The 58,200-nt window shown below is 45.3% G+C and overlaps 2 protein-coding genes across 2 annotated transcripts; one reads left to right on the top strand and one right to left on the bottom strand.

Moving 5' to 3' along the window:
- The first annotated feature begins 2,702 nt into the window (after window positions 1-2,702).
- Window positions 2,703-15,693, top strand: LOC137345949 (zinc-binding protein A33-like). Its single transcript, XM_068009203.1, has 6 exons — window positions 2,703-3,107; window positions 4,486-4,581; window positions 6,052-6,279; window positions 8,615-8,637; window positions 12,109-12,224; window positions 14,179-15,693. The coding sequence occupies exons 1-6, from the start codon at window positions 2,703-2,705 to the stop codon at window positions 14,706-14,708; spliced, it is 1,398 nt and encodes a 465-aa protein (XP_067865304.1). The 3' UTR covers window positions 14,709-15,693.
- Window positions 15,694-33,421: 17,728 nt separating this feature from the next.
- Window positions 33,422-47,691, bottom strand: LOC137346154 (uncharacterized). Its single transcript, XM_068009494.1, has 6 exons — window positions 47,599-47,691; window positions 41,967-42,020; window positions 38,459-38,794; window positions 36,827-36,967; window positions 34,818-34,849; window positions 33,422-33,964 (listed from the first exon to the last, which is right to left on the bottom strand). The coding sequence occupies exons 2-6, from the start codon at window positions 42,004-42,006 to the stop codon at window positions 33,692-33,694; spliced, it is 822 nt and encodes a 273-aa protein (XP_067865595.1). The 5' UTR covers window positions 42,007-42,020; window positions 47,599-47,691; the 3' UTR covers window positions 33,422-33,691.
- Between the last annotated feature and the right edge of the window lie 10,509 nt (window positions 47,692-58,200).

The following is a 58,200-nucleotide window of genomic DNA, read 5'->3' as shown; positions in this document are numbered from 1 at the left end:
ACTGCAGCAACTCACCAAGGCTCCTTCGACAGCACCTTCCAAACCCATGACCTCTACCAACTAGAAGAACAAGGGTAGCAGATACATGGGAACACCACCACCTGCAAGTTCCCGTCCAAGTCACACACCATCCTGACTTGGAACTATATCGCCGTTCCTTCACTGTCGCTGGGTCAAAACCCTGGAACTTCCTCTCTAACAGCACTGTGGGTGGTGTACCGACAGCCCAAGATTAGATTAGATTAGAGATACAGCACTGAAACAGGCCCTTTGGCCCACCGAGTCTGTGCCGAACATCAACCACCCATTTATACTCCTTTTGGGCCTCCTTATCTCGAGAGACAATGGATACGCGCCTGGAGGTGGTCAGTGGTTTGTGAAGCAGCGCCTGGAGTGGCTATAAAGGCCAATTCTGGAGTGACAGGCTCTTCCACAGGTGCTGCAGAGAAATTTGTTTGTTGGGGCTGTTGCACAGTTGGCTCTCCCCTTGCGCCTCTGTCTTTTTTCCTGCCAACTACTAAGTCTCTTCGACTCGCCACAATTTAGCCCTGTCTTTATGGCTGCCCGCCAGCTCTGGCGAATGCTGGCAACTGACTCCCACGACTTGTGATCAATGTCACACGATTTCATGTCGCGTTTGCAGACGTCTTTATAACGGAGACATGGACGGCCGGTGGGTCTGATACCAGTGGCGAGCTCGCTGTACAATGTGTCTTTGGGGATCCTGCCATCTTCCATGCGGCTCACATGGCCAAGCCATCTCAAGCGCCGCTGACTCAGTAGTGTGTATAAGCTGGGGGTGTTGGCCGCTTCAAGGACTTCTGTGTTGGAGATATAGTCCTGCCACCTGATGCCAAGTATTCTCCGAAGGCAGCGAAGATGGAATGAATTGAGACGTCGCTCTTGGCTGGCATACGTTGTCCAGGCCTCGCTGCCGTAGAGCAAGGTACTGAGGACACAGGCCTGATACACTCGGACTTTTGTGTTCCGTGTCAGTGCGCCATTTTCCCACACTCTCTTGGCCAGTCTGGACATAGCAGTGGAAGCCTTACCCATGCGCTTGTTGATTTCTGCATCTAGAGACAGGTTACTGGTGATAGTTGAGCCTAGGTAGGTGAACTCTTGAACCACTTCCAGAGCGTGGTCGCCAATATTGATGGATGGAGCATTTCTGACATCCTGCCCCATGATGTTCGTTTTCTTGAGGCTGATGGTTAGGCCAAATTCATTGCAGGCAGACGCAAACCTGTCGATGAGACTCTGCAGGCATTCTTCAGTGTGAGATGTTAAAGCAGCATCGTCAGCAAAGAGGAGTTCTCTGATGAGGACTTTCCGCACTTTGGACTTCGCTCTTAGACGGGCAAGGTTGAACAACCTGCCCCCTGATCTTGTGTGGAGGAAAATTCCTTCTTCAGAGGATTTGAATGCATGTGAAAGCAGCAGGGATAAGAAAATCCCAAAAAGTGTGGGTGCGAGAACACAGCCCTGTTTCACACCACTCAGGATAGGAAAGGGCTCTGATGAGGAGCCACCATGTTGAATTGTGCCTTTCATATTGTCATGGAATGAGGTGATGATACTTAGTAGCTTTGGTGGACATCCGATCTTTTCTAGTAGTCTGAAGAGACCACGTCTGCTGACGAGGTCAAAGGCTTTGGTGAGATCAATGAAAGCAATGTAGAGGGGCATCTGTTGTTCACGGCATTTCTCCTGTATCTGACGAAGGGAGAACAGCATGTCAATAGTCGATCTCTCTGCACGAAAGCCACACTGTGCCTCAGGGTAGACGCGCTCGGCCAGCTTCTGGAGCCTGTTCAGAGCGACTCGAGCAAAGACTTTCCCCACTATGCCCACTATACCCATTTATACTAATCCTACACTAATCCCATATTCCTACCAAACATCCCCACCTGTCCCTATATTTCCCTACCACCTACCTATACTAGTGACAATTTATAATGGCCAATTTACCTATCAACCTGCAAGTCTTTTGGCTTGTGGGAGGAAACCGGAGCACCCGGAGAAAACCCACGCAGACACAGGGAGAACTTGCAAACTCCACACAGGCAGTACCCGGAATTGAACCCGGGTCCCTGGAGCTGTGAGGCTGCGGTGCTAACCACTGCGCCTGCAATGGTTCAAGAAGGCAGCTCACTACCACCTTCTCAAGAGCAATTAGGGATGGGAAATAAATGCAACATCCACATCCCATGAAAGAATAAAAGCTCTGTTCATGACTCGCCCACAAGTGAAAATCAATGGGACCCAGCTGCACCGACATCATTCGCCTTCATTATCTCATTGACTCTCAAAGCTAAACGAGGGAAACTCCAAACTCTCAACCAATGCTTTGTTCGACACCGGCTGCTGATTACTTTTTTTTTACAGACAACTTATTTCAAGTTGCTTTTGTTGGATTTTGCAGGAGAAGATTGTTACGGCTGCGGAGTTTACCCTGATAAACCTTTTGATAAACGATTTAATAAACTGAAAAATCTTCGCTAGCGTGGGGTCTATACCAGCCTGTTCCGCGTTGCACCGCCTCTTAAAAAAAAAATCTATATTTAAGGCGTGTCACAATATATTATCTGTAGGGAACAACCCAGATCCAATAAATCCAGGAGCTCTCCCTGAGCCACCAACTCAACACTTCCTCGTTTTTTGCATTGAAATTGAAAGTAGGGAACGCAGACGCTGGTGAAATGGCCTCTGCAAAGGCAATCGAGGAGGTGAAAACTCAAGCTACCTGTTCAATCTGTGGAGATTTTTACAAGGATCCGGTGACGATAGACTGCGGCGATCATTTCTGCCGGGCCTGTATCGTCCAGCACTGGGAGGCGATGGGCGGAATGGCCAGCTGCCCCCAGTGCAGAGAGAGGTTTCATCACAGGAACGTCAAGACCAACCACTTGCTGTCCAGTTTGGTGAAAGTCATTCAGGAACTAGCTGTCAGTCCCAGTACGGACAACCACTGCGAACTGCACGACGAAAAAATCCAAATGTTTTGCGAAGAGGATCAAAGAGCGATCTGTGTGATTTGCAGAACATCCCGTGATCACAGGAATCACACAGTCAGGCCCTTGAAGGAAGCGGCTGATATCTGGAAGGTGAGGTATTTCTCAATGTATTTTCCCTCTCAATGAAGCTCTGGTCCGTTTTAAACCGACCTGGTGTATCCATTGCACGATGCTGTATAACTCTTGTTTGCACTAAGTAATGTTAAAGGGATTTGGAATCACAGAATTGTTACAGCACAGAAGGAGGCGATTCGGCCCATCGTGTCTGCACCAGCTCTCAGAGCGAGCAATTCACTCAGTTCCATTCCCCTGCCTTGTCCCCATAACCCTACACATTCTTCCTTTTCATATAACTGTCCAATTCCCTTGTGAATGCTCCAATTGAACCTGCCTCCACCAAGTTCACAGACAGCGCATTCCAGACCTTAACCACTCGCTGCGTGAACTAGTTTTTCCTCTTGTCACTTTCGCTTTTCTTACCAAATACTTTAAATCTGTGCCCTCGCGTTCTCGATCCTTTCACGAGTGGGGTCAGTTTCTTTCTGTCCAGACCCCTCATGATTTTGAATACATCCAGCAAATCGCCTCTCAGCCTTCTCTTCAAGGAAGACTGGCTGAACCTCTCTAATCTAACTTCGTAACTGAAGTTCCTCACCCCTGGAACCATTCTCGTGAATCTTTTCTGCATCCCTCCAATGCCTCCACATCTTTCCTCAAGTGTGGTGCCCAGAACTGGATGCAATACTCCGGCTTCGATAGGGTAGATACAGAGAAAACATTTCCTCTGGTGGGGAAATCAAGAACGAGGCAACATACATGTTAAAATTGGAGCCAGGACATTCAGGGGGGAAGTCAGGGAAGACTTCTTCACAGAAAGGGGAGGGGGAAATCTGTAACTCACTCCACCACACCCCTCCCCCACCAGAAGAAAAAGCTCTGGATGTTGAAAAAATTACAGCTTTCAAGACTAAGATGGATAGATTTTTGTTGGAGGGATATGGAGCAAAGACAGATATAAATGATGTTGAAGTACAGATCAGCCATGTTCTAATTGAATTGCAGGGTAGACTGGAGGGGGCTGAATGGCCTAATCCTGTTCTGAATGGCAGTGAAAAGTGTGAATGAACCATCATACATACCATGTTTAATATCGATTCATCCTTTTGTTTCTCTGCCCCAAATGCCATTGTTGAAGTATTTGTGTTTTTGTGCGGGTTGTATGGGTAAGACTGGCCCTCATTGGCTGGGACAGCACACATTGATTTCCTCCCGTCTGTAGCAGAGGATCAGGAGGTCAAAACCAATGCGCTTTGCTAAGTGAGTTATCAGCGAGTTGCTTAGCTTGGAACAGGAGTCGACCTGGATCTTCGTGGGATAAAGTCCCTCGAACCAGCATCTTCATTAGTCCGTGACAATGGAACAGTGGTCAGTGCAAGCACTCATTTTGATTCAGTTCATTTCCTTCCAGGTAAAGTTGAATACAGTGAAAGAATCTCTTCAAACACAATTGGAAGACCTTTCCAAACGTCAGAGTGAAGACAAAGCAGATAAGGTGAAACTAAAGGTGAAGTATTTAAATATTCAGCATTATCCTATGTGACAGCGGGAAGGACAAGTCCAGCAATCCAGAATGATGTGTCAGCAGCTAAAATTAGGGCGCACTTCTGATACTCTATGGTATGCATAGACTCGAGGGGCTGAATGGCCTGCTCCTGTCTTTATGTTCCTTTGCCATTCGCTCCTTAAGAGTCCCATTGACTTCAATGTGATGATGGACCCCAAAAAATGCATTGTTTTAAGTGTGAGGCATGCCTGAAAAATAACTCTTCAAACAACGTCAACTAACTCTATCTGAATCCAAATTCGGGCAAGACTGCAAATAACTATTGCAATCTGCCACTTCTAGAACAGGTGGGAAACTTCCAGAAAGTTGGTGTATTGCTGTTTATCAACAGTTTCATTGATGTAATGAGCTAATATTGCCTTTGACCATGATTCCGATGAATAGATCCTTAGGTGTATTGGTCTATCTGACAGGAACTCTCCTACTCAGGAGATAGTTCTACTCATGTTGCCCAGACAACAACAAATATCTTGAATTTATATTGATCCTTTAATGTAGTAAAAGGACCAAAGGCACTTCCCAGGAGAATTATCAAACACAATTTGATGCTGAACCACATTAGATGATATTAGGACAGGTGACCAAAAGCTTGTTTGAAGGAATCGACTTTAAGGAGCACTTTAAAGGAGGAGAGAGGTGGAGAAGCAGGGCTGTTTAGGCAGGGAATTCCAGAGCTTAGGGCCAAGGCAACTGAAGGCTCAGTTACCAATTGTGGGTCAATGAAAATCAGGGTCGTGCAAGGGACCAGAATGGGAGGAATGCAGAGATAGGGCTGGAGGAGGTTACAGAGATAAGGAGAGACGAAGCCACACAGGGATCGGAAAACAAGCATGAACATTTTAAAATCCAAGCTTTTCTGGATCAGGAGCCAATGTGGGTCAGTGAGCATAGGGGGCAAACTTCCGTCTCCTCTCATTTCACACTATACGGTATAGAAAGCCTGCACTCCAGGTTAGTTACGTCTCTAAGCAATTGTATTAACAGAGCTCAAGAGTTCAAGGGAACATTTTAAACCCTACCTGGTATGATACAACTTCCTAGGGGAATTTCTCCCTTGAACCCTCCCTTATGGCCTCAATTTGGGGTATCCATGAAGATAAAGCTGACAATCGGAAATGTACCCTGTGGAACAGCAACACGAAAACATGGAGAAATGAAATTTGTCAAAAGAATTAGTTATGAACATCTAATGGCGCATGTGCAATGCTGAATTTGTCCGGGTTTCCGGTAAACTTCCTGCGAATTTATGGCGGAAGATTGGGGAAACGTCCAGGGGAATTTTTTTTAAAATTAGACTTGGCCTTTTTTGATGTGTTATTCTTTTACAATTGTAAATAAATTCCAAACCTACGGGTGGAAGAGATTGCATTTCTACTGATTCCTACATGAGATTTCTGCTTACTTTAACAGAAACAAATTGACAATCTACGGAAGAACATCCAGTCTGAATTCACAAAATTGCATGGCTTTCTGGTAGAGGAAGAACGGGCCTTCATGATTCAGCTTAAACAGAAGGAAGATATTATTCTACAAATAGAAGAAAATATGAAGAAAACCTCCGAGGAAAGTGCTTCAATTGGTCAATTAATGGAAAAGATCCAGGAGACATTAAATCTGCAAGAGATAGAATTACTTAAGGTAAGCAGGTAAAGTCAGAAGCAATACGAAGGTGAAATAGGGAACAATAGAAGTTTAGCAAAAGTGGCTCAGGTTAAATATTATTGGCGATCTGTTGAAACGTTCTGCTAAAAACAGGAAACATTAGATATCAGGATAGTGGTGCTTATACATTATACAAGCTCAGGTTGGATAGAATCAGTCACCAGAGAAAGTTGAGACTCGACTGTCTACACTACGGAAAAGGAATGAGGCACTTAATATCAGTACAGAGCAGGGTTGTCCAACATACAGCCCCTGGGCCAGGATCTGGCCTGCCAAAGACTTCCATTCAGCCCACGGGTGTAAACTGTACCCAGAGCCATTCCTCATCTTTGCCTGGGCTCCGTGACTGGAGATGGGAAATTTCCCTTTGTCTTCTTTCACAGAGAGGCCTTTTTAAAAACACAGTGCTGTCATTTTCACAGCAGACAGCTGCTGACAGCGGAACAGCAGTTCCCCAACTTCAGACAGATTCGAGGTTTTTGTAAAAGCCCGCCGGAAAACCCTGAATCTGTCCGAAGTTGGGGAACGGCTGTTCTCGCTGTCAGCAGCTGTCAGCTGTGAAACTGAAAGTACGATGTTTTAAAAAAAATCTGATCAACCATCTGCTGAGCTCTCTGCAACTATCAGAGAGAGAGTGAGAAAGGGGAGGGGGGGGGGGGGGGAAGTGAGAGACAGGGGGAGAGAGAGAGAAAGAGGGAGAGAGAGAGACAGGCAGGGAGGGAGAGGGACAAACAGAGAGGGAGAGGGACAGAAAGGGAGGGGGACAGAGTGGGAGACAGGGAGGGAGGGGGAAACGGGGACAGAGAAAGAGGGAGAGGGAGGGAGCAGAGACAGAGGAGGGATACAGACAAAGAGAGAGAGAGAGAGATCAAGAAAGTAAGTTAACAAATTGGTCTTCTCATTTAAAGCTTCTTCACAAAAATGTACATTTGTTGCTGTTTTGATTAATAGTACGATAAATTTTTAATGTCTCTATCTTTCCAAAATTGTCTCACTGGCCCCCTATGTAAGAAGAAAATTGTCTTGTGGCCCCCCCATGCAAAAAGGTTGGACCACCCTGGTGTATAGCAATAGTTCTGGGACAACATGCATGGGAGTCAAGGTATTAGTCTAACTCGGATTTAATTGTAATTGCGTTATACATCTTATTTGAAATAATATGACAGGATGATAATCTGCACCCAACATATGATGGCTATGACCATAAATATACCTATGGTTTACCCATGGCCCATTGACAAATATGTTAGATAGATAGATCGATACAGAGCCATCTAATGGCCAGAGCTTCACATTATTACACTTAAATGGGAAAAGTTAACATAGTGTTACGACCAGGTGAGAAAGGGGTCTAGGGGTTCCCTCCTTATTCACTGCTCTCCAATTGTAAGGCAAAGAAATTAACCTGACAGGTTTTCTTAGATTTAAACAAGAAAGATGGAAGTTTATTAATCTTAAACTCTAATTTGGTTAATGACTATGAATGCATGATGCGACCACGCTAGCATGCATACGCGATAAGCACACACTTAGATAGAGACAGAAAAGTAGAAAGAATAAAAGGGAAACGTTTGAGGCAGTAGCTTGGATTTATTTACGGTCCTTTGAGTACAATGTAGAGTCTTTGATTGCTGTTAAGTCTTGCCATTACGTTGGGGCCCAGTGCACGCTTTAAAACTTGTTTCAATATAGGAGTCTTTTCTTCTTTGAGGTTTAAGTGACTTCAGTGGATCAGGAAATTCATGAGAGAGAGAGAGAGCTAGCCAGGATAGAAGCTCTCTTCTTCCAATTTCAATTGCAATCTGACCTTAACTGTGCTGTGAGCAGTTCAAACAAAACCTAGGCCAGCAGGTAGACATGTGACTAGCTGTTTTAACAAACTCCTGCATTTGTGGATTCCCCATCTTAGCAGACACCCTGGAATGCTGGTTTTCTTACATATTCAATGTCTGGTGATCAAAATTCATTTGGGTTAATTGGATTATATTCTATTGCCTCCAGGCACTGTCTCTTAATATGCAAATGTTTTCCAGCCACTGCTGATCTCTTTAAACAAGTCATTTCTTCATTCCAGCAACAGTTTAAGATTGCTGTTCATATGATGAAATTAATATGCCTTGTTCTTGGCAGGTGGGGTATTCATGACAATAGGAATTTATAACAGCAAATGTTTACACAAAAGTCTGATTTTAAAAAGTCCAGACAAAAGGAAGTATGTTTATGGGCAGGATGGGCACAGGTTTCACCAGATTTTTATATGTATTTATAACGACTTACCAGTTTTGTTGATTGCATTTCACTTCTTTTGTAGATTGCTAAAATCATCACTGAAAGGTATGACTTTATTATCATTTTTGTAAATTTATACGTGGAATGTGAAGTCATAATTAACTATGGTCAAATTTTTATGAAAATGTTTTGTTTTCCACATAGCTGTTAACAAAAAAATCCAAGGTTTTTGACTTCCTATTCACTTACTTGGAGAGACAATATAAAATAAAGGGTATGATTCTAAAGGGGGTGCAGGAGCAGAGGGACCTGGGTGTATATGTGCATAAGTCATTGAAGGTGGCAGGACAGGTTGAGAGAGTGGTTAATAAAGTATACTGTATCCTGGGCTTTTTTAATAGAGGCATAGAGTACAAGAGCGAGGAAGTTATGTTGAACTTGTATAAGACACTAGTTTGGCCTCAGCTGGAGTATTGTGTCCAGTTCTGAGCACCACACTTTAGGAAAGCCATGAGGGCATTGGAGAGAGGGCAGAAAAGATTCATGAGAATTTGGAGAAGTTAGGACTGTTTTTCTTGGTGAAGAGAAAGCTGAGAGATGGATTGATAGAGGTATTCAAAATCATGGGGGGTCTGGACAGAGTAGATAGAGAGAAACTGTTCCCACTCATGAAAGGATCGAGAACGAGAGGGCACAGATTTAAAGTATTTGGTAAGAGAAGCAAAAGTGACATGAGGGAAAACTTTTTCACGCAGCGAGTGGTTAAGGTCTGGAATGCGCTGCCTGAGAGTGTGATGGAGGCAGGTTCAATTGAAGCATATTTATCTAACTTCCCCTTAAATGCATAAGAAATGTTTTTGGTTGCTATGCATAGCTGCACCTTTTAAATGAGCTGAAAATTGCCTCTGGCCTGTATTTCAAGTGAAATTGTCAACATATCCTGAATGATCTTAAACTGCATGTTTATTATTTAACTACAAGTTTTCACCAACGTATTTCTGGGATGGGCGGGGTATAGCTGGGAAATCCTGATTCCTGCCAGCGTATAGTTTGAAGCGTTGGATTATAATGTAAGGTAAGAGCCAAATGCCTTACAAAGCTGGAGCCCAGCAACCTAATGGGGCTGTTGGAAAATACTACAACATGCGAGATGGGAAGGACCCCTTGCAAATCAAATGAAAGGAAAACCAGGCAATGTGGCATTACACAAAGAAAGTCCGATCAAGTGTAATGTTTAGAAGAGGGATTGCAGGTTGGAAATAATTGGAGCACAGCACACAGAGGTAATTCAGTCTCAGTTTGAAAGTTGTGCATCCTTTCCTTAATTTTAATTTGATATGATTATTTAGTGTTAAATCGGAAAACTGTTGGCCGTTTGAGAAGCCGAGGTGTAAAGCTGGTTGGAGGGTAGGAGGTTAATTGCAGTCCAGGTTCAGGAGGTGAATGGGGGTCAGGGAGTGGAGCAGAATGGGCTTCCACAGTGCGAGGACATTGTAAGTACATAAGCTAAGTAGACAATTTATTATAGAAAAGGTACTGACATAAAAGTGTGAAAATCGTGACAATGGGAAATAAGATTTCCCCGCAACTGTGAGATGTCTAAATGTATTATACCATTAGCTAGAGAAAGAATAGAAAATAACTTGCATTTTGTGATGTGTCTACAATACTCAGGTCATCCCAGAGCGTTTCAGAGCTCCGTACTGTAGTCACTGCTCTAACGGATAGGTGGATGGATGGACAGATGTGTAGATGTGTAGATATAGAGATAGTGGAAATCCCATTCCGGGTTAGTAAACATTTACAGAAGAAAGATGTTGCATGTGGAAGCTTGTGCCCACACTGGTGTGACTGGTTGTAAGAATATTGGTTCAGGAGGATATTTAGAGGGACTAGGTTAGAAAGGGTTAAATAACTAAAGGTTTAACTGGAATTACTGTTCTTCAAAACCAACAGCTTTATGGCCTTCAAATTTGCTGGTTGCAGGCAAAGGATGACTGGTGATTGTTATCACAGCTAAGGAGGAGGGGACAAGGGCAGTTTCAGACAGGAATCCATCTCTACTGTTATCTCGTATTAGAGAATGCTTGCTATTTGTTGAAATATGATGAAATATACTCCCCTTTTATAGTTCCTCAGTATTAAAGGTTTACTTAGCTGCAATTTATTATTACATTTGCTAGACTACAGTTTTATTTCTTTATGAGAATAAGTAAAGAGAATGATGTTTAAGTTGGTAGTTCTGTATAGTTAGAATGGTTGTTAATTCCAATGTCGCCATTAATTGCTGAACAAAGGAAGATTGTAGGGAGGCTAAAAGTAAATATAAGAGAGACCCAGACTGCTCTACTTTGACATATTCATGCCAACCCCGTGATTGGGTGGAATGGGGTTGGGGGGGGTATGGATGATGTATGATTGGATGAATTGTGCTGCAATTTAGTCGTGACGTATAATTGCAGGGGCTTGTGTCTTTTTCGGAGTGATGGATTTAACAAAGGTCACCAGGCAAGTGGATGAGGATGAATTGGAGGGAGTACAATGAATAAAGACACAACCTTTTTTATTCTTTCTTGGGATGTGTGCATCGCTGTCAAAGCCAGCATTTGTAGCCCATCCCTAATTGCCCTTGAACTGAGTGGCTTGCTAGGCCATTTCAGAGGGCAGTTAAGAGTCAACCACATTGCTGTGTTGGAGTCACATGTAGGCCAGACCAGGTAAGGACGGCAGATTTCCTTCCCTAAAGGACATTAGTGAATCAGACAGGTTTTTACGACAGTCGTTGATAGTTTCATGGCACCATTACTGAGACTAGCTTTCAATTCCAGATTTTTTTTTAATTAATTGAATGTATTGATTAATTGAATTTAAATTCCACCAACTGCCGCGGTGGGATTCGAACCCATGTCGCCAGACCATTAGCCTCGGCCCCTAGATTACTAGCCCAGTGACATTACCACTATGCCACCGTCTACCCTTACCTAAGGATCAACAGAGTATTATAATTCTCAACTTTTCCTTGGAATCAGGCCACCATTAGTGCCATGCCTTCAGTAGCCTCTGCCCTCAGCTCTGGGATACCCTCCCTACACATCTGCACCATTCCATCTCGCTTTCCTCCTTTAAGAAACTCCTTAAAACCGACCTCTTTGACCATGTTTTTGATCATCCGACCTTAAATCTCCTTATGTGGCTCGGTGCCAAATTTTGTTTTATACTGAACTCCTTGGGACGGGTTATTATGTCAAAGGTGCTGTATAAATATAAGCTGTTGTTGTAAGTTGCTGCTGAAATAACTACGTGCATTAAGTCTCACTTATGCTTAAATAAAAATAATATGGAGTTAGCTTCAAACGATTGGACAGGCAGTCTAAAGCGACTATAAACCTATTAGAAGGTTTTAAGTAGTTTCTACATATGAGTGGGAATGAAAGAGGGAAGCTCGATGTGTAGGGGTATACTCTTAAATATATTTATGACGTTCGTGAACATCTAGGGTGCAATTATCAGCAAGGGGATTAAACTACCCTTATTGCCGTTGCCAGTAAGAAATATACATCTAGTTTATTTGCACAGGTGTGATGTTAGATTCAAGGAACCCACCAAGGTTTCCATTGACCTCAATCTGACTGGACTCATTGGACCACTGCAGTATATCACATGGAGACGGATGCTCAGGTTCATCGATCCAGGTAAAATTAATTTGGACTCCTCTGTTCCTACTTAAGGTGTAGCCAATAAGTGCATTAATTAACAATGCAAAGATTCGAGCTGAACTACTATTGGTGTCAGTGGATTTACTATTGACGGTGACCATACTAAAGCCATCCCAGTTTCAGTGACAAGGTGAAAACTACTGCTAGTTTATCATGGGTGCCACAGAATTACCATTCACAACAACGCTAAACCAGACTGTGTAAATTCAGGCCACAAAGAACTAAAGAGTCAAGTTGAATGGAACCCCTTGTAGGAGATAGGCCAAAGCATTCTGAAACCTACAGCATCTCTCTTGTGTGGTGGGGCAAAACACCCTTTATTGGATCAAAGTCATCGTTTTCTGCAATGGAACTGAATATTGGGTCAGTGCGCATGGCAGGCGGTCGATACAATAAAAGCCCATTCAGCACTACAATCAAAGACAAATTTCTACCCTTTTCTAACCATTGGGAGACAGCTCTGTCCATGTGTGTGCCCATCATTGGGAGGCAGTCTATCCCTGTATGTGCCCTTCATTGGGAGGCAGTCTATCCCTGTGTGTGCCCATCATTGGGAGGCAGTCTATCCCTGTATGTGCCCTTCATTGGGAGACAGTCTATCCCTGTATGTGCCCTTCATTGGGAGGCAGTCTATCCCTGTGTGTGCCCATTATTGGGAGGCAGTCTATCCCTGTGTTTGCCCATTATTGGGAGGCAGTCTATCCCTGTGTTTGCCCATTATTGGCAGACAGTCTATCCCTGTGTGTGCCCTTCATTGAGGGGCAGTCTATCCCTGTGTGTGCCCATCATTGGGAGGCAATCTATCCCTGTGTTTTCCCATCATTGGGAGGCAGTCTATCCCTGTGTGTGCCCATCATTGAGGGGCAGTCTATCCCTGTGTGTGCCCATCATTGGGAGGCAATCTATCCCTGTGTTTTCCCATCATTGGGAGGCAGTCTATCCCTGTGTGTGCCCTTCATTGGGAGACAGTCTATCCCTGTGTGCACCCATCATTGGGAGGCAGTCTATCCCTGTGTGTGCCCATCATTGGGAGGCAGTCTATCCCTGTGTGTGCCCATTATTGGGAGACAGTCTATCCCTGTGTGCACCCATCATTGGGAGACAGTCTATCCCTGTGTGCACCCATCATTGGGAGGCAGTCTATCCCTGTGTGTGCCCTTCATTGGGAGACAGTCTATCCCTGTGTGCGCCCATCATTGGGAGACAGTCTATCCCTGTGTTTGCCCATTATTGGGAGACAGTCTATCCCTGTGTGTACCCATGCATGGGCATTGGGAGACAGCACTATCCATGTGTGTGCCCCTCATTGGGAGGCAGTCTATCCCTGTGTTTGCCCATTATTGGGAGACAGTCTATCCCTGTGTGTGCCCATGTTTGGGCATTGGGAGGCAGTTCTATCCATGTGTGCGTGCCCAGGAATGGACAGAAATACCTTAAATGTGACAATGAAAGGTATGATCAAGCAAGCCAAAGAAGCAGGTAATGACTTTGGACAATATTGATAAAGTGGGCCATAGCAAGTCAGACGCCCATTTTGGACCTCCTTACGATTTTTATTTTGGTCGACTTCAATGGAAATTTAAAAAAATCAGGACAGTTGATAAACAAGCTGCCAACTCGCTATCACCAGTTTTACACCATCCCACAGTTTGGGTGAAAGTGTCAAGCAGGCAATAAGGACTCAGTAACTCGTTATACCTCTATTTCCATGTTGTGTATAATGAACAGTTAAATTATCACTTATCTATCACCCAAAATCAAAATTACCCCCAAACAGTGCAAACAAGATTGGAGGTCAAGCAGTGTGAATGGACTTTATCCTGTTTTGTGAATCTTGCTGTATATACAGTTGAAAATAATTTTTTTTTAAACAAAGGAAACATATCCAACCTTTTTTCAATCTCACCAGTACCATATTTGGCCTTTTTAGCTCCTGGTTCTCTCACTCTGGATCCGATAACTGCACATCCGACCCTTCAACTTTCCGAGGACTTGACTCAAGTAAAACGCGGCGAGACAGCACCGATGATTCCTGATCACCAGAAGAGATTCAGAAATCGACGTTCCATTCTGGGGTCGGAGGGATTCACTTCTGGGCGGCACTACTGGGAAGTGGGTGTGGGGAGCAGCACCTTCTGGGTTTTAGGTGTGGCTAGACAGTCCATCCCAAGAAAGCAAGATTTCCCCCTGGAGCCCAAGGCTGGAGTATGGGCTATTGGTCTGTCTTGGCAGGATGGTTATAAAGCTCTTAGCTCGCCCCCTACCCATCTTGCTCTCAGTACGAAACCCAAGAAATTGGGGATCTATTTGGACTATGAGAGGGGTCAATTGGTATTTTACAATGCAGATGACATGTCCCATCTGTACACTTTCACTGATATGTTCAGTGAGAAACTTTACCCTTATTTCAGCACTAGCTGTAAGGCTGATTCACTAAAACTGATCTCCTTAGAATTGTAAAAAAAATTTAAATTGTTAAGAAGGGGCAGCTTTTACCAGCAGCTCACATGTACGGATAAATCGATTTTAATTTCAATTGAAGTCAGTGGAAGAAAAAGTCAGCCACTGGTGTCCAATTTGATATTGCCTATCTTGAACTAAGGTCCCAAAGTTAAAATTACCCTCTTCAACATTCTCCAGATCAAATCTGTCACAGAAGGCAGGGAGGATAATTGGGAGCAACCCTACAAAATTCTAGGGATAGTTAGCTTGGCTCTGCCAGAAACATTTGGATAGAAATCCGAATTGGGTGGGATGCTAAATGGAGTGACAAGACAGTGGTCTTCTGTTCTACGCCCCGTCTGATATTCAGTTCTATTGAAAATAAATGGGATTGAATATGAAGCGGGAAGAATGGGATGTCGCTGGGTCAAAATCCTGGAACTCCCTTCCCAACAGCACTGTGGGTGTACCTACCCCACATGGACTGCAGCGGTTCAAGAAGGCGGCTCACCACCACTTTCTCAATGGCAATTAGGGATGGGCAATAAATGCTGGCCCAGCCAGCGATGCCCACATCCCAAGAATGAATATAAAAAAAGAGCTGGTATGGAAATGGTAGGCCGATGGTGGCTTCCTTCTGTGCTCTAACAGTCTATGACTCTATGGTGTGATCTAATACATGGGATTCCTGTCACTGTCATGCAGGGGGGGAAATTAACACGGCTAAGGGGAGTGGGACAAATTTGTTTAGTCTTTCAAAAAGCCAGTAAGGACATGATCGGCTGAATGGCCTCTTTCTGTATGACTCTATGATAAGCTTTTAATAATTCCTGATATTTAAGAGAATGATGTTGATTCGGCTCTGAATTAATTCCAAGTGCCAGTCACTGCATTCGAAATTGGCATTGCTGAAGTGGATTTGCATCATAATAAATCATCAGCTTATGATTATTCTTTCATGTTCCGGATGTGTTTTACAGAAATACCTTGCAGCCTTCAAACTTTAAGAGACGTGATTGTTGAAATTATATTGTACAAAGAAAATGTTTTGTGTTAATTGTTCTTTTTAATCTTCCATTTAGTCTCACTGAAATGTTAATTTTGTGCTTTCTTTGGCGTAGTAAATACCAAAAGTGTTTTCTGATTTTTCAACTGTGTGTCAAGCTGCTGAATGGTCAGGTTCTAATCTGATCGTTATGCCCCTTTTGTTCAGGATTTCCCCACCAGAGGAAATTATTTCTCTGTATCTACCTTATTGAATCCTTTTATCAGTTTAAACACCACGATTTAAATTGTCCCTCAATCTTCCGTACTGTAGGGAATCCAAGCCAAGTGTTTGCAGCCTGTCCTTATAGTTTAACCCTCAAAGCCCTGGTCTCATTCAGAATCTCTCCAAAGCCAATATTTCCTTCCTATTGCATAGTACCTCAAACTGAATGCAAACTCCAGACAGGATCCGCCCAAGGCTCTGGTCAACTCCAAGCTTAGCTTCCAACCTTTTGTATTTGAGCCCCCTTGAAATTCAATGAGCCTGTTGACTGATCTTTGTACCAATTTACTAGCTTGGCATGATTTCTGTACTTTTACACCCAAATCTCTTTGTGCTGCTTTACACGTCCTAGTCAGAAAAGTATCTGGCAACACGTCGGCAATCGAGGCAGCGAGAGGGGTTCGTAGATATAGAGTTGGATGTTGTCAGCATGCATGGAAGTTGATCTGTTGTTGATGTTGCCAAGGAGAAGCTTGTAGATGAGGCTGAGGAGAGGGTCATAGGTCACTTCGAGGTAACGGTGCAGGGTCAAAAAGAGAATCCATTGGTAGAGATGCTGGTAGGTGAGGGTGGAGGGAGTAGGGAGAGGACCTAAGGAGGCAGTTGGTAATGGATAAAGAAGCCTCACCCTTTCCCCATCTATCTAAAGACTCAGTGTTCCTCCAACTATGGCCTGTACGTATTCCCAGCTCCCTTCACCCCATTTCTGGTGGCTGTGCCTTCATATCTATATAGAGACCACACTCTAGAGTTCTCTCCCTGAACCCCTCCACCTCCCCCTCTTCCTTTTAAAACCTTCCATAAAGCCCTCTCTAATCAAGCTTTTAGTCAACACTCCTAAAATCTCCTTCTGTGGCGCTCATCAAATATTTGTTTGATTCCCTTTCTGTGAAGGGCCTTGCAATGTTTTACCTCCAGTTAGAGCCACAATAGAGGGTTTCTGTTGTTGAAATTTGTCTGCAAGCTTGTCACAATTTCAAAGGTTTCAAAGCGAAGAAGTTAAGTTGGTATTGATCATGTAAACTTAAAAAACAAATTGATATTTAGGGGAGCACAGTAAGAATTGTCCACCAAAATAATGGAGCAGTGCAGAGATTGTTAACCTGTGAACAAAATTCAATTCAGCTGTGCATCAGACGAGTTTCAAAATGAAAATAAATGCGAAACACTCAACACCACCACCACCCCCACCCCCACCCTGTTTCTTAACAATAAATAAAAGACAGGACATAACTGTCCTGACAAAAAACATTGAGCAAGAAGTGGAAGCAAAACTGATAAGAATAAACAGGTCTAATCTACCTGAGTCAAGGACAATGTCTACCTGTGTCTACCTGTGTCAATGGCAGCGTCTACCTGTGTCAATGACAGTGGAACTGAGCTAAGAAACCTGGAGGCTGAAGTAATCAGTGCTATCTGCTTTGGAATTGCTTTTATATAAGTGCCCAGTCATGTTAAGACTGCAGGCCCAACTTCTGCAGAGCGTGTGTATCTAAACAAGGAGCCTTCTGGTGTTCAAAGTCACTTCCTGGAACAGCCCTCATACCCGACTGGTGAATATGGTCGAAGGGTTTTGGGAGCCGAACCTTCAGCCTCTTGATTCACGACGTTTCTTCCATTGCCAAGAAAATGGACAAAAGGACCCAAACTCTAATGCAAAGAAGACTTGCTGGCAATTTGCCTGGTCTGTCAACTGGCAGAAGAGCATAAGGGCCAGAGGGCCAGGCTGATCCAGGAGGCTTACTACAACAACAACAACTTACATTTATATAGTGTCTTTCATGAAGTAAAACATTCCAAGGTGCTTCGCAAAAGTGTTAGCAAGTAAAATTTGACACCCAGCCACGTAAGGAGATATTAGGGCAGCTGACCAAAAGCTTGGTCAAAGAGGTAGGTTTTAAGAAGCAGAAAGGAGGAAAGAGAGGAAGAAAGGTGGAAAGGTCTAGAGAGGAAAATTCCAGAGTTCAAGGCTCATACAGCTGAAGGAAAAGCCGCCAATGGTGGAGCGATTAAAATAGGGGACGCTCAGATATCTCAGGGGATTGTTGGGCTGTGGGAGATTACAGAACAAAGGAGGATGAGGCCATGGAGGGGTTTGAAAATACGGATGAGAATTTTCAAATCGAGACATTGCTTTATGTCGGCACAGTGTAGGTCAGTGAGCACAGGAATGGTGAATGCACGGAACTTGGCGCCAGTTAGGTCAGAGGCAGAGGTTTTGCATGACCTAATGCTTCCGGAGGGTAGAAACCGAGAAGCCGGCCAGGAGCGCTTTGGAATAGTCAAGCCGAGAGGTAAATTGGCCATTATAAATTGCCCCTAGTATAGGTAGGTGGTAGGGAAATATAGGGACAGGTGGGGATGTGGTAGGAATATGGAATTAGTGTAGGATTAGTATAAATGGGTGGTTGATCGTCGGCACAGACTCGGTGGGCCGAAGGGCCTGTTTCAGTGCTGTATCTCTAAATATAATTAAAAAATATAAAAATAAAGGCGTGGCTGAGGGTTTCGGCGGTATATGAGCTGAGGCAGGGGCAGAACCAGGCAATGTTACCAAGGTGGGGATAGGCAGTCTTAGTCATGTGATCAGAAGCTCATCTCGTGGTCAAATATGACTCCAAGGTTGTGAAAAGCCTGTTTTAAACAGGACTTCTTTTGTTCCTGTTGTTAAATATTACTGTCCTTTTCTCAAGGAAAAACTTCAGCAATCCCAACCAACAGGATATTAAGGGGATTGGGAAAACACAGGCCAAGGAGAAAAACAAGGTGAAATATCTAAAGGTAATGATTAATTCGTTACAATATGTGTGTGTTTTTTCCATAGTGGAAAATTGCCGGAGTAACATGCGACTGGGGACTGAGCAGCACCCCAGGTAGACATTAAAGGACTGCTGTTCACCATAGCAGGACTTGAAATGCATAACTTACCTCCACGAATCGCCAACTTACCCATTTTGCCATAGCGGACATAGAAGGGGAAAGAAAGAAAAGAACTTGTATTCAAATAGCGCCTTTACAGCTAAAGGGTAGGACAAGTTTGGAACTCTGGCCCACAAAAAGCATTAGATGCTCATCAAGGGTATAAAAGGATGTGGAGTTGAGATACAGGTCAGCCGTGATCTTATTGAATGGTAGAACGGGCTTGAGGGGCCGAATGGCCTCCTCCTGCTCCTATTTTTGAATAAATTACTTTTTTTGACATGTTATCACTATTGTACTTTAGCAACCAATTTGCGTGCAGTAAGGTCCCGTGACCTGCAATGTTTGAAATCACTTTTTGGTAATGTTGGTTGAGGGGTAATTGATGTCCGGCCACCAGGGAGAACTCCCCAGCACCTCTTCCAAGCACTGCCATGAGATCTTCTACGGCCTGAGAGGGCAGACAGGGCCTCGGATTAACACCTCGTCCGAAAGTCGTCACCTCCGGCGGTGCAGAATTCCCTCAGTACTGCACTGAAGTATTTACGAACACATATACGAACATACCAATTAGGAGCAGGAGTAGGCCACTCAGCCCCTCGAGCTACTCCGCCATTCAACAAGATCACGGCTGATCTGACTGTAACCTCGACTCCACGTTCCCGCTTACCCCCGATAACCTTTCACCCCCTTTCTTATCAAGAATATATCGACCTCTGTTTTAAAAATATTCAAAGACTCTGCTTCAACCGCCTTTTGAGGAAGAGAATTCCAAAGACTCACGACTTTCCGAGAGGAAAAGATTTCTCCTCGTCTCTGTCTTAAATGGGCGACCCCTTATTTTTAAACAGAGTGTAAGCTTAGATTGGATTATGTGCTCAAAAGTCTCGAGTATATGGCAAATTCTGAAAACCCGAAACAAACAGAAAAATGCAGGAAACCATCAGCAGGTTGGGTAACATCATTGGAGAGGGTGAAACAGGGCAGAAGGTAGAAAGGTTAACATTTCAGCTGTTGATCTGTAATATATTCCAGTTCTGACCAAAGGTTTACACCTGACCATTACCTTTTTCCCTTTCTGCAAAGATGCTGGGAGGCTCTTAGCATTTTCAGTTTTTGTAATGCTTGATAATTGGATGTTTTAAGAGATAAGGCTGCTTGGCAGGTAGACAATAAAGGCTGAGAATAGTTTGTCTGACAACTGAAACTGGCATCTAGAACCGGTTTTACCGGATTCCTCCGTGCAGATGGAGCATTTATATCGAACAAATAGCAGTTTGTCACCTGCAACCCTGATGTGTTCGAAAATGAATGTGTTCAGCCCAGATTCCCATTAGCATCCGGGTTCGCTGTGTTATTTTTGGTTTTTGAATGCATGTACCCAACACTAAACAGGGCACTTTTCTCAGTCCAAGGACTGTGGAACAGGTTATGCATGCCACAGATATGCACAGGCATGCCCAGGAGCTGAAACTTGTATAGATTTCTGGATGTATAATCTAAAATCTTGAAAATGGGTTTAAAAATTGCCTCTATTCATGTGCGTAGCATTAAGTCCACCACGCAAGGAGTTTCGACCTTAGGTTACCTGGCCAATGTTAAAGCTGGCCTGCTGTTTTTGCAGGAGTGTGCGATACCGCAACTCAGCACTTACAGGCAGTGGTCGTGATGGTGGACCCACGGGCTATCGATCTGGTCGGGGGGGGTAATGGTTCCCGTTCCTCCGGCCTGGGTATTCTGCTGCGAGGAGGCAACTTCACCATCTCCGAAGTTAAGGAAGTAGTGGGCGGTCGCCTCCTCGTAGCAGATGTAATGTACAACAATTCTGCGCTCTGGTTAATCACGTGACTGCCCCGGTTCAATATAGCGAGCGGATGACCGTCTTCCAGCAGCTCCCACTGCTGTTGGAGACGTCCAGGCCGGTCATTCTAGGCGGTGACTTCAACTGCATCATCGATGCAGCTGGACGATCCGGCAGTGACGACAGCAAATTGGACGCTACGACCAGATTCCTAATAGAAACAGTAAAAGATGTCAATCTGCATGACGTCTTCAGCAAACCTGCAGACGGAGCACAGTGTAGATACACATGGTCAAGAACGGACGGGTCTGCCCGTTCCAGGATTGACTTCCTGTTTATGTCCTGTGCTGTCACGGTCCGATCCACCGACGTCAAGCCGGTGTTCTTCTCCGACCACTGCCTCTTACTAGCCGACTGTCACTTACAGGACGACCAGCGGGTTGGCAGGGGGACAGGGAAGCTCAATGCTACACTGCTAACCCCAGAGAATGTTCAGGAACTCAAAAGGGATTACAAAGGTTGGAGAACCGTGAAACCCCTCTCTGAGTCTCCAGTTCACTGGTGGGAGGCGATTAAGGAGAACATCAAGAGGTTCTTTATCTTCAAAGATGTTCAGAGAGTGAGAGAGATACAGAGAGAAATGTCCCGACTCCCGAAAAGAATGCAAAATCTGCTCCGGCTGCATTCGATGGCGGTTGAGATCAAGGAGGATCTCCACGAGATGAAGAGCCAGCAGGTCTCGCTCTTTGCCATGGAAGCCGTTGAGCAGGATGAGACATGCTCGTGTTTCTTCTTCCAAAGGTTACACAGAGAGAGCTCTGTGATCAGCAGCCTGAAGGAAGAGGATGGCTCGGTAACGTCTTCGCAGTCCAACATACTAAGGATCAGCAAATCCTTTTATGGTGGTCTGTACGACATGAAGCCCACAGACAGCACGGCCTCCCAGTCCTTCCTGTCATCTATCACAGAGGTCTTAGTGACAGCATGAGGGAGAGACTGGACAAGCCGCTAACTCTAGACGAACTGACAAACGCCGTCAGGTCCTTCGAGATGAGTAAAACTCCCAGAAGTGACGGCTTCCCGGTTGAGTTGTATTTGGCCCTGTGGGACTGGGTCGGCCCAGACCTGCTGGAAGTATACGAGAGTATGCTCCTGGCCGGCAGCATGTCAGAATCCATGAGGAAAGGCATCGTCACCCTCCCCTTCAAGCGGAAGGGGGAGAGGGCAGAAATCAGAAATTGGCGGCCCATCTCACTGCTTATTCCGTCCAAAGTCATCGCCAGTCGAGTCAAGTCTGCTCTGGAGTTGGTAATTCACCCTGACCAGACCTGTACTGTACCCGGCAGGAAGATCTCTGATAGTCTCGTGCTACTCAGGGATACGATCACCTACGTACGGGACAGGAGGGTGGACACCTGCCTCATCAGCTTGGACCAGGAGAAGGCTTTTGACAGAATATCACACACCTACATGATGGACGTGCTCTCCAAAATGGGGTTTGGGGAGGGAATCTGCAATTGGATCAAACTGCTCTACACAAACATCGGTAGTGCAGTCTCAATCCATGTGTGGGAATCAGAAAGTTTCCCGATCCAATCTGGAGTCAGACAGGGCTGTCCTCTCTCCCCTGTCTTGTTTGTTTGCTGTATTGAACCCTTTGCTGAGTCCATTAGGAAGGATGTGGGTATAAGAGGGGTGACAATCCCAGGCAGTGGAGGCACTCAGGTCAAAGCCTCCCTGTACATGGATGACATCGCTGTCTTCTGCTCAGACCCGCTGTCTGTGCGCAGACTGATGAGCATCTGCGACCAGTTCGAACTGGCCTTGGGAGCCAAAGTTAGCCATGGCAAGAGCGTGGCCATGTTCTTTGGGAACTGGGCTGACCGATCCTTTATCCCCTTCACCGTCAGGTCAGACTACCTGAAGGTGCTGGGGATATGGTTTGGTGTGGCCGGGGCAGGCACCAAAACCTGGGAGGAGCGAGTAGCCAAGGTACAACACAAGTTGAGCATGTGGGAGCAGCGATCTCTCTCCATTGTGGGTAAGAACCTGGTCATTAGCTGTGAGGCACTCACGTTGTTACTGTACGTGGCGCAGGTCTGGCCCATACCCCACTCCTGCGCCGTGGTGGTCACCCGAGCCATTTTCCGCTTTATCTGGAGATCAAAAATAGACAGGGTCCAGAGGGACACAATGTTCAAACCTCTGGATCAAGGGGGAAAAGACGTACCCAACATCGCCCTCATCCTGATGACCACCTTCATGTGCAGCTGCCCATTACGCAAACACCAAGTGTCTCTACGTGCTGAGGTTCTATTTGTCCCCGGTGTTGCGAAGGATGTGTCTGGTCACATTGCTGTAGAACGCTCTATTTAGTTGGACCATGCTGTACCACCTATCCTTTGTGGAAAAGTTTGTGCAGAAAAACACCTTTGACCACCAATCCATCAGGAAGTGGTCTGCACAGAATGTCCTCAAGGCCCGATGGGATGGTGTGTCCTGTCAGATGGTTCCCCGAGCAGACTGTCAAAGTCATTTGGCAGAATGCCTCATCGCCAGAACTTTCAAACAAGCACCAAGATGTATCTTGGCTGGTGGTGAGAAGGGCCCTCCCTGTCAGATCCTTCCTGCACACCTGGAATCTCACCGCCTCTACGGGCTGTTCCCAGGGACGCACAGCGGGATCATCAGCCGAGGGAGATGGTGAGAGGGGGTAACTGAGTGCAAGTGAGATAGGGACACCAGCAGATGGAGATGGTGAGAGGGGGCAGTAACTGAGTGCAGTGAGACAGGGACATCAGTGGATGGAGATGGTGAGGGGTGGGGGTGGGGGGGGTGGTGGTGGCGGTAACTGAGTGCAGTGAGAGGGGGTCACCAGCAGATGGAGATGGTGAGATGGGGACAGTTACTGCAGTGAGACAGGGAAACCAGCAGGTTGAGATGGTGAAAGGGGGACAGTTACTGCAATGAGAGAGGGACACCAGCAGATGGAGATGGTGAGGGGGCAGCTGATTGCAATGAGACAGGGAAACCAGCAGATTGACATGGTGAAAGGGGGACAGTTACTGCAGTGAGACAGGGAAACCAGCAGATTGAGATGGTGAAGGGTGGGGCGGAGTGGGGGAGGGGGGGGGCAGTAGGTGGGTGCAGTACGACAGAACACCAGCAGATGGAGATGGTGAGTGGGGTTAATTTGTTTCTTGATTTTGCCAACTGCTTATTTTAGCATTTGAACATCGAGTTCAATAATTTCAGAGCGAGACGGCCCCCCCCCCCCATTTTACTTTTATTTTAAGTTATTTTTCTATTTTTATTTTTTGTGTTTATTTTATTTCATCTTAGTTTGTTCAGTTTGCTTACCCACTGTTGTTTTTTCATGTTTGTACTTGTGGTTGTTCAATTTTCAGTCCGTTAACACCCTATCTGTACTCATGCTTTGTCTTTCAACACACCATTAACATATTGTTTGCCTTTGCTCCGTGACCTTCTGGTCAGCTATTCTGTGACCTTGTCCTATCTACACCTTCTCCTTTGTTATCACTTGCCCCACCCCCGCTTTACTTGCTTAAAACCTTTTACATCACTAATATTTGTCAGTTCTGATGAAGATTCACTGTCCTGAAACGTTAACTCTGCTTCTCTCTCCACAGATGCTGCCAGACCTGCTGACCATTTCCAGCATTTCTTGTTTTTATTTCAGATTTCCAGCATCCGCAGTATTTTGCTTTTATTTTAGCTTATTTTAGCAAGTGATTTGATATTTGATTGTGATCATATAAGTTTTACCGAAATAAATGTCTGCTTGGTTTAACCATTGAATTTTACTCCTTAATTCTCGTTGACACCTACTAATAAATGAATGCTGTGACATTGTGTCCTTTTACAACAATAAAATGCTTTAGCAGATGAACCAAGTGCAATAGGAACTTGGGAACAGGATGAGGCCATTAACCCCTTTGAGCCTGTTCCATGGTTCAATGGGATTTTGGCTGATCTGTGACATAGTTCCATCTACCCATCTTATAGATAATAAAAGCAAAATACTGCTTGCGGTCTGAGCAGAGGTGTCCCACAAAGTGGTCACCCAGTCTGTGTTTGTTCTCCCCAGTGGAGAGGAGACCACATTGTGAGCAGCGAATACAGTATACTACATTGAAAGAAGTACAAGTAATCGCTGCTTCACCTAAAAGGAGTGTTTGGGGCCTGGGATAGTGAGGAGAGAGGAGGTAAATGAGCAGGTATTACACCTCCTGTGATTGCAGGGGAAGGTGCCATGGGAAAGGGACAAGGTGGTGGGGGAAATGGAGGAGGGGACCAGGGTGTCGTGGAGGGAACGATCCCTTCGGAATGCTGACGGGAAGGGAGGGGAAGATACGTTTGGTAGTGGCATCACGCTGGAGGTGGCGGAAATGGCGGAGAATGGTCCTTTGGATATGGAGGTCAAGGGTGGTGCTGTTGTTGTATGGCGTACCGACCTCTACCTTCAGCGGCTCAGCGCCGACTCTCAGACACATCTTCCTACTTCCCTCTGGACCATGACCCCACCACCGAACATCCAACTACTGTCCACAGGACTGTCACTGACCTCATCTCCTCTGGAGATCTTCCCTCTACAGCTTCCAACCTCATAGTCCCACAACCCCGGACAGCCCGCTTCCACCTCCTTCCCAAAATCCACAAACAGGATTGTCCTGGCAGACCCATTGTGTCAGCCTGCTCCTGCCCCACTAAACCTATTTCTTCCTATCTCGACTCTATCTTTTCTCCGCTGGTCCAGTCTCTTCCCGTGACTCTTCTGACACCCTACGTCATTTTGACAATTTCCAGTTTCCTTGCCCCAAACGCCTCCTCTTCACTATGGACGTCCAATCTCTCTACACCTCCATCTCCCACCAGGACGGTTTGAGGGCTCTCCGCTTCTTCCTTGAACAGAGGCCCAACTTGTCCCCATCCACCACCATCCTCCTCTGCCTGGCTGAACTTGTTCTCACATTGAACAACTTCTCCTTCAACTCCACTCACTTCCTTCAAGTAAAAGGTGTTGCTATGGGTACCCGCATGGGTCCTAGTTATGCCTGTCTTTTTGTGGGATATGTTGAACATTCCTTTTTCCAGTCCTACTCAGGCCCCCTCCGCCAACTCTTTTTCCGGTACATTGATGATTGTATCGGTGCCGATTCCTGCTCCCGCCCCGAACTGGAAAACTTTATCAACTTTGCTTCCAATTTCCACCCTTCTCTCACCTTTACATGGTCCATCTCTGCCACTTCCCTTCCCTTCCTCGACTTCTCTGTCTCCATCTCTGGGGATAGGTTGTCTACTAATATCCATTATAAACCCACCGACTCCCACAGCTACCTCGACTACACTTCTTCACACCCTGCCTCCTGTAAGGACTCCATTCCATTCTCCCAGTTTCTCCGTCTCTGAAGCATCTGATGATGCTACCTTCCAAGACAGCGTTTCTGATATGTCTTCCTTTTTCCTCAACCGAGGATTCCCCCCCACTGTTGTTGACAGGGCCCTCAAACGTATCCGGCCCATTTCCCGCACCTCTAGCCTCACCCCTTCCCCTCCCTCCCAGAACCGTGACAGGGTTCCCCTTGTCCTCACTTTCCACACCATCAACCTCCATATCCAAAGGATCATCCTCCGCCATTTCCGCCACCTCCAGAATGATGCCACTACCAAACAGATCTTCCCCTCCCTTCCCCTGTCAGCATTCTGAAGGGATCATTCCCTCTGTGACACCCTGGTCCACCCCTCCATTTCCCCACCAACTCGTCCCTTTCCCATGGCACCTTCCCCTGCACTCTCAGGAGGTGTAATACCTGCCCATTTACCTCCTCTCTTCTCACTATCCCAGGCCCCAATCGCTCCTTTCAGGTGAAGCAGCGATTTACTTGTACTTCTTTCAATGTAGTATACTGTATTCGCTGCTCACAATGTGGTCTCCTCTACATTGGGGGACCAAACGCAGTATGGAACACCGCTTTGAGGAACACTTCCGCCCAGTCTGCAAGCAGGATCCGAGCTTCTGGTTGCTTGCCATTTCAACACTCCCCCCTGCTCTCATGCTCAAATCTCTGTCCTGGGATTGCTGCAGTGTTCCAGTGAACATCAGCGCAAGCTCGAGGAACAGCATCTCATTTATCGATTAGGCACACTACAGCCTGCCGGACTGAACATTGAGTTCAATAATTTCAGAGCATGACAGGCCCCCCATTTTACTTTGTAGTTATTTTTTCTTTTTCCTTTTTTTGTGTTTATTTTATTTCATCTTAGTTTGTTCAGTTTGCTTACCCACTGTTGTTTTTTCATGTTTGTACTTGTGGTTGTTCAATTTTCAGTCCGTTAACACCCTATCTGTACTCATGCTTTGTCTTTCAACACACCATTAACATATTGTTTGCCTTTGCTCCGTGACCTTCTGGTCAGCTATTCTGTGACCTTGTCCTATCTACACCTTCTCCTTTGTTATCTCTTGCCCCACCCCTGCTTTACTTGCTTATAACCTTTTACATTTCTAATATTTGTCAGTTCTGAAGAAGGGTCACTGACCTGAAACATTAACTCTGCTTCTCTCTCCACAGATGCTGCCAGACCTGCTGAATATTTCCAGCATTTCTTGTTTTTATCCCATCTTATAGATCGTTGGCTAACAGAAATCTATCAATCTCAGTTTTAAAATTAACTTATTGTCCCAGCATCAAATGCCATTTGTGACAAACAGTTACAAATTTCTAGAGCCATTCAAGGTGAATATCTCCTTCCTGGGGTGTGGTGCCAAGAACTGAACACCGTCCTCAAGGTGTGGCCCAACCAGGCCCAGCTATAGCATTACTTATAATCCCTTGTATTCTAGTTATCTTGATATACAAACCAGTATTCAAGTAGCTTTTAAGATTATTTTCTGCATCTGTCCAGACCATTTTTAATGTGGAACTAATGGTCAAGTACCCCAAAGTTCCCAGTATTGCAGTCAGCCAATGGCACTGTTTTTTACACTGGAGTGCTGACTTGGGTTGCATTTGAGTGCTACAGTGGAAGTTTGGTAACTGAGGAAGTTTGGTAAGGAGGGAGAGAGGAGCTCCTTTCATTTCCTACCTGTCCTCAGTGAGGGGAGCCGAGAGCTTCCAAAGAGCACAGCTGACTGGGAGAAGACTCGGAGGGCGGAGTTCTGGACCGGTAAGTATAAAAAACTTATCTCTGGTAAATAAAAACTGAAAGTGACCTCATAGGAAAGCTGTGACCTGATTGGCTGGTAGGGAATTTTTTTTTTACTGAATTTGAAAATAAAACATTGATAAAAATTGATTAAAACCCTAATTAACTAATAAGTAGAGTAACTAAACCAGAGGGGAGATTACTGTATTTAGTTTGCATTTAATATTTATAGTAGGAATCTAGCACTAGGGACCATATAGTTAATTATAACAATTTAGTAAGGATTTAATAAGTATTTATTTATTTTAAATTAATTTATTAATTAGTGCTAGAAATGTCAGTTAGAGGGGTGAAGTGCTTCACCTGTGAGATGTGGGAGGTCCGTGACGCTTCCAGCGTTCCAGAGGACTACATCTGCAGGAAGTGTACCCAGTTGCAGCTCCTCTAAGACTGCATGGATCGGTTGGAGCGGCAACTGGATGCACTTAGGAGCATGCAGGTGGCAGAGACCGTCATAAACAGGAGTTTTAGAGAAGTGGTTACACCCAAGGTGCAGGCAGATAGATGGGTGACCGCTAGAAGAGGCAGGCAGTCAGTGCCGGAATCCCCTGTGGCTATCCCCCTCTGTGACAAGTATACCGTTTTGGATACTGTTGGGGGGGGATGGCCTATCAGGGGAAAACAGCAGCAGCCAGAGCAGTGGCACCACAGCTGGCACTGTTGTTCAGCAGGGAGGGACAAAGTGCAGAAGAGCAATAGTTATAGGGGACTCTATAGTCAGGGACACAGATAGGCATTTCTGTGGACGTGAAAGAGACTCCAGGATGGTATGTTGCCTCCCTGGTGCCAGGGTCAAGGATGTCTCTGAACGGACAGGGGGCATTCTGAAGGGGGAGAGTGAATAGCCAGAGGTTGTGGTACACATCGGTACCAACGACATAGGCAGGAAGAGTGGCGAGGTCCTGCAGGGGGAGTTTAGGGAGTTAGGCAGAAAGTTAAAAGACAGAACCTCCAGGGTTGTAATCTCGGGATTACTCCCTGTGCTACGTGCCAGTGAGGCTAGAAATAGGAATATAGTGCAGCTAAACACGTGGCTGAACAGCTGGTGGAGAAGGGAGGATTTGAGATATCTGGACCATTGGGATCTCTTCAGGGACAGATGGGACCTGTACAAGAAGGACGGGTTCCGTCTAAACTGGAGGGGCACAAATATCCTGGCTGCGTGTTTTGCTAGCGTCACTCCTGAGGGTTTAAACTAGTGTGGCAGGGGGGTGGGAACCAGAGCAGTAGGAAGCAGGTGAAATAAATGAGGGGGAACTAGTAAATAAGGCCAGTAAGACTAAGAGGAAAAGCAGGCAGGGAGATGTTGCGGAGCACAGCGGGACTGGTGGTCTAAAGTGCATTTGTTTCAATGTGAGAAGTATAACAGGTAAGGCAGATGAACTTAGAGCTTGGATTAGTACTTGGAAATATGATGTTGTTGCTATTACAGAGACTTGGTTGAGGGAAGGACAGGATTGGCAGCTAAATGTTCCAGGATTTAGAAGCTTCAGGCGGGATAGAGGGGGATGTAAAAGGGGTGGGGAAGTTGCATTACTTGTTAAGGAGAATATCACAGCTGTACTGCGGGAGGACGCCTCGGAGGGGTCATGCAGCGAGGCAATATGGGTGGAGCCCAGGAATAGGAAGGGTGCAGACACGATGCTGGGGGTTTACTACAGGCCTCCCAACAGCCAGCGGGAGGTAGAAGAGCAGATATGTAGACAGATTTTGGAAAGATGTAAAGGTAACAGGGTTGTGTGGGTGGGTGATTTTAACTTCTCCTACATTGACTGGGACTCACTTAGTGCTAGGGGCTTGGAAGGGGCAGAATTTGTAAGGAGCATCCAGGAGGGCTTCTTGAAACAATATGTAGATAGTCCAACTAGGGATGGGGCCGTACTGGACCTGGTATTAGGGAATGAGCCCGGCCAGGTGGTCGAAGTTTCAGTAGGGGAGCATTTTGGGAACAGTGACCATAATTCCATAAGTTTTAAGGTACTTGTGGATAAGGATAAGATTAGTCCTCGGGTGAAGGTGCTAAATTGGGGGAAGGCTAATTATAACCATATTAGGCAGGAACTGAAGAATTTAGATTGGGGGCGGCTGTTTGAGGGTAAATCAACATCTGACGTGTGGGAGTCTTTCAAACGTCAGCTGATTAGAATTCAGGACCAGCATGTTCCTGTGAGGAAGAAGGACAAGTTTGGCAAGTTTCGGGAACCTTGGATAACGCGGGATATTGTGAGCCTGGTCAAAAAGAAAAAGGAAGCATTCGTAAGGGCTAGAAGGCTAGGAACAGACGAATCCCTTGAGGAATATAAAGACAGTAGGAAGGAACTTAAGCAAGGAGTCAGGAGGGCTAAAAGGGGTCATGAAAAGTCATTGGCAAACAGGATTAAGGAAAATCCCAAGGCTTTTTATATGTATATAAAGAGTAAGAGGGTAACTAGGGAAAGGGTTGGCCCACTCAAGGACAGAGAAGGGAATCTATGTGTGCAGCCAGAGGAAATGAGCGAGGTACTAAATGAGTACTTTGCATCAGTATTCACCAAAGTGAAGGACTTGGTGGATGATGAGCCTAGGGAAGGGAGTGTAGATAGTCTCAGTCATCTCATTATCAAAAAGGAGGAGGTGTTGGGTGTCTTGCAAAGCATTAAGGTCGATAAGTCCCCAGGGCCTGATGGGATCTACCCTAGAATACTGAGGGAGGCAAGGGAAGAAATTGCTGGGGCCTTGACAGAAATCTTTGCATCCTCATTGGCGACAGGTGAGGTCCCAGAGGACTGGAGAACAGCCAATGTTGTTCCTTTGTTTAAGAAGGGTGGCAAGGATAATCCAGGAAATTATAGGCCGGTGAGCCTTACGTCAGTGGTGGGGAAATTATTAGAGAGGATTCTTCGGGACAGGATTTACTCCCATTTGGAAACAAACGACCTTATTAGCGAGAGGCAGCATGGTTTTGTGAAGGGGAGGTCGTGTCTCACTAATTTGATTGAGGTTTTTTGAGGAAGTGACAAAGATGATTGATGAAGGAAGGGCAGTGGATGTTATCTATATGGACTTCAGTAAAGCCTTTGACAAGGTCCCTCATGGCAGACTGGTACAAAAGGTGAAGTCACACGGGAGCAGAAGTGAGCTGGCAAGATGGATACAGAACTGGCTCAGTCATAGAAGACAGAGGGTAGCAGTGGAAGGGTGCTTTTCTGAATGGAAGGATGTGACTAGTGGTGTTCCACAGGGATCAGTGCTGCGACCTTTGCTCCTTGTAGTATATATAAATGATTTGGAGGAAAATGTAGCTGGTCTGATTAGTAAGTTTGCGGACGACACAAAGGTTGGTGGAGTTGCGGATAATGATGAGGATTGTGAGAGGATACAGCAGGATATAGATCAGTTGGAGACTTGGGCGGAGAAATGGCAGATGGATTTTAATCCGGACAAATGTGTGGTAATGCATTTTGGAAGGTCTAATGCAGGTGAGAAGTATACAGTAAATGGCAAAACCCTTAGCAGTATTGACCGGCAGAGAGATCTGAGCATACAGGTCCACAGGTCACTGAAAGTGGCAATGCAGGTGGATAAGTTTAGTTTAGAGATACAGCACTGAAACAGGCCCTTCAGCCCACCGAGTCTGTGCCGACCATCAACCACCCATTTATACTAATCCTACACTAATCCCATATTTCTATCACATCCCCACCTGTCCCTATATTTCCCTACCACCTACCTATACTTGGGGCAATTTATAATGGCCAATTTACCTACCAACCTGCAAGTCTTTTGGCTTGTGGGAGGAAACCGGAACACCCGGAGAAAACCCACGCAGACACAGGGAGAACTTGCAAACTCCACACAGACAGTACACAGAATTGAACCCGGGTCGCTGGAGCTGTGAGGCTGCGGTGCTAACTACTGCGCCACTGTGCCGCCCTATAAGGTAGTCAAGAAGGCATGCGGCATGCTTGCCTTCATCGGTCGGGGCGTAGAGTATAAAAATTGGCAAGTCATGCTGCAGCTGTACAGAACTTTAGTTCGGCCACACTTAGAATATTGCGTGCAATTCTGGTTGCCACACTACCAGAAGGACATGGAAGCTTTGGAGAGGGTACAGAAGAGGTTTACCAGGATGTTGCCTGGTCTGGAGGGCAGTAGCTACGAGGAGAGGTTGGATAAACTCGGATTGTTTTCACTGGAACGACGGAGGTGGAGGGGCGACATGATAGAGGTTTACAAAGTTATGAGTGGCATGGACAGAGTGGATAGTCAGAAGCTTTTTCCCAGGGTGGAAGTTACTAGGGGACATAGGTTTAAGGTGAGCGGGGCAAAGTTTAGAGGGGATGTGCGAGGCAATTTCTTTGCACAGAGGGTGGTGAGTGCCTGGAACTTGCTGCCGGGGGAGGTGGTGGAAGCAGATAAGATAGCGATGTTTTAAGAGGCATCTTGACAAATACATGAATAGGATGGAAATAGAGGGATACGGTCCCTGGAAGTGCAGAAGGTTTTAGTTTAGGCAGGCATCAGGATCGGCGCAGTCTTGGAGGGCCGAATGGCCTGTTTCTGTGCTGTACTGTACTTTGTTCTTTGGCAGGGAGCTATGCCCAGTGTCCTGGCCAACATCACTGAAACAGAATACCTGGTCTTTGTCACACTGCTGTACCCAAATCAACTGCCACATTTCCAACATTACAGCAGTGGCTGCTCTTCCAACTTTGGCTGTAAGGTCCTTTGGGATGTCCTGAGGGCATCATAGGCACTGTATAAATGCAAGTCTTCCTTTCTTTCACTTCAACGCAGAGTATACTCACGTGGACCCTGTGGAGCTGCAGATTATCTCACAGCAATGTCAGGATTTCTGTGTTTAATTGTGCACCTGCATACTCCAGAAGTTGCTTAAATGAAAACAGAAAGTGCTGGGAATACTCAGCAGGTCTGGCAGCATCGGTGGAGAGAGAAGCAGAGTTTACGTTCTTGGGAAGGGTCATCGATCTGTAATGTTAACTCTGTTTTTCTCTCGCCACAGACGCTGCCGGATCCACTGAGTATTTCCAAAATTTTCTGTTCTTTCCAGCATCTGCAGTATTTTACTTTTCCAGACATTGTTCCCCTGCAGTAAGTGTGAGCTCTGATAGAGCTGCCCTTATGACAGCAAAATTCGGGTCTAAGTCTCCAATAGTGATTACATTCTGAAGGAATGAGACTCTACACTTGTAAAAGTTAATTTCCTGTGCTAGAGCGGTTGTTTGGCAGTAATTAAGACCGATCATACCGTTAAAAGACTGGAGCAGACAGCTCCTAAATTTCTTGGTGAGTTTGGTCTGCATCTCTGAGGTAAGTGCAGGATCTTCAAGCTGTTCAGGTGTTCAACACATTTGAATGTTCAGCAAGACGGCGAGATGCTGGAAGCTTTTTTGGAGGCGGAGGCATCTGGGGCAGGAACGTCCCGTTTTCCGCATTTAACTCTGCAAAAGCTATCGAGGGAAATGACTGGCCCCAGTTGTACATAAATAACCTTGAATGCCATTGGCCTCACCGTTACAAGTACAGCATAATCTGGCAACATTTTTATTCTTCATAACAATGAGTCAGATAATAACTTTTCCCACCCTTACTGCCCGAGCACACATCCACTTGCAAATATTTCTCTGAGTAAAGACTGCGAGTAAAGGACGATAATGAAGTCAATGCCATACTATAAGTGAAGTACAGACATATTCAATGGTCATCTTTCTCAGGGGATGGATAAGCCAGAAAGGGAATCCATTCTTCAATACCTTCAAGTCAGCACCTGAATTCTAAAACTGCCTACTCCATGCCTGAGACATCATTGTGGACTGGAGTCCGAATTCTCCCATACACCACAGCTTCTTCCATCTCATTTGGAGGCCTCACCGGCGCCCGTTGTTTATTCTTTTTTCTAATAACCGGCCTCACTGTCGCATATACAACTGCGTCTTCCTGTTCAAACGCCCGTGAGGGAGGGCTCGCAAGTCGATCCTTCCTGAGACTCCCAGGACCATGCGTTTTGGGTTTGTTGATGTGCAGGTCAGCATAAACGATATTATTCGATGTAACGCCCTCAAATGAAACACATTTTTAAAGAAAAAAATGAAATTACAATGCTATGGTTACTCCCGTAACAACACCACAGGAAGTATTTTTTTGCGTCAACAATTCCTTTTTAATTCTTTCTTGGGATGCGGGCAAGGCGGGCATTTGTTGCCGGTCCCTAACTGCCCTTGACAACTGAGTGGCTTGCTAGGCCATTTCAGAGGACAGTTAAGAGTCAGCCACATTGCTGCGGGTCTGGAGTCACATGTAGGCCAGACCAGGTAAGGACGGCAGATTTCCTTCCCTGAAAGACATTAGCGAACCAGATGGGTTTCTATGATAATCGATGATAGTTTTGTGATTACCATCACTGAGACTAGCTTTCAATTCCAGATTATTGCTAATTAATTGGATTTAAATTCCGCCAGCTGCTGTGGTGGATTTGAACCCGCATTAGCCTGGGCCTCTGGATTACTAATCTAGTGCCATTACCACAATGCCACCATCTCCTGTGCATTGCAGACCGAAATGGAATTCAGATACAAAATCTCAGTCATTACCGAAATATTGCACGGCAATGGCTTCAAGTTTGTGATTTTCAGTTAATATGATTATTTTACTAATCTTGCCAACGAAAATGCTCATTTTCAGACACTAGACAATGATGGAGAAGCAACCAGATCGTTTGAAATTGACGCTGTCTTAAAGCTAAGGAGAACGATAATCAGTAATTCGGAGGATTGACTGATGGAGCTGGTAATCTGTGTTGCTAACCCATGCTTTCATAAATGCCGAGATCGTGCCCTTGACTTTAACCAGAAGCAACAGTCTGTTAAGGAATAAAGCTGACTATAATTATAATTTGGAATTACATTCTTACCTGTTCTTGTGTTTGAGCTGCTGGTGTTCTATCTATAAAATATTTCAGATAAACATGTTACATATATTCGGTGAAGAAATTCAGTGCGACAAAAAAGATCATTATGGACAGATTATCATTTTCAGAATAAGATGATTTTGCGTGATACTATTAAAACATAATATTGGGCAAAAGGGAGGGCAGAACATAAAATAAGCACTATCACGGGAGAAAAAGTACTGGCAAAACTAATGGGACTGATGGGACTAAAGGTTGGCAAGTCTCCTGGTCCTGATGGCCTGCATCCGAGGGATTTAAAAGAAGTGGCTGTAGAAATGGAGAAATGGAGAATGCATTCTTCCAAAATTCCTTGAAATCTTGAACGGTCCTAGCAGATTTGAAAATACTCAAATATAATGCCCCTATTCAAGAAAGGAGGTAAACGGAAGCAGGAAACTATAGGCCAGTTTACCTAACTTCTATCATTGGGAAAAGTTATACTTTATTTATAGTACTAGAGTTAGAACAGCATTTCACTGTGTCATGTTACAAACCTTGACATATGCTCAATTGGAGCACTGAGAGTTGAAAGATTGTGGGTTCAAGTCCCACTCCAAAACCTTGAACACAAAATCCTTCAGTGCTGAACAAGTGCTGCAGTGTTGGAGGTGCTGTCTGAGGAGAGACGGAACCAAGGCCCTGTCTGCCCTCTCACCTTGGGATCTTTTACTGTCAATGTAAACAATCACACACCACTACTGGAGGACGAGTGAGTGAGTTCTCCTCAGTGCTGCAGCCAATGTTTATCCCTCAACCACCAACACGGGAACAATTTATCTGGTGGCTGCGTTTGCTGAAAACTCAACCACTAGGTGGCGCAGTACTTGCACATGCGCAAATGAAGCCTCATGCACCGAAATGTCACTGTCGGTGACATTTTTTGGCAGCTGCCAGTAATAAAGATGGCGCTGCTCAGCTTATCACAATAACAAAAACAAATGAAATCCAAATGCCCATGGTGGCTGCAATTGCTGCCTCCATCCTGCCCCCAACTGTACCCCACTCCCTCCTGCCATCGCGCCTCTCTCCTCCACTGCTGCCCGCACCCGTCTGCTCGCCGTTTGCTTCTCGCCTCGCCCCTTCTCCCCCCTCGATCACTCGCTCCCCGCTTCAACCCCCCCCCACCCTCAAACCCCATCTGCGGGCCACTCGTCCCTGGCCTCGCCATTTCATCCCCTCTGCTCTGCCTCTGCTTCCCACTCCCTCCTGCTTCTACTCCCTGCTCTGTCCTGCTCACAGTCTCCCTCCCCTCCCCTGCCCATCTTGTCACTCTCTCTCTCTCTGCCCTGCTTCCCCTGTGTGGGGAAGAAAGGCGGGGCCCAGAGGCAGGAGGGTGTGGGATCCAGAAGTGGGACAGATCGAGAGAGCAGAGGGGAGGAAGTGGCTAGGCTGGGAGCGAGTGGCCCACAGGTAGGTGGGGGAGAGAGGGGGTGAAAGGGGGAGCGAGCGACCGAGGGAGGAGAAGTGGCGAGGCGTGATGGGGAGCGAGCGGTGAGCAGGCGTCGCAGTACATGATGCCGTGTTTTGCACGCATGCGCAAATTAGTCCTGGCAAGCTGGGTGCTGATGTAGGCTGCTCATGCGCAGCGCCATACTGACAGCAAGAGTCCATTCTGCACATGTGCGAAGCGGGGAGTGCTCTGATGATGTCAGCGCTGGGCTGCGTTGTCAGGAGTCACGTGTTCCTGTCTGTAGCACCTTGCTATGCTGAGTTTACTAAAGGACGACAGTGTGTATGCTTCAAAGCTACATTACTTTGGTTGTAAGTTACCTTGTGATGTCAGCAGGTCCTGATCTGTTCTATCTAGAATGATATAGCACAGCAGTAGGCTATTCGGCCTATCATGGTACACTTTTGGAAATGATGCGTTCACTGGCTAAAGGTACCACATGCATTGAAAGCCAAGGCTGCTTTTGACCCTAAACACATTTGTTCACTAATCGCCACCGTGATACATTCAGTAGAATTACCTCGATGCTTGCAGAAGTGCAAGACCACAAGAAGTGCCATTGAGGACAGGATCAATACAATGCCCCCCAGCACTGAAGCCAGAATGATCAAATTCTTCTTTCGAACACTAGAATGACTGTCCATGGTATTGTCAGGTCCCACTGTGGAAAATGAAATGATTACTATTAATGACATCCAAGTTCTCTTCACCAATTCCAAGTGTTTGGGTCTTTGGAAAATTACCACTTTTAAATCATTTTTTTAGGAAATAAAAATTTACTTTCTCTTTCAATCAATTATATTTTCTGGGGCCCTTTTGGGTTCTGCCCAGTTACACAAGTTCACGTTAATAAATCTATCTGAGTGTGTGTAACTATCTGTGTGCGTATTTGGCTCAGTGCCATTTGTTGACACTGAGCCAAAGAAGGAGACACAAGGAAAGATGACCAAATGATTGATCAAAGAGGTAGATTTTTAGGAACACCTTAAAAGAAGAGAGATGGAGAGGCTGAGGGAAGGAATTCCAGATCTTAGGGTCTTGTCAGATGAAGGCTATGGTCGAACGGTTAACATTAGCAGGCCAGAATTGCAGGAGGGAAAGTATCTGGGAAGGCTATCTGGCTGGAGGAGGCGAGGTAGATAGGGAGGGGGAAGCCATGGAGGGATTTGAATACAAGGATGCGGATTTTTAAATTGAGGTGCTATCGGACAGGGTGCCGGTGAAGATCACCAAGTACAAGGATCCTGGTGAATGAGATTTGGAGTGAGTTAACTTATGGGCAATAGAGTTGAGGATGAGCACAAGATTATGTCGGGTGAAAGATGGGAGGTTGACCAGGAGAGTATTGGAATAGTCAAGTCTAGATGTAACAAAGACATGGAAGAGGATTTCAGCAGCAGATAAGCTGAGGTGTGGGTGGAGTTGAGCGATGTTATGGAGGTGGAAGTAGGCAGTCTTGGTGATGTTGGTCAGAAACTCAACTCAGGGTCAGACACAGCACCAGGGTTGTGAAATGTCCGACTCAATTGAAGACAATTCCCAGGGATGGAAACTGTGGAGATGGATTGTGGTTTGTGGGTTCAGTCTTTCCAATATTTAGTCGAAGGAAATTTCTGTTCAACCAATATTGGCTGATAGATAAGCATTGAAATGAATCCGAGGCAGTTGAGAGGTCCCAGGAGGTGATGGTGAGATAGGGCTGAGTGGAAAGGTCATACATGCGGATAATCTTACCGAATTCGGATTCAGTAGTCAAACAAAAATCAGAGAGATATAAGGTAACTAAATAACAGCTGAGTTATACTGTCAAAATATAATACATTCTGACAAATATATAAAAAAGGACAATCTGGCCAGAAAAAAAATCAAAATCTCAGATAGATTAAGCTCTGATTAATCAATTTACACATTTAATCCTATGCTCCAGGTTAATTTAGAATGAATGTGGAAATTTATACTTTTATACAGCAGTGTATTTAACTATAAAATTTTGTAAAGCACCATTCATTTCCAGGGTCTCGAGATTTATAAATGTTCTTCATCATTCTTATTCCAAAATTATAGAGTCAGTGTTTGAGGTGTAAGTAGTTGGATTTGTTTTTTGAAAAGAATATATGTAAAGTGAGATACTAGTAGCAGAATAGAAGCATACCTTTTACTGTTACCCGTGTTCCTATTCCAGTTCCTCTGGCAAAATTAAATATTTCCACTTCACAATAATACGTCCCCGAATCATTCTGTTTTGCATCCAAGATTGTAATGTTGGTTTTAGAGCCTTGAGTTTCCTTCAAAACTCGACCAATAAATTCTGCAGACGTGTTTGTAACTGCTGACTTTTCACGACCTAATCCTTGCTTGTACCAGTGGTGGGAAAAAATTCGGAACTCTGCAAACCTATTAAAACTGCAGGAGAGATGGATCTTCATTCCTGCCCTTACTTCGATATTCTGTGGGCTTTGAGTTACTTTGATGTCGGCAAGAGCAGCAGCTGAAAGACATAGATGCTAAGTATTCTTGTTAGACAAATAGACCCGGGACTTTAAACTATTTGGTGTGACAACTTGCAGATATTTCAAATGAAGGTAATGATCAATTCAAACAAAGAAATCCCACCTCTACCCCCTGACCATCAGCAGTAACATTACTGTTGAAGCTCTGACCATTAACGTCTTGGGGTGACCAGCATTTTCTTCTGCTGCAACACCTAATACTGGGCAGCAATTTTGAGGGTGCAGCATTACCTCCGAGTTCCCATCCAAGTTGCACATTGTATATTGCCTGCTCCTTGATGCTGGCTGGGTCAATATGCTTGCAAGTCCGAAAACAGTAAGGACTGCGGTTGATTATAGAGAAGGTCCGGCATTACTTTACCAGTTCAATGCAGAGCATAGGAGAGCATGCCAGGAACAGCACCAGGTATACTTCAAAATGAGGTGCCAATCTGGTGAAGATACACACAGGACTACATGCATGCAAAACAATGGAAGCAGCATGTTATAAGTAGAGCTAACAGACCCACAACCAACAAATCAGATCAAAGCGCTGCAGCCCTGCCACATCCAGTCATGAATGGTGGCATGACACTTAACTAACCAGGGGAGGAGGAGGCTCCACTAACATCTCCATCCTGATTGATGGCGGAGCCCAGCAACGTCAGTGCAAAATCACAAAGCTGAAGCCTTTGCGACCATCTTCAGCCAGATGTGCAGAGTGGATGATCCATCTCGGTCTCCTCCTGAGGTTTCCAGCATCACAGATGCCAGTCTTCAGCCAATTCGATTCACTCCACGTGATATCAGAAATGGCTGAATGTATTGGATACAGCAAAGGCTATGGGCTCTGATAATATCTTAGCTGCAGCCCTCAATCCAGAGAAGTGTAAGGTAATGCATTTGGGGAGGGTAAATAAAGCGAGGGAATACACAATAAATGGGAGGATATTCAGAGGGGTAGAAGAAGTGAGAGACCTTGGAGTGTTTGTCCAGAGGTCCCTGAAGGTGACAGGACAGGTAGATAGAGTGGTGAAGAAGGCATATGGAATGCTTTCCTTTATTGGATGAGGTATAGAATACAAAAGCAGAGATGTAATGCTGGAACTGTATAAAAAACTGGTTAGACCACAGCTGGACTATTGCATACTGTTCTGGTCACCACATTACAGGAAGGACATAATTGCTCTGGAGAGAGAACAGAGGAGATTGACAAGAATGTTACCAAGGATTGAAAGTTGCAGCTATGGGGAAAGATTCAATAGGCTAGGGTTGTTTTCCCTAGAACAGAGGAGGCTGAGGGGTGACTTAATTGAGGTGTATAAAACTATGAGGGTCCTAGATAGAGCAGACGGGAAGGACCTGTTTCCCCTAGCGGAGAGGTCAATAACCAGGGGACACAGATTTAAGGTGATTGGGAGAAGGATTAGAGGGGACATGAGGAAAAACATTTTCGCCCAGAGGGTGGTGGGTGTCTGGAATTCACTGTCAGGAATGGTGGTGGATGCAGAAACACTCAATTCTTTTAAAAGGTACCTGGACATGCAATTGAAGTGATGTAACCTGCAAGGCTGTGGCCCAGGTGCTAGAAGGTAGGATTAGACTGGGTGGCTAGTTTGTTCAGCTGGCACGGACATGATAGGCTGAATGGCCTCCTTCTGTGCCGTAGTTTTTCTATGGTTCTACGGCTTGTGCTCCTGAACTAGCCATGCTCCTACCCAAGCTGTGCTAGTACAGCTTCAAAATTGGCATCAACCCAGCAATCGAATCTGGCCAGTTACCACTCAATCAGTCTACTCTCAATCATCAGCAAAGTGATGGAATGTGTCATCGACAGTGCTATCAAGCAGCACTTACTGAGCAGTAACCCTCTTGCTGATGCTCAGTGTAGATTCCATCAGATCCACTCAGCTCCTGACCTCATTACAGCCTTGGTACAAACATGGACGAAAGAGCTGAACTCCAGAGGTGAGGTGAGAGTGATGGCCTGTGGCCTCAAGGCAGCATTTAACTGAGTATGGCATCAAGGAGCCCTAGTAAAATTGAAGTCAATTGGAATAAGGGGAAAACACTCTGCTGGTTGGAGTCATACTTAGCACAAAGGAAGATTTTTGTGGTTGTTGGAGGTCAATCATCTGAGCTCCAGGACATCACTGCAGGGGTTCCTCAGGGTAGTGTCCCAGGCCCAACCATCTTCAGCTGCTTCTTCAAAAACCTTCCTTCAATCATAAGGTCAGAAGTGGAGATGTTCGCTGATGATTGCACAATGCTCTGCACCATTCACAACTCTTCAGATACTGAAGCAGCCTGTGTCCATATGCAACAAGACCTGGACAATACCCAGGCTTGGGCTGATAAGTGGCACGTAACATTCGTGCAACAAAAAGTGTCAGGCAATGACCATTTCCAACAAGAGAAAATCTAGCCATCTCTCCTTGACATTCAATGGCGTTACAATCACAGAATCACCCACCATCAACACCCTAGGGGTTATCATTGACCAGAATCTTAATTGGACCAGCCATATACATACTGTGGCTACAAGAGCAGACGAAGGGTAGGGATACTGCAATGAGTAACTCACCTCCTGACTCTACAAAGCCTGTCCACCATCTTTCTACCAGGTACAAGTCAGGACTGTGATGAAATACTCTCCACTTGCCTGATGAGTGCAGCTCCAACAACACTCAAGTAGTTCGACAGCATCCAGAACAAAGGAGCCCGCTTTGTTTGGCACTCTATCCAGCAGCTTAAACTTTCATTCCCTCTACCACTGATACACAGTGGCAGCAGTGTCTACCATGTATAAGATGCGTTGCCACAACTTACCAAGGCTCCATCGACAGTATGTTCCAAACACACAACCTCTACTACCTAGAAGGACGAGGGCGGCAGATGCATGGGAACCTCATCACCTGCAAGTTCCCCTCCAAGTCACTTGGAACTATATCACTGTTCCTTCAGTGTCACTGGGTCAAAAACCTGGGACTGCATCCCTAACAGCACTGTGGGTGTACCTACATGACAAGGACCGCAGCAGTTCAAGAAAGCGGCTCACCACCACCTTCTCAAGGGCAATTAGGGATGGGCAATAAATGCTGGCCTAGACACCGATGTTCACATCCCATGAGCAAATATGGAAAAAATGTAGCAAACAAATTCAAGACTCACCAGAGATCAGCAATACACCAATTAAAGTACCTCGAGGCATTTTTTTATTATTGTCTGTGAACGAAATAAAAAAGAAAAGATTTACAACAGCAAGTTTAAATGGGATGGAATTTCATAACCTTTGGTGAAACTTCTTTACACCCGCCATTTTACCTTCTTGGATGTGCTGCTCAGTATATTGAAAAAGCAATCTGTTACTAAGTGATAGGTCTTGAATTTGATCACTCCACTGTATGCCGATTTCATAGATATATGGAGGTAAAATTCCAATGGGTTACACCATTCTTCTGCCACAGGTTTAGGGAAAAGCTGTGGAAACCTTGATAAAGGCAGAACCATGCCTAGAGGGCAAAGGCCTACATGAACTGGTTGGGCCGAATGGCCTGTGTTATGCTTATGAGAAGTGTGATGATTAAAAATTATGGACCAAAATAGAAGAGTTACAAAAGTTGACTTTCCCTTTTTAAGAAAATGGACAATGTTGCTAAAATTGGCCACTGAAGATAAATGCCTGACAGGGACAAAGGAATACTGTTTGAGCTGGGAGGGGTCAATTACACCCATCCTGAAACATTCCTGAACTGAATAGGTTCTTCTGAAACAAAGAAGGCATAAAATGGAAACATGATCACCAGATTATTCTCATCCTGAACCCATCAAGAGACACTTTTGAATTGAATGAGTTCTTCTTAAAAAAAAGAAGGTGTGAAGTTACCACATTCTGGGCCATTGTTGGGCATGGCAGAGAGGGAGAGCCACATCCCCCACCGGAGGCAAAGGTGTGAAATGATTTTTGACCGTAAAGGTAGTTCCCTGAAAGATGGGGTGGGGTGGGGGTGTTGTGGAGAGAGGGAGAGAGAGAAAGAGAGACACCCAGAAAGAAGCTTGTTTCCAGCTAAGGGGCCGGGAGAAATCCAGCAAACCAGAAAGGAAGCACCTACTGTAAAATAGTACATCTTTACTTCTGCAACAGCGAATTAGAAGTGATTCACTTTATTCGCCGAAACTTTAAACTAAGAGAGAAACCTACAAACAGCTCAGGCCTGCAACCAATGAGAACTTGACTTCTGAGAGAATTCAATATGTTTACCATGACCCTGAAACCTACGACGCTTAAAATCACTTACCCCTTTCCCTCTCTATCTGTCTCTTCCAGTGTGTGTGTGTGTGTGTGTGTGTGTGTGTGTGTGTGTGTGTGTGTGTGTGTGTGTGTGTGTGTGTGTGTGTGTGCTGTGACAATTTCAGGATAAGGCTTATTGCTCAATAAACAATTGATTTTCTTTTTTAAACCGACAAGAAAACCCGTCGCTGTTTATTTCTTTGACAAATAAACCACCAAGGGGTTAAACCCTAATAACAAGTAACGCTTGCTGCGGTCAGGTGGGAGTTGAACCATCCATATCCCTCACCACGTGGCCATAACATCTGTGTGCATGTCATAACTTCTATGTATTTGGTGCGAAACTGCATTTTCTGGGACTTCTGATGCAGTTGTGATGAAGAATGGAAGAACCCCATTCATTTAACAGATTATTGATCAGAAATCTCATTACTTATTTAACAGGCATTACAAATGGAAGCGATATTATACAGGGGGCTGTAATGAGATATAAATACGGAGGGTGAGTGTTTCTTCATACATAGAACCATTGCATTCGAAATGCACGCCTGTGTTAACTTCCCCTTGTGAACCAGATTATCCTGCACTTGGACCCCACAGTCAAAATAGATTTTGCTTTCAGTGGATACGCTTTTAAATTTACCATTACTTAAATTATTGTAGGCTTCATTAAAATAGCATTTATTGTTATGGTTTATACTGTTAAATTTAATAACATTTATCCATGTTGTGGGGTTAAGATTGAATATGGCCGATAATGAAAAGCAGGAACTATAGAATGAGTCAAAAGCAAAAAAAGAGTAATATTTATATAAAGTAAAAATAAAAAGTGCTGGAAATGCTCAGCAGGTCTGTGGAGAGAGAAACAGTTAATGTTTCAGGTCGATGATCTTTCTTCAGAACTGGCAAAGGTCAGAAATGGAATAGGTTTTGAACAAGTGGAAGGGGGAGGGTAAAAAAAAAACAAAAGGGAAGGTCCATGATGGGGCAGAGGGCAGGAGAGATTAAATGACAAAGATGTCATGGAATAAAAGGCAAAAGGAGTGATAATAGTTTTCGTAAAAGACAAAGCATTTTCCAGAGACAGTGTTAATGGCAAAATAAAGAATAGCTCTGTCAAAAGAAAAACAAGAAAATCAAGTTTAAGACTGGGCCATGGGTCTGAAACTGTTGAACTCAATGTTGAGTCCAGAGGGCTGTAAAATGCCGAATTGGAAGATGAAGTGCTGCACCTCGAGCTTCTGTTGAGCTTCACTGGAACACTGCAGTAGGTCAAGGACAGAAATATGGGCATGAGAGCAAGGTGGTGAATTAAAATAACGAGCAACCGGAAGCTCAGGGTCATGCTTGCAGACTGAGTGGAGGTGTTCTGCAAAGCCATCACCCAATCTGCGTTTGGTCTCCCCAATGTAGAGGCAACCATATTGTGAGCAGCGAATACAGGATACTAAATTGAAAGAAGTACAAATAAATCGCTGCTTCACTTGGAAGGAGTGTTTGGGGCCTTAGATGGTGAGGAGGGAGGAGGCAAAAGGGCAGGTGTTACACCTCCTGCGATTGCATGGGAAGGTGCCGTGGGAAGGGGACGAGGTGTTGGGGCTGATGGAGAAATGGACCACAGTGTCGGGGAGGGAATGATCCCATCGGAATGCTGACAGGGGAGGGGAGGGGAAGATGTGTTTGTTAGTGGCATCACGCTGGACATGACGGAAATGGCAGAGGATGATCCTTTGGATGTGGAGGCTGGTGGGGTGGAAAGTGAGGACAAGGGGAACCCTGTCATGGTTCTGGGAGGGAGGGGAAGGGGTGAGGGCATAAATGCGGGAAATGGGTCAGACACGATTGAGGGCCTTGTCAACCACAGTGGGGGAGATTCCCGGTTGAGGAAAAAGGAAGACATGTCAGAAGTGCTGTTGTGGAAAGTTATGTCATCAGAGCAGATGTGACAGAGATGGAGAAACTGGGAGAATGGGATGGAGTCCTTTACAGGAGGCAGGGTATGAGGAAGTGTAGTCAAGGTAGCTGTGGGCGTCAGTGGGCTTTTAATGAATATTAGTGGACAGTCTATCCCCAGAGATGGAGACAGGGAAGTCTCGGAAGGGAAGTGTTGGAGATGGACCATATGATAGTGAGAAAAAGGTGGAAATTGGAAGTAAAGTTGATGAAGTTTTCCAGTTCCAGGTGTGAGCAGGAAATGGCACCAATACAGTTATCAATGTACCGTAAAAAGATTTGGGGTGCGGGACTGAGGAGGACTGGAACTACGAATGTTTGATGAGGAAAGATTGAACAAGTTGGGCCTTTGCCCATTGGAGTTTAGAAGAATGAGAGGTGATTTTAATGAAACATATAAGATCCTGAGGGGTCTTGACAGGGTGGATGCTGGAAGGATGTTTCCACTTCTGTGAGAAACTCGAACCAGGGGACACAGTTTTAAAATAAGAGTCTCCCATTTAAGACAGAGATGAGGAGAATTGTTTTCTCTCAGAGGGTCATTAGTCTGTGGAATTCTCTTCCCCAGAGAGCAATAGATGCTGTGTCATTGAATATATGCAAGGCTGAGTTAGATAGATTCTTGATAGACAAGGGAGTCAAGTGTTATGGGGGACAGACAGGAAAGTGGAGTTGAGGCCACAATCAGATCAGTCATGTTTTTTCTTAAATGGCATAGCAGGCTTGAGGGGCCGAATGGCCTACTCCTGCTCCTAATTCATATGCTCGTATGTTCGACATACCCCACAAAAAGAGACATAACTAGGAGGACCCATGCGGGTACCCATAGCAACAGCTTTTATTTGGAGGAAGTGAGAGGAGCTTGCATTTATATGGTGCCTTTCACGTCCACAAGATGCCCCAAAGTGCTTTATAGCCAATGAAGCACGTTTTGAAATGCATTCACTGTTGTAATGTAAGAAAGGTGGCAATGCAATAATGATCAGATAATGTGTTGTTGATTGAGGGATAACTAGGCCAGGACACAAGGAATAGCTTCGAAAGGTGTCATGGAATATTTTAATCCGCTTGAAAGGGCAGACGGGGCCTTGGTTTAACATCTTTTTCAAAAGTTGGCACCTCTGACTCTGCAGCAGGCCCTCAGTATTGTACTGGAGTGGGACTTGAACCCATAATCTTCTGACTCAGCAGCGAGAGGGCTCTGAACAGAAGGACTGAGCATACATCAGAACCTGGGCTAGATATTCGGTTCTCGTGATTTCAGTGAACTATCATGTCTGTCCGTATACCACTGGACAAATGTAATTCCGTTTGTTTTGCGTCCCCCACCCATTGACAATTTCCGCCTGATATCCTTAGTGTAGTGCCACACTTTAGGATGGATGTGAAGGTGTTAGAGAGAGTGCAGAAAAGATTCACGAAAATGGTTCCAGGGATGAGGAACTTCAGTTATGAAGATAGATGGGAGAAGTTAGGACTGTTTTCCTTGGAGAAGAGAAGGCTGAGAGGTGATTTGATCGAGTTCTTCAAAATCATGAGGGGTCTGGACAGAGTAGACAGAGAGAAACTGTTCCCACTCAGGAAAGGATCGAGAACAATAGGAAAAAGATTTTCAGGCAGTGAGTGGTTAGGATCTGGAATGCACTGCCTGAGAGTGTGGTGGAGGCAGGTTCAATCGAGGCATTGAAAAGGGAATTAGACAGTTATCTGAAAAGGAAGAATTTGCAGGATTGTGGGGAGAAGGTAGGGGAATGGCACTAAGTGAATTGCTCACTCGGAGAGCTGGTGCAGACACGATGGGCTGAATGGCCTCCTTCTGTGCTGTAACAATGCTGTGATTCTGAGATGTCCAAGGGCGCTTTACAGAGGGTCAGTGAAATGGACTTCAAACCAAACTCAGAGCAATCAGTGGGCTGATCAAAGTCTTGAGAAAAGAGGTTAAGTTTGTGGAGCGGTTTGAAAGGAAGAAAAAAAATGTTGGAAGAGGCGGAGGAGTTTCAGAAGCAAATTTCTAAAACGGGGACCAAGGCAGGAAAGTGGGAGCCAATGCTGGGGGAAAGGTGGGGTGTGTTGTGGTGAGGTACAGAGCAGACCTCAGACAGAGTAACGGGGGGGAACTGATGGCCATGTAAAGTTAAGGGGAGCTCAGGCGGAATGGAACTATGGAGAGATTTTAAAGACAAGGAGAGGAAACTCAGAAGGTGGATCATTGGCGGATCGAGAGTCAATGCAAGTGAACAGAGGCCGGAATCCCAGCGGTCTCGGTGAAAAATTGCGGCTGAATATACTGTTAATTTACTTTCGGTCGAATGTGCTTGTGTCCTCAAATCAGGACTGGTTTACAACACAGATTAACAGTCGACTAAACCAAATCACTATTTGCAGAAATATATCAATCAATCTTCCACTTCTCCAGAACAATTTTTACTACTTTACCGAGAAGCAAGAAATAAAGTCTTGTAACTTCAAAATCCTAAGATCAGTGGAAAATTATGCAGAGACATTCTAGAATATGATCCCTACTTTTACTAGAAAGTAGAACTAGAAAAATCCACTTACTTTAACTTGCCAGTGAAGTGTGGCACTGACAGTGAAATCGCTGCTCTCAGCTTGTGAAACACAGTTGGCAAAACCAATGACAGCAAAACTGTTGATCACTATTGAAAGAGATCTGTCAGCAATTTTCTTGGAGAAGCCAAGAATAGGTTTGGAAACTGAAATCCACATCATATGCAGTTACCGCAGCAGACTGTCTTCTTATGAAAAATCATTGAAAGTGGGCACTGACTCCCAGTGAATAGATAGAACATAGAACATAGAACATTACAGCGCAGTACAGGCCCTTCAGCCCTCAATGTTGCGCCGACCTGTGAAACCATCTGACCTACACTATTCCATTTTCATCCATATGTCTATCCTTCTTTTGGGCCTCCTTATCTCGAGAGACAATGGATACGCGCCTGGAGGTGGTCAGTGGTTTGTGAAGCAGCGCCTGGAGTGGCTATAAAGGCCAATTCTGGAGTGACAGGCTCTTCCACAGGTGCTGCAGAGAAATTTGTTTGTTGGGGCTGTTGCACAGTTGGCTCTCCCCTTGCGCCTCTGTCTTTTTTCCTGCCAACTACTAAGTCTCTTCGACTCGCCACAATTTAGCCCTGTCTTTATGGCTGCCCGCCAGCTCTGGCGAATGCTGGCAACTGACTCCCACGACTTGTGATCAATGTCACACGATTTCATGTCGCGTTTGCAGACGTCTTTATAACGGAGACATGGACGGCCGGTGGGTCTGATACCAGTGGCGAGCTCGCTGTACAATGTGTCTTTGGGGATCCTGCCATCTTCCATGCGGCTCACATGGCCAAGCCATCTCAAGCGCCGCTGACTCAGTAGTGTGTATAAGCTGGGGATGTTGGCCACTTCAAGGACTTCTGTGTTGGAGATATAGTCCTGCCACCTGATGCCAAGTATTCTCCGAAGGCAGCGAAGATGGAATGAATTGAGACGTCGCTCTTGGCTGGCATACGTTGTCCAGGCCTCGCTGCCGTAGAGCAAGGTACTGAGGACTCAGGCCTGATACACTCGGACTTTTGTGTTCCGTGTCAGTGCGCCATTTTCCCACACTCTCTTGGCCAGTCTGAACATAGCAGTGGAAGCCTTACCCATGCGCTTGTTGATTTCTGCATCTAGAGACAGGTTACTGGTGATAGTTGAGCCTAGGTAGGTGAACTCTTGAACCACTTCCAGAGCGTGGTCGCCAATATTGATGGATGGAGCATTTCTGACATCCTGCCCCATGATGTTCGTTTTCTTGAGGCTGATGGTTAGGCCAAATTCATTGCAGGCAGACGCAAACCTGTCGATGAGACTCTGCAGGCATTCTTCAGTGTGAGATGTTAAAGCAGCATCGTCAGCAAAGAGGAGTTCTCTGATGAGGACTTTCCGTACTTTGGACTTCGCTCTTAGACGGGCAAGGTTGAACAACCTGCCCCCTGATCTTGTGTGGAGGAAAATTCCTTCTTCAGAGGATTTGAACGCATGTGAAAGCAGCAGGGAGAAGAAAATCCCAAAAAGTGTGGGTGCGAGAACACAGCCCTGTTTCACACCACTCAGGATAGGAAAGGGCTCTGATGAGGAGCCACCATGTTGAATTGTGCCTTTCATATTGTCATGGAATGAGGTGATGATACTTAGTAGCTTTGGTGGACATCCGATCTTTTCTAGTAGTCTGAAGAGACCACGTCTGCTGACGAGGTCAAAGGCTTTGGTGAGATCAATGAAAGCAATGTAGAGGGGCATCTGTTGTTCACGGCATTTCTCCTGTATCTGACGAAGGGAGAACAGCATGTCAATAGTCGATCTCTCTGCACGAAAGCCACACTGTGCCTCAGGGTAGACGCCTCAGTTGCACCTCACTGGACAGCTACCGCCCGCCTCAAACCGGGCAGCCCCCGGTCAATAAGGTTCTGTCCCGCCACAGTCTGCCTGCTTCAATGGGTGCTTGGAGCTCAGGGTCATTGCCCGAAAGGTGGACTGATACACCGCACCAAACAACATGAAAAAAGGAAAGAAGGTACCAGCCCTTCGCTTTGCAAGCTGGAACGTCAGAACTATGTGTCCTGGCCTGTCGGAAGACCTTACACAAATCAACGATTCTCGGAAGACCGCCATCATTAACAACGAGCTCAGTAGACTCAATGTGGACATTGCAGCACTTCAGGAGACTCGCCTCCCCGCGAGTGGCTCTCTAGCAGAGCAAGACTACACCTTCTTCTGGCAGGGCAGGGATCCTGAAGAACCAAGACAGCATGGAGTGGGCTTCGCCATCAGAAACTCCTTGCTCAGCATGATAGAGCCTCCCTCAAATGGCTCGGAACGCATACTGTCCATCCGACTGCTCACCACCTCTGGTCCAGTACACCTACTCAGCATCTATGCTCCAACACTCTGTTCCGCACCTGAAGCTAAAGACCAGTTCTCTGAACAACTCCATAACATCATTAGCAGCATCCCCAACACCGAACACCTATTCCTGCTGGGGGACTTTAATGCCAGGGTTGGGGCCGACCATGACTCATGGCCCTCCTGCCTTGGGCGCTATGGCGTTGGAAGGATGAATGAGAACGGGCAGAGACTGCTTGAGTTGTGTACCTATCATAACCTCTGCATCACCAACTCGTTCTTTCACACTAAACCCTGTCACCAGGTTTCATGGAGGCACCCAAGATCACGTCGTTGGCACCAGCTAGACCTCATTGTCACAAGGCGAGCCGCCATAAACAGTGTTCAAATCACACGCAGCTTCCACAGTGCGGACTGCGACACCGACCACTCCCTGGTGTGCAGCAAGGTTAGACTCAGACCAAAGAAGTTGCATCATTCCAAGCAGAAGGGCCACCCGTGCATCAACACGAGCAGAATTTCTCACCCACAGCTGTTACAAAAATTTCTAAATTCACTTGTAACAGCCCTTCAAAACACTCCCACAGGGGATGCTGAGACCAAGTGGGCCCACATCAGAGACGCCATCTATGAGTCAGCTTTGACCACCTACGGCAAAAGTGCGAAGAGAAATGCAGACTGGTTTCAATCTCATAATGAAGAGCTGGAACCTGTCATAGCCGCTAAGCGCATTGCACTTTTGAACTACAAGAAAGCCCCCAGCGATTTAACATCCGCAGCACTTAAAGCAGCCAGAAGTACTGCACAAAGAACAGCTAGGCGTTGCGCAAACGACTACTGGCAACACCTATGCAGTCATATTCAGCTGGCCTCAGACACCGGAAACATCAGAGGAATGTATGATGGCATGAAGAGAGCTCTTGGGCCAACCATCAAGAAGATCACCCCCCTCAAATCTAAATCGGGGGACATAATCACTGACCAACGCAAACAGATGGACCGCTGGGTTGAGCACTACCTAGAACTGTACTCCAGGGAGAATGCTGTCACTGAGACTGCCCTCAATGCAGCCCAGCCTCTACCAGTCATGGATGAGCTGGACATACAGCCAACCAAATCGGAACTCAGTGATGCCATTGATTCCCTAGCCAGCAGAAAAGCCCCTGGGAAGGACAGCATTACCCCTGAAATAATCAAGAGTGCCAAGCCTGCTATACTCTCAGCACTACATGAACTGCTATGCCTGTGCTGGGACGAGGGAGCAGTACCCCAGGACATGCGCGATGCCAACATCATCACCCTCTATAAAAACAAAGGTGACCGCGGTGACTGCAACAACTACCGTGGAATCTCCCTGCTCAGCATAGTGGGGAAAGTCTTTGCTCGAGTCGCTCTGAACAGGCTCCAGAAGCTGGCCGAGCGCGTCTACCCTGATGTCTATCCAATGACCACTTAAATGCCCGTAAAGTTGGCGAGTCTACTACTGTTGCAGGCAGGGCGTTCCACGCCCCTACTACTCTCTGTGTAAAGAAACTACCTCTGACATCTGTCCTATATCTATCACCCCTCAACTTAAAGCTATGTCCCCTCGTGTTTGCCATCACCATCCGAGGAAAAAGGCTCTCACTATCCACCCTGTCCAACCCTCTGATTATCTTATCTGTCTCTATTAAGTCACCTCTTCTCCTCCTTCTCTCCAACAAAAACAACCTCAAGTCCCTCAGCCTTTCCTCGTAAGACCTTCCCTCCATACCAGGCAACATCCTAGTAAATCTCCTCTGCACCTTTTCCAAAGCTTCCACATCCTTCCTATAATGCGGTGACCAGAACTGCACGCAATACTCCAGGTGCGGCCGCACCAGAGTTCTGTACAGCTGCAGCATGACCTCGTGGCTCCTAAACTCGATCCCCCTACTAATAAAAGCTAACACACCATTTGCCTTCTTAACAGCTCTATTAACCTGGGTGGCAACTTTCAGGGATTTATGTACCTGGACACCAAGATCTCTCTGCTCATCTACACTACCAAGAATCTTCCCATTAGCCCAGTATTCTGCAATCCTGTTACTCCTTCCGAAGTGAATCACCTCACACTTTTCCGCATTAAATTCCATTTGCCATCTCTCAGCCCAGCTCTGCAGCCTATCTATGTCCCTCTGTAACCTACGACATCCTTCGGCACTATCCACAACTCCACCGACCTTCGTGTCATCCGCAAATTTACTAACCCACCCTTCTACACCCTCATCCAGGTCATTTATAAAAGTGACAAACAGCAGTGGCCCCAAAACAGATCCTTGCGGTACACCACTAGAAACTATATTCCAGGATGAACATTTACCATCAACCACCACCCTCTGTCTTCTTTCAGCTAGCCAATTTCTGATCCAAAGCACTAATTCACCTTCAATCCCATACTTCTATATTTTCTGCAATAGCCTACCGTGGGGAACTTTATCAAACGCCTTACTGAAATCCATATAGACCACATCCACGGCTTTACCCTCATCCACCTGTTTGGTCACCTTCTCGAAAAACTCAATAAGGTTTGTGAGGCACGACCTGCCCTTCACAAAACCGTGCTGACTACCTCTAATGAACTTATTCTTTTCAAGATGATTATAAATCCTATCTCTTATAACCTTTTCCAACATTTTACCCACAACCGAAGTAAGGCTCACAGGTCTATAATTACCAGGGCTGTCTCTACTCCCCTTCTTGAACAAGGGGACAACATTTGCTATCCTCCAGTCTTCCGGCACTATTCCTGTCGACAATGACGACATAAAAATCAAGGACAAAGGCTCTGCAATCTCCTCCCTGGCTTCCCAGAGAATCCTAGGATAAATCCCATCTGGCCCAGGGGACTTAACTATTTTCACACTTTCCAAAATTGCTAACACCTCCTCCTTGTGGACCTCAATCCCATCTAGCCTAGTAGTCTGTATCTCAGTATTCTCCTCGACAACATTTTCTTCCTCCACTGTAAATACTGACGAAAAATATTCATTTAACACTTCCCCTATCTCCTCCGATTCCACACACAACTTCCCACTACTATCCTTGATTGGCCCTAACCTATCTCTAGTCATTCTTTTATTCCTGATATACCTATAGAAAGCCTTAGGGTTTTCTTTGATCCTATCCGCCAATGACTTCTCGTGTCCTTTCCTTGCAAAAGAACCATGCTTATTTTTGGTAAATTTGTCATCAGTTGCTTCATCCTCTCCCAGCAGGATATATACATGCCTGCCCATTTACAGAGAATTGCAAAGTAAAATGTCATTCCCATTGAAATTCCCACATCCACTCAGGACTTGGGTAAAACAAAGATTTGTGAAATGCTTGTGAACTGACCAACACAGCCAGATGTTGTGACTGAAACTGAGGCCTCCATCAGAAGTAAAAGCTGTGTAATGATAGCTTATGAAAATGGATAAAATTAAATCCTCGGCCTTGATGTTCCAAAGGGTTTCTGTCTATTTCCAGCATAACATTGGCAAGGAACGCCCTCCCCCACCCAATCCCTCCCCAGGATTATCATTTCGGAATACTGGTGAGAGTGATGGTTCATCTGGGGAGTGCAGGCAGTGCCAAGTCCATGGCACCATGGGTGGCTCAGCTGCACAGCGTGGGGTTGGGGGGAGGAAGATCAGTGGAAGAGCAATAGTGGTAGGGGACTCGACAGTGATGGGAACAGGCAGGAGCTTCTGCGGCCGCAGACGTGACTCCAGGGTATTATGTTTACTCCCTGGTGCCAGGGTCAGCAATATCATTGAGCGGCTGCAGGACATTCTGAGGGGGGAGGGTAAATAGCCAGAGGTCGTGGTTCATATTGGCATCAATGACAAGGCAGAAAGAGGGATGAGGTCCCGCAGGCAGCGTTTAGGCAGAAAGAGGGATGAGGTCTACAAGCAGGGTTTAGGGAGCTAGGAGAGAGTGAAAAGCAGGACCTCAAAGGTAGAAGTCTCTGGAGTATTCTAGGTTCCATGTGCTCCAAGGTACAGAAATAGGAAGAGAGAGCTGGTGAATACATGACTTGAGAGATGGTGCAGGAGGAAGGGCTTTAGATTTCTGAGGCATTGGGACCGCTTCTAGGGAAAGTGTGACCTGTGCAAGCCAGATGAGTTGCACCTCAACAGGGCCGGGACTAATATCCTCACAGGGGGTTTTGCTAGTGTTGTTGGGGAGGGTTTAAATGGCTTGGGGATGGGAAACTGAGAGTAGATTCAGGAGAGAGAAAAGAAGAGTTGGAAATGGAAGGCAGAAAGTTAGTAAGTGTGTTTGGAAATCAGAGGAAACAAAGGCTAGAAAACAGAGAACAAGAGAATGTTGTAGGGTATTCCCAAGCGCAGAGGCACCTGCAGTAAATATCATATGTGTAATGTATGTAATCAATAACCGTTACGATTGGATCATGTCCAGCCAGGATGGGCTGAGTAACTGTTTGAAAAATGTATAAGTATGCATGATTTTCCTTTGTTCGGTGGAGAGGCATCTGGACAGACCAGTGACCTGCTCCCCGCTGGTGTAACTAAATAAACTATTTGACATTGGAGCAGACCTGAGTGTCGAGTGATTCTTCCAGATTCATTCCCGCTAACAAGAGTATGGCAGTGCTGAATGGTTTTTACTTCAATGCAAGAAGCCTAGGAAATAAGGCAGATGAGCTTAGAGCACAGATTGGCACATGGGAGCATAGTGTTGTAGTGATTACTGAGACATGACTGAAAGAAGGGCAGGAACGGTAGCTCAACATTCCTGGTTGCAGGGATTTCAGACAAAATAGAGAGGGGGTTAAAAATGGAGGGGATCGCAATATTGATGAAATCATAGCTCTGAGGAGGGATGATATGGTAGAAGGATCACCAAATGGGGCCATATGTTTTGAACTGGTGAACAAAAAAAATAGTGAGGGTTTATAGCAAGTATTTTCCCTTAAAGGAAAGGGGTGCGTCTCATAAATCCAAAGTCCCATGGCTGTCAAGTAGCTTAAAGGAGAGGATAAAGAACAAAAGGGAAATAACATTACAAATATCCAGGGCTCAATACCTCAGAAAACCTAGAGGACTATTAAAAAGTGTAGGGTGAAATTATAAAGGAAATTAGGGAGCAAAGAAAGGGCATAAAAAACATTGGCAAGTAAAATCAAGGAAAACATGTTTTTTTTAAAGATAAAGACATGAAGAGCCAAAGGGTAACTAAAGAAAGAGTAGGTTCAATTAGGAACCATCAGGGTAACCCAAGTGTGGAGGCAGAGGACCTGGTATGATTCTTAATGAATACTGTGCATCTGTTTTCACAAAGGGAGGGGCACTACTGACATTGCAATCAGGGAGGAGTGTGAAATATTAGATGAAGGATGAAGTTAACATAATGAGAGAGGAAGTATTAAGTATTTTGGAAATCCCCAGGCTTGGATGAAATGATTCCCAGGCTGGTAAACATTGCAAGAGAAGAAATAACAGTGGCTCTCACCATCATCGTCCAATTCTCTCTGGCAGCAGGTGTGGCACCAAAGGCCTGGGGGACAGCTAATGCTGTGGCATTGTTTGAAAAGTGATAAAGGGATAGAGTAATTACAGTCCAGTCAGTCTAACCTTGGTGCTGGGAAAATTATTGGAAAAAAATATGAGGGACAGGATAAATCTTCATTTAGATAGAGGTGGATTAATCAAAGACAGCACGGATTTGTTCAGGGAAGGTTGTGTCTGACTGTTTTTTGCGGTGGTAACAAGGAACGTCAAAGAAGGGTGTGCATTTGATGTGGTCTGTATGGATTTTAGCAAGACTTTTGATGAAGTGACACATGGCAGACTGGTCACGAAATAAAAGCCCAAAGGATCCAAGGTCAAGTGGCAAGTTAGATCCAAAATTTGCTCAGAGTGTTTTTCCTGACTGGAAGGATATTTCCAGTGGGGTTCTGCAGGGCTCAATACTGAGTCCCTTGCTTTTTGTGCTAAATGTCAATGATTTGTACATGAATACAGGGGGTATGATTAAGGAGTTTGCAGGTGATACAAAAATTGGCCTTGTGCTTGATAATGAAGAATAAAGCTGTAGACTGCAGGATGATATCAATGGTCCAATCAGGTGGGCGGAGCAGTGGCAAATGGAGTTCAATACTGAGAAGTGTGAGGTTATGCATTTGAGGAAGGCTAATTAGGCAAGGGGGTACACAATAAATGGTCGGATACTGAGAAGTGTAGATGAACAGAGAGGCCTTGTAGAGTGTGTTCACAGATTCCTGAAGGTGGCTGGACAGGTAGATAAGGCGGTCAAGAAGGCATATAGGATACTTGCCTTTATTAGCCAAGACATAGAATAAAAGAGCTGGGAGGTTTTGCTGAAACTGTATAAAACACTAGTTAGTCCACAGCTAGAGTACCGCACTATTGGAAAGATGTGATTGCACCTGAGAGGGTACAGAGGAGATATATGAGGCTGTTGCCTGGATTGGGGAATTTTAGTTATGAGGAATGATTGGTTAGGCTAGGGCTGTTTTCTTTGGAACAGAGAAGGATGAGGGGAGATTTAACTGAAGTGTATAAAATAATGAGGGATCTAGATAGAGTGGATGGGCAAGCCCTATTTCTGCTTGGTTGAGGGGTCCATAACTAGGGGCATAAATTTAGGGTAAAAGATAGGATGTTTAGAGGGGATTCGAGAGCAAATGTTTTCACCCAGTGGGTGTTTGGGATCTGGAACTCACTGCCTGAAAAGGTGGTAGAGGCATTTAAAAATGTACTTGCACATGCACTTGAAGTGCTGTAACCTACAGGATTATGGACCAAGAGCCAGAAAGTGGAATTAGGCTGGATGGCAGCTTGTCAGCCAGCATGTACATGATGGGCTGAATAGTCTCCTTTCAAACTGTAAATTTCTATGATTCCGTGATTCAGTTCATAAATAAGCAGGTTACATTTGAAGTGATTTGATTGAATGTGCATCAAGTTACATGGTCTGCAGCACAGAAACAGGCCATTCGGCCCAGCTGATCCATGCTGGTGTTTATGCTCCACATGAACCTCCTCCTGCCTCTCTTCATCTCACCTCATTGACATACCTTCTATTCCTTTCTCCCTCATGTACTTATCTATCTTCCCCTTAAATGCATCTATGCTATTTGCCTTAACTATTCTATGTGGTAGTGAGTTCCACATTTTCACCACTCTCTGAAAAAAAGTTTCGGCTGAGTTCATTATAGGATTTGTGACTATCTTCGATTGATAACCTTTATTTTTAGTCTACCCTACAAATGGAAATGTTTTCTCTATGTCTAATCTATAAAGCCTGTTCATTATCATAAAGTCCTCTATCAGGTCTAGAGAAAAGAGAACTAATCTGTTCAGTTTGATGTTCGGAAACATTTCACACACAAAGGGCAGTGAAAATCTGGCAAACTCTCTCCCAGTGCTTGGTTACCCTTGTGATGTTCTCACCAGAACACAATTGAATTGTAATTTCAACAAAATTAGATGAGATAAAAAAACAAGATTTTTAAATTGGAGATGTTGGGAAATCAGGAGCAAATATAGGTCCACAAGATGAGGGATGGGGTGGGGGCGGAGATTGGCTGTGTATTATATGAGGGGCAGCATGAGTTTTAGAGAATTCCTTTGTGAAATCTGGTTTTCAGACGATGGGGGAAACTTCATACTTTACAACTGCACCAGCTAATAGATACATAAATAAAATCAAGACTAGGAAATAATGTATGTTGATGTTATATTTAACATTGCAAACTAATCACATGAAGAATCAGTACAAGGACTTGGAGTGAAGTATTGATTCCAATGTAATTAATTTGTTAATATCTGTCAATGTTGAACAAAAATACAGATCACATTCAAATGTACAGATTAAGGTGAGTTGGGGAATTACTCACTAGATACCCACTAAACATGTCAGAATAAACTAAAGCTTGTCCATTTTATTTATTTCATTTTAACAGTATGATACGTCTTAATTATTGTCAAACAACCTTGCCGGCACTGAAAATTTACTTTTACAAATGTGGAGTCTCATCCCTTCTGGTTTTGATTATTGTTGAATTTGTTTTTTTTTAAAAAGACCACATTTAAAAGTTAGTTTTACTTTGTCTTTCTGCCTCTTTATCTCTTTCTCTCTTAATCCTATTCGTCTTTCTCTCTCTTTGTTTCACATTCTGTACCTACTAAGGCATTGAATTAAATATTGCAATTGACACTTCCTTTGTGTCTCAGTAAGATTCTTGAAACTGATTGATTAAGGAGGTACACAATC

Source organism: Heterodontus francisci, chromosome 29 (assembly GCF_036365525.1).
Source record: "Heterodontus francisci isolate sHetFra1 chromosome 29, sHetFra1.hap1, whole genome shotgun sequence".
In the NCBI taxonomy this organism is placed as follows: domain Eukaryota; kingdom Metazoa; phylum Chordata; class Chondrichthyes; order Heterodontiformes; family Heterodontidae; genus Heterodontus; species Heterodontus francisci.
This window is presented reverse-complemented; position numbering and strand designations above follow the sequence as displayed.

Coding starts and splice junctions, on each gene's coding strand:
- LOC137345949 (XM_068009203.1), top strand. CDS start 2,703: ATGGCCTCTGCAAAGGCAATCGAGGAGGTGAAAACTCAAGCTACCTGT. Junction 6,280..8,614: donor AAGAGATAGAATTACTTAAG/GTAAGCAGGTAA, acceptor CTTCTTTTGTAG/ATTGCTAAAATCATCACTGA. Junction 8,638..12,108: donor GCTAAAATCATCACTGAAAG/GTATGACTTTAT, acceptor TTATTTGCACAG/GTGTGATGTTAGATTCAAGG.
- LOC137346154 (XM_068009494.1), bottom strand. CDS start 42,006: ATGCCTCGAGGTACTTTAATTGGTGTATTGCTGATCTCTG. Junction 34,850..36,826: donor GCACTTCTGCAAGCATCGAG/GTAATTCTACTG, acceptor AATATTTTATAG/ATAGAACACCAGCAGCTCAA. Junction 33,965..34,817: donor CAGCTCAAACACAAGAACAG/GTAAGAATGTAA, acceptor GTTTCATTTGAG/GGCGTTACATCGAATAATAT.